This window comes from Vicia villosa, linkage group LG1, assembly GCF_029867415.1.
Source record: "Vicia villosa cultivar HV-30 ecotype Madison, WI linkage group LG1, Vvil1.0, whole genome shotgun sequence".
NCBI lineage: Eukaryota > Viridiplantae > Streptophyta > Magnoliopsida > Fabales > Fabaceae > Vicia > Vicia villosa.
The window spans coordinates 80,291,004-80,363,092 of NC_081180.1; the positions used below are offsets into that span (position 1 = coordinate 80,291,004).

General features: G+C 36.0%; 5 protein-coding genes across 5 annotated transcripts; 1 reads left to right on the forward strand and 4 right to left on the reverse strand.

The window, feature by feature from the left end:
- Positions 1-21,333: 21,333 nt before the first annotated feature.
- Positions 21,334-23,924, reverse strand: LOC131647147 (zinc transporter 1-like). Its single transcript, XM_058917062.1, has 8 exons — positions 23,793-23,924; positions 23,533-23,697; positions 23,273-23,436; positions 23,090-23,180; positions 22,943-22,996; positions 22,401-22,856; positions 22,148-22,300; positions 21,334-21,585 (listed from the first exon to the last, which is right to left on the reverse strand). Exons 1-8 carry the CDS (start codon positions 23,922-23,924, stop codon positions 21,334-21,336), a joined length of 1,467 nt encoding a protein of 488 aa, XP_058773045.1.
- A 7,132-nt stretch (positions 23,925-31,056) lies between these two features.
- On the reverse strand, positions 31,057-31,643 carry LOC131610551 (uncharacterized). The gene has a single exon (XM_058882524.1). The coding sequence runs from the start codon at positions 31,574-31,576 to the stop codon at positions 31,148-31,150; it is 429 nt and encodes a 142-aa protein (XP_058738507.1). The 5' UTR covers positions 31,577-31,643; the 3' UTR covers positions 31,057-31,147.
- Positions 31,644-42,140: 10,497 nt separating this feature from the next.
- Positions 42,141-43,525, reverse strand: LOC131643303 (uncharacterized). Its single transcript, XM_058913492.1, has one exon. The coding sequence runs from the start codon at positions 43,172-43,174 to the stop codon at positions 42,650-42,652; it is 525 nt and encodes a 174-aa protein (XP_058769475.1). The 5' UTR covers positions 43,175-43,525; the 3' UTR covers positions 42,141-42,649.
- Positions 43,526-43,772: 247 nt separating this feature from the next.
- LOC131643302 (ABC transporter G family member 7) lies at positions 43,773-56,214 on the reverse strand. Its single transcript, XM_058913491.1, has 12 exons — positions 55,741-56,214; positions 55,192-55,382; positions 54,940-55,090; positions 54,433-54,565; positions 53,287-53,488; positions 47,204-47,480; positions 46,679-46,810; positions 45,836-46,056; positions 45,119-45,331; positions 44,885-44,969; positions 44,115-44,409; positions 43,773-44,043 (listed from the first exon to the last, which is right to left on the reverse strand). Exons 1-12 carry the CDS (start codon positions 56,014-56,016, stop codon positions 44,033-44,035), a joined length of 2,187 nt encoding a protein of 728 aa, XP_058769474.1. The 5' UTR covers positions 56,017-56,214; the 3' UTR covers positions 43,773-44,032.
- A 10,473-nt stretch (positions 56,215-66,687) lies between these two features.
- Positions 66,688-70,990, forward strand: LOC131643304 (beta-glucuronosyltransferase GlcAT14A). The gene is made up of 4 exons (XM_058913493.1): positions 66,688-67,673; positions 69,613-69,688; positions 69,772-69,887; positions 70,038-70,990. The coding sequence occupies exons 1-4, from the start codon at positions 67,190-67,192 to the stop codon at positions 70,550-70,552; spliced, it is 1,191 nt and encodes a 396-aa protein (XP_058769476.1). The 5' UTR covers positions 66,688-67,189; the 3' UTR covers positions 70,553-70,990.
- Positions 70,991-72,089: the final 1,099 nt, after the last annotated feature.

Consider the following 72,089-nt stretch of genomic DNA (forward strand, 5'->3'; position numbering starts at 1 on the left):
CCAGAGCATGACACGGACCCAACTGACTCTAACGAACTACTTGACGAGCTAATCCTCACCAAGTACGAGAGCTACTCCTCAATCTGAAAAATAACAACAGTAAGGGTGAGTCTCATTCACATTTAACTAATGTTATAAGATATAGATAATAAAATATCATTTCACATGCCATTCACCCAATCACAGTTATGATCAGATTCAAACCATACAATCAGCAAGCAAACAACCAAATTAACACATATTATAACATTGGACAATCTTCCATTCATGTTATAATAGCAAAACAGCCTAATGCAATGCAACTACATGCATGTGGTACCAAAATCTGGGATAACCCAACTCACCGACCCACCATCGTCAAGGATACGGTAACACCCACTCACTAATTCCACACAATGGGAATTAGCTACCACTGATCCACCATCGTCAAGGACCAGCCACAAAATGATTATGAATGCATGCATCAACCATAACATGCTCATCACCCACATACATCGATCAATGTCATAATCATCAATAAAACACATATTTCATACCAACAATACATGTATAATAAACACCAGTTATAACCACCTCATCATACAGGTAAGACATTCATTAGTGTACCTATAAGCATATCCCACCACAACAAATAAGATCGAGTTTTTAAAATAATTCAAGCCACAACTCAAAACACCATTTGATTGTATAAATTATTTGATTAGCTTCACTGTACTCGAAACGGCACCAAAATCCGGTTTACGGTTTAAAAGTTACACATTTTTAAACTTTTCAAAATGGACAGTCGCAACAACTAACAGCACGCGGCGCCACACACATTCGCGGCGCGGAACGAATTGGAACAACGCCTTCACGGCGCAAACAAAGGTTCGCGGCGCGGAACGAATAAAAACTACGCCCTCGCGGCGCGGACATATGTTCGCGGCGCGTACTGAGCGCAACAAAGCTTCCTGGCCTTCTGTCAAGATGTTCGCGGCGCCAACTCCTGGACGCGGCGCGAACTGGCGATTTCCAGCGCTCCGAATAGCAGAAAACAGCCTGCGATTTCGTCCCTCTTTCACCGAATCACTACCAAACCAATCTCATTCCAACCAGATTTCGCATACAGTGAAATAACACATATTATAGCACATTTATAATACATTCAACCATCCAATTATCACCAATACGTGATCAACATAATCATTATGCATCAATCCTCCCAAAACCTAACATTTCTACAACCTAAGCACAACCCAATTGATACGAATAACACGATCAAATTCTATCATACTACCTATAATCCCATAATAGAAGATAAATGGAAGAGTCCCCCCTTACCTGAAGGTTGATTCTTCGCTCTTCCTCGGTCGCACTTCTCCGTTCCTCTTCTCTTTTCACGTTCAGACTTCCTTTCCCAATACTGTAACCTTCTCTATTCTACCACTCCTTCTATTTTATTAAGAATAAAATAAAATTATTTTAATTTAGTAATAGGGCCTACCAATGCACCCCCTCCCTTACTAACCACAACTCAAGCCCAATTGCTTAATTCCTCATAATTCAATTAATTAAATTAAATTAAATTATGAAAATAAATGGAGTGTTACAACTCTCCCCCACTAAATAGTTTTCGTCCTCGAAAACATACCTTAGGCAAATAACTCTGGATAGGAATCCTTCATCTGACTCTCCAATTCCCAAGTCACATTCCCACCTGCTGGTCCTCCCCAAGCTACTTTGACCAGTGCTATCTCCTTGCCACGCAATTGTTTCAGCCTTCGGTCTTCAATCCTCATAGGCAAAGTTTCAACTGTCAGATTGTCCTTTACCTATACATCATCGACTTGAATCACATGAGATGGATCAGCAATGTATTTCCTCAACTGTGATACGTGGAATACATCATGCAGATTTGCAAGCGTCGGTGGCAACGCAATACGATACGCCACTTCTCCCACTCTTTCTGAAATCTGAAACGGACCAATAAAACGCGGAGTCAACTTCCTTGACTTTAGAGCTCGTCCGATACCAGTCATAGGTGTAACCCTCATAAACACGTGATCTCCTTCTTGAAACTCAAGTGTTCTCCGTCTCTTGTCATGATAACTCTTCTGACGACTCTGAGAAGCCTTCATTTTCTCCTGAATCATCTTAATCTTTTCTGTCGTTTCTTGAACAATCTCTGGTCCAATCACCGCACTTTCGCCAGATTCATACCAACATAAGGGCGTCCTACATCTCCGACCATACAAAGCTTCAAACGGAGCCATACCAATACTCGAGTGAAAACTATTATTGTAAGTAAATTCGATCAAGGGTGGATAACTATCCCAAGCACCGCCTCTTTCCAACACACAAGCACGCAACAAATCTTCTAGTGATTGAATAGTTCTTTCCGTCTGTCCATCCGTCTGCGGATGATAAGCAGAACTCAATCTCAGCTTAGTACCCAAAGCCCTCTGCAAACCTTCCCAGAATCTGGATGTAAACCTTGGATCTCTATCCGACACGATACTCGAAGGAATACCATGTAAACTCACTATCCTGTCAATATACAATTGAGCCAGCTTCTCCATTGGGTAATCCATTCTCATTGGTATAAAGTGAGCAGACTTTGTCAACCTGTCTACAATAACCCAAATAGCTTCACAATTCTTCACCGTCCTTGGCAAACCTGAGACAAAATCCATAGATATACTATCCCACTTCCATTCTGGAATAAATAACGGTTGCATAGCTCCATACGGTTTCTGATGCTCAATCTTCGACTTCTGGCAAGTCAGACAAGCATAGACAAATTCAGCTATCTCCTTTTTCATTCCAGGCCACCAAAACAGCTTCTTTAAGTCATGATACATCTTGGTAGCACCAGGATGAATACTCAATCCGCTACGATGTCCTTCTTCAAGAATACTCTTCCTCAATTTGGCAACATCAGGAACACAAACACGATTACCAAACCTCATTATACCATTCTCGTCGATTCTGAATTCACCCCCTTTATCTTGATTAATCAGAGCCAACTTATCAACCAACTCTACATCAGTCTTCTGACCTTCTCGGATTTCCTCAAGAATACTACTAGTCAGCTTCAGCATACCCAATTTAACACTGGTAGGAGTGTCTTCACATACTAAACTCAAATCTCGGAATTGCTCAATTAAATCCAATTCTCTCACCATAAGCATAGACATATGCAAGGACTTCCTACTCAATGCATCGGCAACAACATTTGCTTTACCCGGATGATAATTCAGTTCAAAATCATAATCTTTGAGAAATTCTAACCATCTTCTTTGTCTCATATTCAACTCTTTTTGGTCAAAGAGGTACTTCAAACTCTTGTGATCACTAAATACTTCAAACCTTGAACCATATAGGTAATGCCTCCACAACTTCAACACAAATACCACTGCTGCCAACTCTAAGTCATGAGTCGGATAGTTTCTCTCATGCACCTTGAGTTGTCTCGACGCATAAGCGACTACCTGTTGATGCTGCATCAGTACACCTCCTAATCCTGACAACGAAGCATCACAATACACAACAAAAGATTCCGCCGGATTCGGCAAAATCAAGATCGGCGCACTAGTCAACCTCTTCTTCAACTCTTGGAATCCTTCTTCACATTTCGAATCCCAAACAAACGCTTGACCCTTCCTAGTCAACTTAGTTAACAGTAATGCTAACCTTGAAAAACCTTCAATGAACTTTCTATAGTAACCCGCCAGACCAAGGAAACTACGGATTTCGGAAACTGACCTCGGAGCTTCCCACTGAGACACTGCTTCTACTTTCGTTGGGTCAACGGCAATACCATCCTTAGAAATTACATGCCCAAGAAAGCTCACTTCGTTTAACCAGAACTCACACTTTGACAGTTTTGCATAAAGTTTCTTTTCCTTCAATAGTTCCAGTACCACTCTAAGATGATCCGCATGCTCTTTTTCATTCTTAGAATATATCAAAATATCATCAATAAATACTACTACGAACTGATCCAGAAAAGGATGGAAGATCCTATTCATATACTCCATGAAAACCCCCGGCGCATTGGTTACTCCAAATGGCATCACTGTATATTCGTAATGACCATACCTCGTTCTAAATGCTGTTTTCTGAATATCGTCCGTCTTCACCCGAATCTGATGATATCCCGACCTTAAGTCAATTTTGCTGAACACACATGCTCCAACTAGTTGATCCATCAGGTCATCAATCCTCGGCAAGGGATACCGATTCTTGATAGTAACCTTGTTGAGTTGTCTGTAATCCACACACAACCTCATTGAACCTTCTTTCTTCTTCACTAGTAACACCGGTGCACCCCACGGTGAGACACTAGGACGAATAAATTTCTTCTCAAGTAAATCTTCCAATTGATTCTTCAACTCATTCAATTCCGATGCCGACATACGATAAGGTGCCATCGACACATGATTAGTTCCAGGAATTAGTTCAATAGCAAATTCTACTTCCCTCTCTGGCGGCAATTCTCTTACATCTTCTGGAAAGACTTCTGGAAATTCACATACTACCGGTAAGTCACTACTCACCGCTTTCTTTTTCACTTCCATGGATGCAATCAACATGAACACGACAGCCCCGTCCTTCATTGCTTCATCCACTTGTCTAGCCGTCATCGCTAAATCCTCAACACGGACATCTTCAGGAAAAATAACCGTCTTCGTGAAACAATTGATATGAACCCGATTAAATTGCAACCAATTCATACCCAAGATAACATCAAGTTGTTCCAACGGAAGGCACACTAAGTCCATTCCGAATTCTCTACCAAAAATATCAATTGGACAGTTCAAACAAGCGAACGAAGTAGTCACTGAACCCGACGCAGGAGTGTCAATGACCATACTTCCATTAATCTCAGATATTTCCAAATTCAGTCGTTTAGCACAATCCAATGAAATAAACGAGTGAGTTGCCCCAGTATCTATTATTGCAATTAAAGGAGTGCCATGGATAAAACACGTACCTTTAATCAACCGATCATCTGGAGTAGTCTCTGAACCAGATAAGGCGAACACCTTACCACCAGCTTGATTCTTCCTCGGCTTAGGACACTTAGGACTGATATGACCTTCTTCCCCGCAGTTGAAACAAGTTACAGTATTCCCTTTGCACTCAAAAGCAATGTGACCTGCCTTTCCACATCTATAGCACTTCTTTTCCTCACTTTTGCATTCGTGAATGCGATGTCCAGGTTCTCCACACTTGAAGCACTTAATAGGGGCACTAGAGTCTCCCCCACTAGGCTTCTTCCAGCCTCCAGCTTTCTGGTTACCCTTACCATAAGGCTTACCACGATCCATATGCTTTTTCCCTTTCCTGTCGACTAACTCGCGAGAGTGCGACGACTTCAGTTTAATATTGTCCTCTTCAAAGATTCGGCTGCAGTCAACCAAATCGACAAACCTGCGAATCCTCTGGTATCTGATACCCTGTTTAATCTCATCGCGGAGACCATTCTCAAACTTAACACACTTCGAGAATTCACTAGCCTCATCATTATTGTAGTGGACATAATACTTTGCTAGCTCAACAAACTTGGACGCATACTCTGGCACAGTCATGTTACCTTGTGTCAGCTCCAAAAATTCAATCTCTTTCCTGCCTCTAACATCCTCAGGAAAGTACCTCCGCAAGAATTCTCACTTGAACACAGCCCAAGTGATTGCAACACCTGCAGCTTGCAGTTCGTCCCTACTAGCCATCCACCAATCATCAGCTTCTTCAGACAGCATGTGAGTCCCATACCTCACCTTCAGATTTTCGTCACAATCAATCACCCGGAAGATCCTTTCAATCTCTTTCAGCCACTTCTGAGCGCCTTCGGGATCGTGAGTGCCTTTGAACAACGGAGGGTTGTTCCTCTAAAAACTATTCAGCTGCCTGTCAGCACCAATTCCAGCTCCATTGGCATTCCCTCCCAGCACACCAGCAATCATGCCCAGAGCCTCAGCGATAGCATCATCATTTCTTCCTCCTCTTCCAGCCATTGTTCTGCTAAATATCAAACAATATCTATTAGAACAAGAAGTATCGACAGTGTCAACCTTACACTAATCGCATACGAGGGATTAACCGACACTAAGACTCTGACTCAAACGACCGACAATGCTCTGATACCACTATTGTAACACCCTTCTAATACCCCGCATAAATAATAATTAATAATCAGAGTAAACATGAAAAAGGGCATTACAACTTCCAATAAAATAAACAATAATACTCATGTCATGCCATAAAGGAGAACGTCAACCAAATTTATTCAGATTCATCATGTTAACACAGCGGAATTATCTATAACATCTGAATAACAAACAGCCAAGTCACAGACTTAGAACGTCAACATACAAATCCATCCAAAATAAAAAGCTTAACAAGTAACTCTAAACGACGCCCCCAGTGTTACACGACCAGAGCATGACACGGACCCAACTGACTCTAACGAACTACTTGACGAGCTAATCCTCACCAAGTACGAGAGCTACTCCTCAATCCGAAAAATAACAACAGTAAGGGTGAGTCTCATTCACATTTAACTAATGTTATAAGATATAGATAATAAAATATCATTTCACATGCCATTCACCCAATCACAGTTATGATCAGATTCAAACCATACAATCAGCAAGCAAACAACCAAATTAACACATATTATAACATTGGACAATCTTCCATTCATGTTATAATAGCAAAACAGCCTAATGCAATGCAACTACATGCATGTGGTACCAAAATCTGGGATAACCCAACTCACCGACCCACCATCGTCAAGGATACGGTAACACCCACTCACTAATTCCACACAATGGGAATTAGCTACCACTGATCCACCATCGTCAAGGACCAGCCACAAAATGATTATGAATGCATGCATCAACCATAACATGCTCATCACCCACATACATCGATCAATGTCATAATCATCAATAAAACACATATTTCATACCAACAATACATGTATAATAAACACCAGTTATAACCACCTCATCATACAGGTAAGACATTCATTAGTGTACCTATAAGCATATCCCACCACAACAAATAAGATCGAGTTTTTAAAATAATTCAAGCCACAACTCAAAACACCATTTGATTGTATAAATTATTTGATTAGCTTCACTGTACTCGAAACGGCACCAAAATCCGGTTTACGGTTTAAAAGTTACACATTTTTAAACTTTTCAAAATGGACAGTCGCAACAACTAACAGCACGCGGCGCCACACACATTCGCGGCGCGGAACGAATTGGAACAACGCCTTCGCGGCGCAAACAAAGGTTCGCGGCGCGGAACGAATAAAAACTACGCCCTCGCGGCGCGGTCATATGTTCGCGGCGCGTACTGAGCGCAACAAAGCTTCCTGGCCTTCTGTCAAGATGTTCGCGGCGCCAACTCCTGGACGCGGCGCGAACTGGCGATTTCCAGCGCTCCGAATAGCAGAAAACAGCCTGCGATTTCGTCCCTCTTTCACCGAATCACTACCAAACCAATCTCATTCCAACCAGATTTCGCATACAGTGAAATAACACATATTATAGCACATTTATAATACATTCAACCATCCAATTATCACCAATACGTGATCAACATAATCATTATGCATCAATCCTCCCAAAACCTAACATTTCTACAACCTAAGCACAACCCAATTGATACGAATAACACGATCAAATTCTATCATACTACCTATAATCCCATAATAGAAGATAAATGGAAGAGTCCCCCCTTACCTGAAGGTTGATTCTTCGCTCTTCCTCGGTCGCACTTCTCCGTTCCTCTTCTCTTTTCACGTTCAGACTTCCTTTCCCAATACTGTAACCTTCTCTATTCTACCACTCCTTCTATTTTATTAAGAATAAAATAAAATTATTTTAATTTAGTAATAGGGCCTACCAATGCACCCCCTCCCTTACTAACCACAACTCAAGCCCAATTGCTTAATTCCTCATAATTCAATTAATTTAATTAAATTAAATTATGAAAATAAATGGAGTGTTACAACCAGCATAACCAATAGTTTGTCTAGGTGTCGTCAAACCCTCTGAAGGTGGAATTGGTACATTCAACCATTATAGGTATGTTGTAGGATTATTCGTTACACATGGATAACTTTCTCATAGTTTGTGAAACAAATAGCCAAAACTGGTCTTTTTGGCCAAAAATATGTCTTTCAACAAAAGACATGTGTGTTTTCCTGGATGGTGTTTGCATAAGGCGATACTTGCGGCATATCAATCTTTATGATTGCTTAAATTAGCCTTTTTCCATATGCACGTGTCCAAATTAAAGATTAGTTTGTGTATATCATTCTCCACTAAGTTCCCCTCAGGGTTTGTGTCGCTACCGTGAAAATTAACAGAGTCGCCACTAACATATTTATCCTGAAAAGGAAGGGAATGCCAGCAAACCACAAAACAAAACAACGGTCTCACGACCAGAGAAAAAAGGGTAAGGGAGTCAGTTACGCGAGGGGAAGGTATTAGCACCCCTCGCGCCCATCGTACTCGATGGTATCCACGCCTGTGTCTAAACCTATGGGTGTGTAAGCAAAATGCGCTAAAATGAATGCAGAATGTAGGGAAAAGAAAGAGTTATGCTCGCACAGGCCCTACCCCGCTGCCTACGTATCTGTTTTGCAGAATCAGAGCTACCGTAGCTCGGCTAACTAGTTTCTGTTTGTTTTGTATTTTTTAGGTGAACGAGTTACATTCACACTCCGCTGCTCGACCTTTGGAGACTTATGCTGGGAATGGAGCAGAAATAACAAGCTCTTAAGAAAAGAAAATCAAAGAGTGTGGTTTGTGTTTTAAAGAATGCATGAGGAAAGCCTAAGCTAAGGGGAAAAGCTTGCTACCTAATGTTATCATACAAAGGGTACATGTCTAAGCTAAGCTATCAACCTACGAGAAAAGGGGAAGCATACAATAATATCACACAAACGAGCATCCGCTCGTAAAGCAAACAAAACCAACGGTACTGACCGAATGGTAGAAAAGCGGTCCTTCCATAGCCAAGGGGAGCAACTCAACCCAAGTCAACCAAGCATTAGACCTCGCGAAAATGATCGGGCCATAAACAAGAGGGCGTACCCCTCTCAGCAACCAAGACGTCACGGATCGTAAAGGAAAACGGTGCGTGCGTACACCGAGCATCAACGTCGAGCGACGCGAGCTATAGGAAAGGCGGGGGTCCGGCTGCATGAACCCTTTTCCTGACATACTCGATAACAAGATCTTGTACAGGTTTAGAAGCGAGCCACGCGTAGCGTGCGCATACTGAACAGACTCGATGAGACTAGGCGGGGGTTGATTGCTAACCCTTTCCGCGTGCCTTCCATGAGGACTTAACGGAGTTCCATATAGGACTTATTACACCGTGACTCCCTGCCGCAAAGCACAAATATAAACACACCAACAAAAACAGAGCCTCTTTCGAGGGCTTGGCCAGATGAATGTTTAGGTCCTGCTTCTCATGTTATTGGATGATGCGAGAAAGCGATAAAGTGCAATAGAAATAAAATGAAAAGGGATCAATACCAAACGGATGATGATCCGTAAACTAAAGTGAAGCAAAGCGAAGAAACTAGGATCCCGCGAGCGAGCTAGCAAAGCAAAAGCAAATAGTCAGCACACCGATTAGCCATGAAAGCAAACAAAGGTCGACATGTGCGTCGAGCATAATCACAATACACCTGCAAGAGGAACAAGCAAACCAAACAAGCAGATATAAAGTAATAGAGACGTGTTCTCCAAGATGAGAACACGATGTGAGTGAATGAGATCGTGTCCCGCGAATAGAGCGGAACACTCACGTAACAAGCGTCGACCGGTGACTATCCAAAAGCCTTGCACACTAGCACACAAGTTAGAGATAACAAAACATCGCAATCGGAATTGCGTTATTACATTCTAATCTAAGAGAAAATGAATAACTAATGCAAACATGAAATGAACAACAAAATGTCAAGGGGAAAACAAAGATGAATAAACCACAATCAATCAATGTCAATCATCTCACAAGATAGCACGTTTCACAAGCTTTCCAACGATATAAAGAACGCGCAAATCGGAGTTACGAGTAAAAAGATATGAAAGATTGAAGTTAGGAAGCAAAGGAAGCAAAAATAGGTCGACCTACCTTTGACCTAGGTCGACCTAACAGGTCCAGAAACGAAAGAAACAGCTCCAGGTCGACCTAAACTCACCCTGGGTCAATCTAACAGTGCCAGAATCAAAAATGAAGGTTTTAGGTCGACCTAAACTCATCCTGGGTCGACCTAACAGTGCCAGGATCAAAATTGAAGGTTTTAGGTCGACCTAAACTCATCCTGGGTCGACCTAACAGTGCCAGGATCAAAAATGAAGGTTTTAGGTCGACCTAAACTCATCCTGGGTCGACCTAACAGTGCCGAATGCCAACAATTGAATTTTCTCGCAAGGAAACATGATGCCATTCTTCATGAATGTTCAGCATACAAGCAAATATCAAACATGCAATGCTATGAGTCAAGAGCAAACACATTATTCAGCAAATTGATCGGTCTTTAAGAGCAAAATTAAATATTCCATCGATCAATTAGCATGCAAGCATTGGATCGTAAGCATTGTGATTATATCATCAAGAGCAATCATTATCAAACCTCAAATGGCATCAATTTAGCGTAGGCATCATGAATTATCGTTCCACAATCAATTATCACATGCTAGAACTCAACATTAAGCACAAATGCTTCACACATTCAAATCATCGAACACTTAGCATGCAATTTCTTGGATCATAAGCAACATGAATGTATCATCAAGGACAATTCACCGGTAAATCTCGAATTCAATCAAATAATCAAGATCAAACACGAATCATTCGATCAACAAGCAATTATCATCATCAACTATCATAGATCCATCATCCACAATCAAAAATCATCATGATCAATGTCGAATTAAGCAACAAAATCAATGATCTAGCAAGGTTTGTAGTGAATTTACCGGATCGAATGAAGAGAATGTGATCGGATGAACACGAAAGCGAACACGACGCGAACACGAACAAAATCCAAGAGATGTGAGGGAGAGAGTGGCGCGTGAGATCCTTTGATAGGGAGAGAGACGCGCGACACTTCAATCGGAGGAGAAAATCTTGATTTGTGCTTTGATCTTGATTTGTTCTTGATATTTGATCTTGAATTGATGAAGTTTTTGTGGTTTTGATCCAAGAAAATTGAGAGAGAATTGAGAGAAAGTGTTTTTGATCTTTTTGGTGAGATTGAAGTTATGAGAGTCCTCCTTTGATTTGTGAAGAGCAAAATGTTTATATAATGTCAACGCGAAATGTCCAAATTGCCCTCAGTGCGTCTTATTTTAGCTCGTTTTTAAGGAAACTCGGTTCGGCTCTGAATTTCGGAACGAAACCAATGCCACTGTGAAGATGACCAAATTCTTGACTCGTCGCCGCGAGAATCGTCTCAATCCGATATGCGATGAAGAAATTACACACATTTGAATGACGAGAAACGTCGATTCATTTGGTGCGACTGTGCAGAATTTTGAGAGTACCGCTCAAAGAACTCGATAAAACCCTATCTTCGGCGCAGAATATGAACAGACATGTGTGACGAAGAATCGAAGCTAACGAAATTTCCAAGAAAATACCGCCGGAATGGACTTCATACGATAAAAATCGAAGAAGTTATGAATTTTCGAACTCGGCGCGACATACTCGAAAACACACTTTTTACCGAAACAACGCGACGATCCTTAAAATTCTGGGAATTTTCCGTGCATAATTGGCCTTCGGTCCGAACATATGAAATCTTGGTAATGATGGTACGGAGCTCCATTTAAATTTTCAAGCAAATCCGACGAGCGGATTAGGAGATATGAATTTTCCGAGGTCCGAAACCCTACATTCAGCACTGTTTTTCACTACAAAACCTCAAGTAATTTGCAAATAAGGCGATCTTCCTCAAAGAATTGGCTTCCAAGCCGAACACGAAAGTTGTAGATATCGTCGAAACGTTTAAGACATCGCGGGAACTTAGCTCATATCACCTTCCAAATATGACTTGCGAATTTTCTCGTGCTTCCACTATTTAAACCATTTTTCACACCGTATCTTCTTAAACCCATGAAAACTCTTTATTATATTTCTTCAATTTTTGAATGACGAAATAAACGTCATTATTAACTTATAGCTCAAATTAAGAGGGCAAATTTTGGGGTGCAACAGTTTGACGTAAAAAAAACTAGGTTGAGAACTATAAAGAATAAAAGGTACATGTTGGATAGGAATATAATAGACATTGTTAGCTCCATAGTTTTAGGATTTGCAACAATTTTTCAGAAACATGGTTCTTGACAAATGCTGAACAAGATGCATAACATCTTAATCATACTAATACAACAGAGTTTGAGCTTACATTGAAGATATATATTCTGACAGATGTTGTAACATTTTGGACCAGAACATCAGTACAGACTGTTTTAAATCTTGACAGATTTGATTTGATTTTGTGATAATTCTTTCTGATATATCTCAATAATATTCGCAGGTCAAGAAGATTTAATGTGGAACTATAGAATCGAATCTCCAACAGAATTAAAGTTTCTAAAATTGGATGATTGTACAATTTAGGAAACTTAAAGATTTTTCCAAGATTCAAAGAGATTTCTCTGCAGATTTGTTGCAATCCTCAGCGTGTGGATTAAGTAATAAGTAGGCAAAGGTTTCAAAGCCCATGAACTGCTGAAGACTATTTAAAGAAAATCCTAACCTAATATATCCAGAACTTTAACAATTGAAAAATTAGGGAAAGTCTTGGGTCTGAAGTTTTGAAAGTCTCTCTAGTGTGTAAGTCACCCACGTATCTTTTGATACTGTGTGGTAGACTGATTGTTACTTGACTATTTGTCAAGTTATTTTTCTCACTCTTTAAGCTTTTAAGCATAGAGTTGAGTATTGTTCTTGATTAGATCTTTTAAGCAAGATCAAGTATTGTTCTTAGTTGAAGCTGTGAAGCAAGACTAAGTATATTTGACTGGAAGTGTAATCTTCTTTTATCACTAGTTTGTGATTAGTTTTGTCACTAGAATTGTGACTTGTTTTGAAACAGTAATTGGGATTGGGACTGTTTGTTTATCACTGCAGTGATTGGGAGAGAGATGTCAATTTCTCATATCTAGATGTTGATTTCTAGGTAGAAGTTACACTGGGTAGTGATTAGGAGAAAAATTGTAAACCGGGACTACTTAGGCTTTGAACTGATATTAATAATAGTGGATTTCCTTCCTGGCTTGATAGCCCTCAGAGTAGGTGATGTTGTACTGAACTGGGTTAACAATTCTCTATGGTATTTACCATTCTGCAATTGAATTTTGCATGCTTTTTTGTTTGGTAAATATGTGTTATGTCAGCAGATGATATCAAGACATCTGTCCTGACATTATTGTATGTGTTGAGACATTGGTATTAACTTGTGATTTGTGCTGGTTTTCATTCTCTAATTTATCTTTCGGCAAAAGTTACATGTTGATGTTATTATTCTGTATCAGGATCAGATGTCACAACTTTTGTCTTGATATTATGTACTGATGTTGGAACATCAGTATTAACATGTTGACCCTGTACCAGAATTTTTCAATTGGCATCAGAATAGGCACACTAGTCTGTTTATTGGGTGAGCTTTATGGAGATGATTTTCTGGTACTGTATGTCTCTAGAAAAGCTAGAATTATAGCATTCTAGAAATTATTGGACAACAAAATCTCGAAGGTTGTCAAGATTGTTTCACTAAATGTGTAATCAATGGATTTGATGAGCATTGCTTAGATTGATCATCACAAATGTTGTGACCAAAGATACTTGGGAGATTCTCAAGTCCACTCATAAAGGCACATCCAAGTGATTAGGGAGAAAACAACATGAATTTTTGTCTGCAACTCTGCAGGAGGTTGTTACCGAATCTCTGTTGAAGGGTTATTACTAATGCTATTATGCATTTTTATCAGGTTTTGGGTAAACAGAAGATCAAGGTTAGATGTCAAGAACATCTATTATAACATCAGTAAGATCCTTAATGATCAAGTAAAGCTGGATCTAAAATATGTGAAGGCTTTGTACTTGCTTTGGAAGAATGCCTCCTTCTTCAAAAGTCAACTGAACGGGCCTTCTATCTCCAGATCTATTCAGGATTATGATCCTGATTTTGTACCTGTCTAGACAAGAAAGTGAGGTTCTTTTGTAAACTCCTACAATGAAGAAATAACTTGTGATAAGCTAGCCGCTTCCTGCAAAGATTTGGGGATCAGGTGAAGAAGTATGCAAACTGGGAGAAAAACAAAAGGTAATTGTCTCTCAACTATGGGCTGTTAAGAAAGATTGTTTACTATCTTTAACCTACAGGATGAGGTAACCTCTTTGAACTCCAAACTTGAAATCATGATCAAGTTTGTGAGAATGGTGGACGATTGGTTCCAGTATATTGAGAGATTCTTCAAGACTAGAAGATAACTGGAAACCTAAAAGGGACAAGGTTTAATTTTCAAGGCATTAACAAGCAAAGAAAATCTTGAGCAACAAAGATTTGCTTTCATTCAAAGGAAGAGTTGAGTCAGTGATGTCAATTAACATGTTTCAGCATTATACCAGACATCAGAATCCTTAAGCTAATGACATGGGCTTGAATTGGAATTGTTACTTATGTGGAAAAAGATGAGCATGTCAGGCCACTTTATTCTACATACATATGTCTATCCCAAAGGTTCACCAAGCAAAGGATAAAACTCAAGGAAGGTATTTCCATTAAAGTTTATTTTATAAAAGAAGACTGGTATATCTTCTTTGACACTGGTTATTCCAGACACATGATTGGAGTAAAAGAGTTATGAACTATATGTATCACTCTATCTTTCATGTCTATGTGGCAATGATGCAAAAAATGGAGAAAATTGAGAAACTAGATGGGACAATATGTTCTAGTCTTGATAAGGTTCTTATTCTTGCTAAAGAACTAATGTGATATACATAATCTAGATGTGGGACCAAGGTACAAAGACAAGTTTCAATAAAGAGGACTGTCTGGTCACTAATAAGAAGAATGAAGACTGGTGAGGGAGCTAAGTCCAAAAACAATTATTATTTGTGAGGTTCCTCAAGAATCAACCTGCTCATCAACATGCTTAATGATCAAAAGCAAGATGAAGCCTAGATGTCATACCAAAAGTGGTAACATCAGACTGTTGACAAAGTTCTAGAACTTCCTATCATGTGACCAATATAGTCAATACAAGGTGGAAGACTTGCCAAAACAAAGGTTGTTGATGATTTTTCTAAGGATGACCTTATTGATCCATAACAAAGAAAAATCAAAGATCTTTATCATCTCCTTCAAAGATACCAAAAGGATGTACTGTTGATAGTAGAATTTTTGAATACTCCAGAACCCAAGTCAATGGTTCAATAATGAAGAAAGGGCCTGATGTACAAACAGGTGTTGGAACATCATCTAAATAGATTGGCACTCCAAAAGTGAGACTGGTTCTAAAGAGCTATAAGGCATTGAATCAGATAACTTTCAAGTCAACAATGTTTTCTCTAAAGCTCAGCTTATTTATGCAAAAGAATTCATTAATTGGAGTTTGTATCACTTATTATTTCAAAGATGAAATATTCAATTATGGTGATTTTAGGAGTAAAATTATTGGTCAAGTGTTTTAGATGCTAAGAGAGTATTACTCTCAAGTGTTTTAGATGCCAGAGGAATACAATATCCAACAGAGTGTCCTGAAATTTTACTGTGGAAAATGGTTTAAATCCAAATATTCAAGGATGTCAGTGTGCTTACCTGATCAAAGAGCATTTTATTGGTCATCTCCTACTCAAGGACCTTGCTGCAGGTTATAAGGGTAATCTGATAATTTTGTACTGTTGAAGAAACTTAGAAATAATTATCTAGAAGGCGTGTCAACAACATTTCTTCCTCCTACACCTAGTGATGCGTACAAATTCATAAAAACATGTTCCAATGACATAGAGAATGTCATTTCTAATGTTCGAACATTTGTTTTCAGCAGTCAATGCTTGGGAAGAGAAAAATGAGAACAAAAAGAGTATCTCTTTCTTATGATAAGTGGTGCACTGTTTCAAAGGATGATTTAATGTCTTTCAAGCACTCTCTCATTGACTGAGCTACGTTACAAGCAAGGAATCGTTACAATCAAGGTAACTCTCGTTACATTTAAAAATCTTATTGGTTATTCCTCCTCTCAAGTTGCGTTTCAACATGAGCAAATCAAACAAAAATGCCGAGGATAAAAAGGATATGCTGCTGAAAGCCAAGAAGGATAAGAATACTAATCCAAAGAAGATTGATTCTAATGTTGGAACATTTACTAGAGCATCAGTAATAGAGAAGAAAGATGTGTCAAAGATGAAGTCCTTCAAGAAAAATCATGTTTAAGACTCTGACTCAGATGCTAATGAAGATTGGATCAACTACAAGGACTCAAGTGGGAGAATTGGGTAGTTTCTTTTGTTGTTTTGTGTCTTTTATGTTAAAAAATACAAAAAAAAAATGTCGTTTTTTTTTCTAGTATGTGTTTTTGTACACTCGCTTTATTTTTGTCAACTTTTGGCTAAAAATGGGGAGTATAGTGTGTCAGTAATCGTCAATAGGATTAGTTTCCTATTTTGTTTTTTTAGGAGTAAAGAGTGTTGCATGTCACATGTCTTGATATGTTAATTAGAAGAATTTAGTTTAGTTGCTTGTTGTATGCAACTATTTAGGGGGAGTTACTGTTGATTGTTGTTGTTACTTCGCTTATGCTGCTGAGTGCAAGATGTTATACCAGATGTTCTAACATCCTGAATGTTGAGGTTTATGAAGAACCTTAGCTATTGTGCTCTTAGTTATGTTTGTTGCTTCTGTTGCACGAATACTACGAAGATATCTATGTAAAAGTATAAAGGAACTGAATATTATCTATAATACTTATCAAACTTTCTCTTCTTCTCACAACATTTTTTTAATCACATCATATTGAAAATATATTTTTATTCTCTTTTAACTTTTCTTTTTATTTAAAACACACTTATGCAATCATATCTTAACTAAATTTTTTCTCCAAAATTAATTAACATTATTTTATAAATATATTATTAATAGGTCAGTGCGAAGCCAACCCGATCCATGATTAACATAAACCCAATAGCTGAACCAAAAAGATAGAATTGCGTTTTTTTTAATAATTTTTATAACCCAACATACAATAAAATATAGGATTCATGTATCGGTCCATTTTAACAGATCTACTTATAATGTGTTTGGATATTTGTTGGAATTGTCAAAAGCACGGCGAACTTTCACGTTAATGCAAAAGCTTAGTTTCACAGTTTCTCAATTTTCACGGTAGCATAGCTTTAAAACGGTCCATTTTAACGGATCTAATTATGATGTGTTTGGATATTTGTTGGAATTGCCAAAAGCACGGCGAACTTTCACGTTAACGCAAAAGTTTAGTTTCGCAACTTCTCAATTTTCACGGTAACATAGCTTTGAAACGGTCCATTTTAACAGATCTACTTATAATGTGTTTGGATACTTGTTGAAATTACCAAAAGCACGGCAAACTTTCACATTAACGGAAAAGCTTAGTTTCGCAGCTTCTCAATTTTTACGGTAGCATAGCTTTGAAACATACCATTATATCTGCTTAATGATATTTAATAATACTCGTATATTCCCACTCTCATTTAACTAGTACTAGTAGTACTATGAGTGGCAGTGCTAGCTGTTTTAGTAAATACTACAAGTATTATTAAATAATGTAAAGGTAGAAAGGTATATAGTATAAATCTTGAACACATAGCTAGGTGTAGTTTGTGCAAATGCAATGCAAGTGACATAGCTTGGCTAGCTTGACCCTAGCTATATGCATCCAGCTGTTTGATTAGATTGCACTACCTAGCTACGTACTGCGCGCAATAAGACTTGTCTTCTGGAATTGAAATGAAATTGAAAAGGCCTCACTCAATTAATTTCAACACCATTATCATTTCATACCTGCTCCAAAATCTCTATATTACCCTGCCCTCTAGATTTCCCATCTTTACAAATTACACTTATATATTTTATATTAATATTATTACTATCACATCCCTATTATAGTAGTATTATTTAAACATCCCAGTCCTTCTATTTTCATCTCACAGAATACCTTGCCCTAGCCAAACAAGAGTAAACTCATGTTATCTTTATCCTAAAGTTTCATGCTGTGTACATTGTACAAGATGTTTTTGTGCTTCTGCATGGTTGAAATCTCATGCTTTATTGGCATGGTGGTGTAAGTATGTTTGAAGGGAGGATTGAAGGGGCTCACTTCAGTCCAGTCCGAGACGGTAGAAGATGGCTGAGATTCAGCTGCTGACTCGTTGGTTCAAGAGTTCACAACATGTTATATAGTGTTATTGTGTGTGTGCTTCTGATCCAACGAAGCGGGAGCTGCATTCAGTCGTCACTGTCATGTCTTGGACTGAAGGGGCCCCTTCATGCATTTCCACTATATTCTGATATATATTATTGTTACTCTCTAATTCTGTCTTCAAGCTTTCTTTTGTAGTATTAAGAAACACCTCTTCATTTTGCATGTAAATTACTATTTGCCTAAATTTGATCTAATTTTTTATTCTTGCTTTTATATTAATCATCTTTCTTGATTTTATTCTTGGTAGTGATTAGTGAACATATCTTCATTATGATAATCGGCTGTAGATTGGTTGAAACTTGGGAGGAAGCTTATTGCAGCAATATGTCGCAGTCAATCGGTGAAAACTTGCTTGGAAAATGTAAAGACACAGTTTTATCTAGTTTGGTCTAATTTTTAGTATTATGTAAAATAGTTGGGTCAAATTCAAAGATTTGGGATCCTTTATGAGTTAACTCTTGCTGTATATATAGCTGGGTGCCTGGGTCTGTCTAGTCACGGGATATTTTTGTTAAATAAAGATGTTTTGTTGGTCACTTCGTTGTTGAGTTCTGTTTTGTAAATCATGATGTTAAATTTGTATAACTTCTTATTTGTGATCAAATATTCGTATATATAATACATGAACTTTTCCAGTGTTTATTATAATCAAGTTTATATTTTTAATACCATTCACTAGTACAAAAATGTTAATTTACACCCGTTTTTTATTAAATTTACACCCATTATTTTTAATAAAAATCGGGTGTATATCCACAGGGTGAGAAATGTCTAACGAATTTACACCCGTTATTTTTAACAAAAATCGGGTGTAATTGAGCGTAATTACGTTTTTAATTACACCCTATTTTATAAAAAATCGGGTGTAATTGGGCGTAATTACGTTTTTAATTACACCCTGTTTTAATAAAAATCGGGTGTAATTGGGCGTAATTACGTTTTTAATTACACCCTGTTTTAATAAAAATCGGGTGTAATTGGGCGTAATTACGTTTTTAATTACACCCTGTTTTAATAAAAATCGGGTGTAATTGAGCGTAATTACGTTTTAATTACACCCTGTTTTAATAAAAATCGGGTGTAATTGGGCTTAATTACATTTTAATTACACCCTAATTACACCCTATTTTAATAAAAATCGGGTGTAATTGAGCTTAATTATATTTTAATTACACCCTATTTTAATAAAAATCGGGTGTAAATATGTTCTTAATTACCCCCTATTTTAGTAAAAATCGGGTGTAAATACGCCATTTATAAATGAACAATTATATTTATTTACACCCTATTTCATAAACACCATTTAGTTATATTTTATTTTCAGTCATAATATTGTAAATACTATAAAATCATACGCATAAAAATCATATTTTAACTAAGTCAAAATATTTTTAATATTAACCAAAAAGTATACAAAATCATGGACAAATATTTCAAGTATTATAAAATCATACACATAAAAATTATATTTTAACTAAGTCATAACACTTTCTTCATATATAATTTTACGCCATGCTTGACGGTTAGCTTCGGTGCTCTAGAATCTTTGTGTTTCATCTGAACCCAATGATTACCACTTTCCTTAAGCAATTTCCCAAGTTTACCGCATTTCTTAGAAGTAAACTCCTTCAATACATCTACAACCAACAACCAAAGTTAATGTACACCATCATTTTCAATTATTATAAAAATAAAAATAAAAATAAAATAAAAACATTATTAGCGTTATTGTACCTTCAAAGCTGATCATATGTTGTATGCACATTCCGCTATGAAACAGGGTAGTCCCCAAAGCAAGATGAGCTTCATTGTTCTCTGCATAATAGAAACAAATGTATTTTGTTATGTTTTTCTATTTCAGATAAAAATGTGTTAGCTTTTTCAATGATGTAACTTAAAACTATATTTGAATATTGACCATGTAATTACTCTTGCAATTCCTAACAATAAGAGAATGGAAAGAAAACACATCAGAACTATTATACAATTGCCAAAAATCAATATTGTGCTCTCTTTCTCAAGGCAGGTTTTGCAGCTCAATTCTTAGTTCCTGGCTCATAAATAAGAGTCATAACTCTTGAATTTGGATGGTCTTTAGTCGGAAGTCTCACTCATTCGTTGCATTAGTGACTATTGTATCAAGATTGGATTGTCAATCATTATTGCTATTCACCACAATAAAAAAGTGAGTGTGGGAAAACTTAGGCAGTGCCAATCATTATTGCTAGCAATGCATTGTATCAAATTGCCCCAACACAAAACAAAATAAATAGGACACCTTTATTCAAAGCAGTCAAGGGAGACATGAGGTAATTAATCAAATAAAGATGAACAACCAGTATTACTTGCATATATTACCAAGACTACTAATAGGAATACCATGACATGACATAATTTATATTAAGTAATTCACAATACACAAACATACATGATCAAGGAGAGGCGACATTGCAACTGCATTGACAGGGCGTTCTGTCACATATGTCTTGATTAGAGACAATGTTCTGCTATCCCAAATCTAATTAATAGCCAGAAGATATCCATAAATATTGCAAAAAAGAAAGGAAACTGGTTAGGTGTATTGCAATAATATCATGATAAAAAATTAATTGAAATGATGATGATGATGGTGATGATACCTTAGCAGACTTATCAAGGGAGCCCGTCAAGAAATGTGAGCCATCAGCAGATTTGGCCAGTGATGTTACTGTCTTTTTGTGGCTGGATTCCTTGTCCGACTCCCTAAGTAGATTTCCTGTCTGCATATAAGCAAGTGAAACAGAATGAAGCAATTGTAGTCGATGGTGATAGTATTACTATTAGCGACTGCTGAGTGTTTGCAAAATAATTATAGGAAATCAGGGCCGACCTCAGAATCCCAAATACGAATAATGAAAAAATCAGCAGCAAGAAGATCTACAAGTGCCATATAGATTAAGATCCCAGCTGAAGCTGCATTGAAGATTCCTTCAACAATGAGGGCTGTTGGACTGTTCTCATCGTAAACACTACTAATCCCTAAGCCAATTCCAATCCCTACCGGAGTTGTCAAAGCAAAGAACAATCCCATGATCGTAATAGATAGACTCTTGAAATTTGCCTGCAATAATTGAACATCCAATCAGTCAGCAAACAATAATAAGACAGTTTTTAAAATGTAATTAACACATAATTTGTAAGAATTAATAATAAGATAATTCCAATCCAAATCATGATTTATCTATGATTATAAAATAATGTTGTTTGGAATCTTTTGAAAGCATGTTATAGAAAGAAACAAGGAAACCCCAACAAATGCATAAAATACTTGGGTGCAAGGAATACGCGAAAAATTAATAAGTCAAATAAGTAGTATCTGACAGTGTCTTATCCTTATCATTTTGATGAAAAGTTAACTGTACTTATATTTTCAAACTTCATAAATAAATCAATGTTTGAAAAAGTCATATCATATCTTAAAGTGTCATCCTTATCACTTTGACGAAAAGTCATTAAATTTACTATAGTTTTATGTTTCACACCAGACTCAAACCAAGCAAATGGTCTCTTTGTACGGCCTCAACTAACTTTTTTAGAACTAAATCATTTTCTATAGCTGAAGGATAAATATATTTATACAATTAACTTAGGATTAATATATTACTCCATAATATATACGTTACCTGAGTTATACAGCTTCCAAGTCCCATGCCTTCAAAGAATTGATGAAAAGTCAACGCAGCTACTAATGGCTTTATGGTTTTAGAACTCTCATCAGAAGCACCAAGAGAAATTCCTATTATAACCGAGTGAACAATAATCCCCAACTCCAATACCTATAACAAAATCAAAGCAAATCATTACAATATATTCAAATTAGAATTAATTAAACATATATCAGTCAATAAATAAATTTATACTATTGTAAATTATTACCTGTGATACAACCCTATGACGAAGAAGTTCTGATGATGTCTCCGAAGAAGCATGGCCATGTGCATGACCATGTGAAGCATGAGTATGAACATGCACATGTCCTTCATGCTCTACATCTGGGGTTGACTCATGATTCTCGACTTGTGTCGGTGTTTTTTTAGAATTCTGATTTTGAAAATAAGCAGTGGCATATGTATCAATCATAAGAGTCCCCATAGCAGTACACATAGCGACAAAACCGGTAAAAGGAAAATCACCCCATGGATGTTCCTTCAAACAAGGTGAAGTAAGATTTTCAAAAGCATCAGGAAGCACATGAATGAAACCGGTTGATAATATCACACCAGCAGCAAAAGCTTTGATGACAAAAAATATATCTTTCTCAGGACTTAAAGCAGGTATCACTTTACCAAGTAGTGGTATACAAACACCGATTGCACTTGCAACCATTAGCGACTGCTGAGTGTTTGCAAAATAATTATAGGAAATCAGGGCCGACCTCAGAAACGAAAACAGTAATGTGTAGGAGGCAGTTGAGTTACCGAAAGAAGATCAAGACCAGTAGGTCCGAGGCTTGGGAACTCTTTAGCCAGGTCCTACAAAATCAATTAGTTTCCATACATTGCTTATTGGATGGCCTGAATTTATGAAATGAAAAAATTGATAAAAATCAGAACATTAATGAATACCTTTGGCTGTATTGGAGGGTTAAATTCTTGAAGAAAATTGCATATAGAAGACACTCTAGGCCAAGTTTCTTCTGTTGGCGTGCCAAACAAACTTTACATAGAAAATATCCGATTAATTAGTTTTGTTTGGTTATTACATGCAGAGATATCATAGAAATAGTTAATGTGTTTTGCTGAAATTACCAGAATATCTCAGCCAATACCCCATGCTCGTCTAAATTATTGAACAGAGGTCGGCGCTTAATGATGTGAGCAAATATGTAGCCCAAAGACCAGACATCAGCTGCAGCCGAGTAATTGGTTGAGCCCATCAAAAGTTCAGGTGCTGTATAGTTAGGACGAGCCTTCTGCAAATTGAAAACAAAATTACAAAAGCATTATTTTGCATGGTTTGTACTGTCCTGGATTGTTTTAAACAATGTAAAAAAGAGAAAGTATCATACATGAATAGAAGTTTTGGGTGCAGGAATACCACATAGCTTGACTGTAGGAAATGATTCATCATCTAGGTGGCATTCAACGAGAATATTAAAAGGATTGATATCGGTGTGTACAATGTGGTGAGAATGGAGGTATGTGAGTCCCGAAAGAGCTTGATATAGAACACACTGCAATCACAAAATGTAGAAGAAATCTGAGGTATAAAACAAAGCACCATTACACTATAGAGACAATAGTTTAGTTTAGTATAAAGATGAGTTACTCTTTCGAAAGTGGCAATGCTAGGCAAGTGATTGGTGATGTATCTTTCAAGATTTAGGTCAACATGATCATAAACAAGATACACATCTTCCTCAGTAGACAGAATTTGCAACAACCTGTAGATATCACACATTCACACACACCAAACATATATATCAAAGTGCGAAGTCGTTCCCTGCACATTTCCTCTCTAGCCTGCAAATCAAACAACACATTTCAGTACCGACCAAACTTTTATTCAATTTATTGGACATTTAACAAAATGGGTCGAGTTTTTAATGATAAAATGAAGCACTCATTTTCCAATTATGTGAGGAAATTCAACAAACACATAGAGAGCATTGAGAGAGTATTACGAGTTGTAGATCGTTGTAGAGAGGCTTGGAGATGAGAGATCCATCGGGAGCCAAGCAGTGGCGCTCTAGCTGATCGACGACATGTGCTACATCGGCGGGGAGGTCTTGGCTGTGCAAACCCTTAACCATTGATCGAAACGGTGTCGTTTTTTGTTACACGATGGTGGTTGGTGGCTCCGAGTCGAAGATGAAGAGAATCAGACGGTGGTGGCGGTTCGGGTTGTGACGAGGTGATGGAATCAGAGGGTGGTGGTGTTTCGGGTTGGGAAGAATGATTCATGGTGGATGTGGAATTGAGGTTTGAAACATTTGGAGTTGACACGGTGAAAATTAAGAGCATAAAAATGGTGATTAGGGTTCAATGAAAGGAGGAAGAGAAATATAAATATTAACTTTTACTATTTTACAGAAATTAAATTTATTTTACTTTTCCTATTTACGCCCGTTATTAAAAAAAAAGGAGTAATAAACACTTGATTATAATATTTTTTTTAATTTACACCCATTTTTTAAAAATAGGGTGTCCATGATTACTTGTTAATACTAAAAATGAGACTGTATTTACAAATTTGCCATCTTATGTCTTATTTACACCCGTTTTTAGTATAATGGGTGTAAATTTATAAATTGTATTGTCATTTTTGCACTAGTGATTGAGTATACTTGCGATGGTAAAAGGTCTAGGGTTTCTACTTAGTAAATCTATTAAGTTTTCTCATTATATATATATATATATATATATATATATATATATATATATATATATATATATATATATATATATATATATATATATATATATATATATATATATATATATATATATATATATATATATATATATATATACTCAATTGAGAACACTTGGTTATTATGAGAATAATGAATCACGACTATTAAATTTTAATTTGTTGATTTTAATAAACTTGATTGGTTTCTCTTTCTATGTTGATTTAAAATAAGGTGAATTCTTATTTACTCAACTCAAAAAATTGTTTAACGTTGCCTTTAGTGTAAAAAACAATGAAAATAATAAACAATTGTACTATTTAATAAATGATTAAATATATACAAATTAAATGGTGTCATTTGATTGGTTGAATGTACACTATTCATCTTTATATGATAGGTAGAGAAGTTGTTCCCTTAAAATAAATATTAAGGATCATGGAAAGAGAAACCAATCCAATTTATTAAAACCAACAAATTAAAATTTATAAATTTTGAGTGGAAGAAGACCCTTTTCATAATGGTTTATTGAAAAGGTTCAGGATAAAATCCAGGCAAGTGAGGACGTGTGCGTGGCTTAGTGGTGAAAGTTTGGGTCTTGAGGATGTGTTCTCTTCAAAATCTCAAATTCAAATCTTGCTTGGTCCAAATTTCCTATCAAACTTGTAATGAGGACAAGTAGTTTTTTCCTGTAAAATTCCAAACATTTCCATAAATAATTCCAAACATTTGCGTTTCAAAAGAGATTTTTGCGTCTAACATGTTTGACTTAGGAACTTTGCAAGAGTTCACTAAAATTTTATAGACAGGCAAAACTCTGGAAGAAAATCAGAAGACTAATCAAAGATCTGAGAAGCCAGAAAGTTCAGAACATGGTAAAGATTCTAGATGAACCTCGCTATGAAGCTTAGCATAAATTCACAAACAAGTTATGTCAACAAGGTACAACCAATATCTGTCAAGAAAACGCATTTTGATAGCAAGCTAGGATCCAAGGTGAAGAATCAAACATTTCTAGCCAGACTCTGATGAAATTGTATCTAGGGAAATATTCCTTTCCTACTACCTTCTTATACTTCAAAATCATTTTGTAAGTCTTGAGTTCAGGGGGGAGCCTCTGTACTAACTCTGAATATGCTTTTATGTGATTTAAACCTAATATAAATTATTCATCGAAATACATGGTTTTGTCATCATAAAAAATGGGGAGAGTGTAAGAACAAGATTTGGTTCTGCATATGGCCTTATGTTTTGATGATAACGTTATATGATATCTTAGAGAATAATTCAGTACTCTAACGGTTTCTATCTAGTGTGTAGCTTTTCCCAACAGGTTCTGACTTTGAAGAAAAGATGTGTGACGTCATCAGGTTATGAATTCAACACACTTCGACTCTGGAAGAAACCAACGAGTTTATATATTTAGTCAAGTTCTAGAATGCTTCTATAACTACGGTTTTGATGAACATTAGTGATAAACCTTATGATTGAAACTCTCATGAAGGAGGTTTTGGGGCCTCGTCTAGCTCTGACATTTTGTTGTCCAAGTTCTGAAGATTTTGAAGACAAGGTTTTGTAAGAACAAGTTTTGAAGATTCTAAAGACAAAGCTTCTAAAGACCAAGTGTTGAAGTTCTAAAGAAAAGGTTCAGGATGAACAAGTTCTGAAGACTATGAAGATTTGAAACCAAGTGCTGAAGTTCTAAAGACAAGGTTCTGAATGAACAAGTTTTGAAGACTTGGGTTCTAAAGCTTCTAAAGACCAAGTGTTGAAGATTTTGAAGACAAGGTTCTGTTTGAACAAGTTGCGACGACTCTTAAGACTTAGGTTCTGGTGACTCAATGTTTTGGTCCGTCTAAACATGCTTCAACATCTACTATCTGAAACTTCTGAAGATTGGAAGATAAAGATCAAATTTGGATTCACGTGAGGAAACAGTAAGTAGTATATACTCTTCCACTACGCGGATATGGTGGCGCTAGGTCAGTACTACTGTACCGTACTGTCTACCAATCCCTCCTGACTGTTGGAACAATGCAATTGGAATTAAGTATTCTAATTCTAGCCTTCAATGAACTTCTTTTCTTGAGCTATAAAAGAAGACTTGGAAGTTGAAGAGGCTGACGAAGTACATCATAAATCAACTCTACAAAACTTATGCTAAAACGCTTCACAAATCACTCTGATTATTTCTCTGTATAGTTTTGCAAGAAAGTGAACTTTTCTTTGTTAACTTGCAGCAAGTGAGATTTTGTTCGATACTTGCTTAACACTTCTGTGTTATTTGATTGTGTTTCAAACTTTTGTAATATGCTTTTAAGAAGCAACTCTGTAAACACAAAAACTTTGTATTCACGAGTGAAGTTGATAGTTCCTTGAGAGACTGGGGCTTTAGTCAGAATTCTTAAGAAGACATTGACAATTAGTCTTTGTGGTTTGCGACAAGTGACAGTTAGTCTTGTTGTGGTTTACAATATTGATAGATAGTCTTTATTGTGGTTCTGTAATCAGTTTGGTTATAGTGGATTAAGTCCTTATTGATAAGGCAATATCACCTTAGCGGGTGGACTGGAGTAACTTCGTTAACATTGAACTAGGATAAAAATTGTTAAAATAATTATGTTATTTATTTTTGTTTTTGTGTTCTTGCGTTTTGATTTGGGAAGAAATTGATTTTAAACCTTGAAACCCAATTCAAACTCCACTTTCGTGTGTTTCACGCACCTTCAATGTGGATATATCAAACGTGACGCATAAGCCAACCATCTAAAGTAGAAGGATATGTCATCCAAGGGACGCGTTTGACAATGATCTTTGTACGTCTAGAAGTGTATATCATCTGCTATAGTGCGATCAAGATACACTTTGAAGGGCTCAATCGCCCGATTCCCTCTGAGCGAAAATAATGCACAAGCACGTGGCATATCCTCAGTGAAGATATCAACATATGACCAACCAAATATGTGTGGAAAATGTTGGAGGATCCTTTTGAAAATGGTACAGGTAAATTATTAGTAATGGCGTAGGACAAGTGTTATGAAAATGGTATAGAAACAATAAATGATGCAAATATATTATTGTTAACAACGTGGAGCTAGGTATCATTTGTTTGGTCTTCCACATACAACCTTCCACTAATTTGGAGTACAAGTAGACCAAACAAGCGGCTCCCGGTTATACCCATGAATCCGCCACAAATCAGCGAAATATATGCGATAAACCACCTTCATTGTTATGAAAAAATGCCTGATCTAGTTGGATGCAAAGATTGTGAGATCGACCGAAGATATTTTAAAGATGTTGAAACGTCTTACTTGCTGATGAAATGTATTATTCGATTTACGTTAACGATTATCTATATAATGTTTCATTTTCTATGTATGTCATAATAATTATTGGTGTTAATTTATCCATATTTTTGCTTCTGTTTCATTTTTGCATTCTGGTACAGTAGTAGTTTACAGAAATACACTTCCAAAAGTCATGTGAAATTGCATTTCCGTATCAGCTTTTGACATAATATTTTAGTCTAACTCAAAGACGAATGAAATGTGTGTGAATGCGGTCGAAATACGTTTTTTAATTCTACTGACAATTTTGATTTTTCTCGAGTGTGAGAGTAATCCTTAAAATGGAGCAATTCTCAAAGATTATAATTACTTTGGAGTATTTATTCTTTTCCTATTTCTTTTACTAAGTAGTTATTCTTTTATTGATAATAAATGATAAATTAAATTACAATGTCTTGTGAAAATAATGCTTTTTTTTTTGCATTTATTTGGTGATTAGAATAATAGTTTTGTAGGGCAAAACACCAATATTTTCTTGTACTTATTAGTGATTAGGCAAAAGGTTTTGTGGACAACGTTCATAAAGATTAGTTTCTTACTTTTTGCTTTATATTAGTTGAAATGTATTTCTAATGTAGTTGTTAATTTCTTAGCGTGAGATTCACGTTGAACAAAATTTATTTTTAAAATAATTAAGTTTTGTAAAATTTATTTTAATAAAATTGAGTTAATGTAATTAATTTATGATTAGATACATTATTTAAATAAAAGTGTTGAATAATCGATTTTAATGTATTCAAATGAAATAATTCAACATAATCAATTATTCTCTCCGTTTTTTATTATAAGTCGTTTTAAAAAAAATTATATTTAAATATAAGTCGCTTCATAATTCCAATAAATAATTAATGCTATTTTTTCTATTATATCTTTAAATATTTATTATTCTCTCTCCTTTCAATTAAAAGAACCAAACACATCAAAATTATTGAAAATCAATTCTACACCGCTAAAATTACTTTTAGTGTAATGCTAACTTGTGCCTTGGAGCACAAGTTAAGAAACGTACTTGTAGACATTTTGTCTCGAAAAAAACAATAAAAAAAGTAATTTTATACTTTCATTAAAATTAATGCACAGTTTCCAATATATTCTTTCTTCAATTAGTTCTTAACTTGTGTTCCAAAGAAACAAATTAACATTACCCTTACTTTTGTCACTTCGAAAATCAAATCAAACATGTTATTAATTATAATTAAATTTATTGTTAATGTGTCGATGGGTGGTGAAACCACTTGTCGGCTAGAAATTTTCATTTGTGCTACCTTCAATTTTAAATTATTAAGATTAAGGTTGTTGTACTTCTTGAATATCTCTAATATTTATACGAGAAATGCTAACCAGTAGCCTTAAGGCAATGGTTAAGACTTTAAAAATAGTAAATTTATCTTTGTAATCTGCGTATTTAATGTTTCAAAAATTGAAATATTAAATTCTTTATAAATTTTATTTTTAAATGCTTAACCATTATCCTGAGGACACTGTTTAACAAAATCTTATTTATAAATAACAATTATACTTTAAAATTATAAAAGAAACCGTTTAAAATTATAAAAGAAACCGTCGCAACAGTTTCTACATAAGAGTATCTGTACGAGTCTCGAGGATGCAAGTTGGAGGTGTCAAAAGTAGTTGAAAAATGTGATCTAGTTATATACTATAACACATTCGGCCCAATAACTATTCGGGTTGAGCAATCAAGCAGGCCAGCCCGGTTCATTATGAAAAATCATAAAAACAAAAAACAAAAAATAAACACCACCGCTATCGCCACCGTCAGAATGTTCAGCCACCGTCTCCCATCTCCCGTCTCAGGTACTTCACCTATTCTACCTGGTTTTTGCATTTGTCTTTAGCAGCTTCTTTTTCACAATTTGGAAAGATTGTTTTTCTTGTATTTGTTTTTCATCTCGCTTGTGTTTGCTTATATTTGTATCTATCAACTATCAATATGACGATGATTTGTGGTTTGCTATGTTTATTGTATCTAATCTAATCACTCTGGTCAATGAACTCTATAATTTATATGATTATTTTGTTGTGGTTTTGATTTTTTATTATAATATTTGTAAACTCTTGTTTGTGCTGATATTATGATATATCTATTTCTATGTTCTACTAGATTTAATCACATTTGAATCTGTTTAATTCTTTCAATAAATGAAATCTCAACACTTCAAGCTACTAACTCCCTAAAGCAATCAGCCGCAGTCAGTTTTGTTATGCAAAGAAAACCCAAGAGCTTTGAATTATATACGGTAACAGAAATTGTTAAACAATAGAAACGAGATTATATATTACATGTCATGCCTGATTGTTATTAATCTGTCTCTTCAATATCATCAAGAAGGTTAATTGAAAAGATGATGTTTTTCTTTGTAGATGGAAATGATTCAATTACCGTTACAAGCCCTTGGACTCTCTCCAAATTGAACGAGAGAGACATGACAAGGTACCAATTTTGACAAGGAAGTATATCTTTTTGTTTTATTATTAGTCCAGTGCTCTATATAAAAAGGAAATGTATTCATAGTTTGGATATTTTTGGTGCTAAACCTTCAATGAATCATATGATTTTGCATTTTACTAATAATCCTGGATCTATTGTGTACGCTATTAATTGGTCAACTTGTTGGAGCAGAGAATTTAACTTCTACTCCCTTAGAAAAATGGCTCCACTAAATTTTGAATGTGTTCTCCACGTTATGGGGATGAAGATGCTTAACGCATACTATATATACAAACTTTGGGGTTAAGATAACTTCTATGAAAGAAGATCAAAGAACTAATTAAACTTTATGAAAGAAATAGAACCCAATGAGATTGCCTATATTTCAATGAGATTGCATATATATATATATTTAAAATGAATTAGTTGGCTTTTCCAAATAACAAACCACTAACTCAAAACATTACAATAATCACAAAACAGATTTAGCAAATTCCAGAAGATGAACAAAAACAAGAAAAGAAGAAAATGGAACACTAACAGCAACAAAAGCCATAGCCCCAAAAGCAACACTTGGCCTAGTATTCATCAACTTGGTCTGTAAAATACTCATTGCTTCACATATGATTGAATCATAATTTGTATAATAGCAACTTTTCTCCCATTCCATCCAATTAGAAGGTGCTTCATAGTTCTTCTCAATCATGTTCATCTCATGGATCCTTTTCCGTAGGATTATCATACTTTCATCCACTAACTTGCCACCACCGAAATTATTCTCTCTTTTGGAAGCCATAATTGGAACAAATGAAATGGATTTCTTGCAATTAGAATCCTTTGATTTGGTTGATGAAAATTGGTGGAATAATGGGGTGGAATTTATCAAAGAAATGGATTGCATATTGATTTATTTTTTTTTTGGTCTTGTTTAGAAAATGTTGATTGATTTGGTAGGTATTTGAAGGGAAGAACAATGACATATCATATTTATAGGCATTTATGGGAAGGTTCCATTTGCTGTGAATAATTAATTAATAAAAAAGTGAGCCTAGATAAGAATGAATATTTTTTTAAAAAAATAATATAAAAAAAAGTGCGGCAGAACCGTGTTTTTTATTCTTTTGCAATAATCTTTATCAAAACGTGTTTATAATACCCACTTGTCAAATTGTGAAAGTGGCTCGTGTAATGGCGGTTAATTGTTACTCCATCAGTTTTATAAAAAGAATAAAAAAATAATATTCAGTTGAAAAATTGTATATACACACTTAAAATAGGTAGGCGTTTTTATTTTATTAATTTCCACTTTCAGCTTCAAGTTCTCTGTATATTGTCTGTATGCATTAGTATATTACTATTGAAGCAATGATTGAAGATAATTTGATTAGTGTGATCGAGTTTTCAATTTCCAGCAGGGCAATAATTAATGGCATTTGGCAAAAATACAATCTATAAGTGTTGGTTCAAGGAACTTTCGGTTGCGTCTTGCTTCTCAAATAAAAAGACGGCTATGTTTGGTTCAATGTTTGAAGTATCAATAAATGATTTTAGAAGTTTAAAATCAATTTTATTATATATTTAATTAGTTTTTTTTGGTCGAACTAGTAATTAGAAATCATCTAATTAATAGTAGGAGTGTTCGTGGTTCGATTTGGATCGGTTTTAAAGTAAAAACTCATTCAATCAATAGATAATTTTATTTGCGATTCAGTTTTTTCTTTGATACAAAGGAGGGCCAAATCCCAAAGGAAAAAAGACTACACTGTAATAATCCTAGAGGAAGACACTCCTCTAAAATCATTCTCAAAGTTTTTCATCAAAAAGCGGGGAATAGAAGAAAAAACTTTAAACCCTCCTTGAACACCAATACCAACTTTAGCAAGATCGTTAGCACAAACATTAGCTTCTTGGAACGAATGCACCAATTCACAACTAGTAAATTTAGTAATCAAATCACGAGTATGATGAACCAAATTTGAACTTCCATAGCGCTGCTCCCAACTACGACAAAGGATATCCACCGCTTTCTTTGAGTCAGATTCAACTTCCACGTGCGTAAAGCCTTGTTGCATGGCCAGATTAATACCCTCATAAATCCCCCACAGCTCCACATTCAAAACACTACCGCACCCAACAAACTTTATAAAGCCAATAATCCAACTCCCCGACGCATTCCTAATGATCCCACCACAACCGGAAAGCCCCTGGTTATTTCTTGCACCATCTACATGCACCTTGACATAGCCACACCACGGCCTGCACCAATGAATCCTCTCAGTTTCCTTCTCTCTGTCAAAAACTTTATGTCTCACCTGCAAAGCTTCCTTATAGGCCCTAACCTTTTCCATTGTAACATTCTCCATCTGCAAGGGCCTCACAAAATTTTGCACATGTTTCTCCTTATTTCTCCAAGACCACAAGGTATGACATCCTTATGAACATCACCACACACATTAAGAAGAAACCAATCCTGCAGATTCGTATTATCAAACGCATGAGTTGTGCCTGCTGGAAGTTTTGTGTCCCAAACTGATCTCGCATATTTGCAATCACGCATGACATGCAGAGTAGTTTCGTTAGCATTGCCACACAAGTCACACCCTGCACTGCTTAAACCATAGCCATTCTTCCTGTTGTTTGTTAAAATCTTGTCATGCTTTAGCAGCCAAATGAAAACCGTGACTCTTTCAGGCACCCTCAAATCCCACACCTTCTGCCAAGCCGCTCTATCATTTGAGCCTTCTTCTTTAGATAAGAATCCGTACATAGGGCTGATTGTATAAGATCCATCTTCTTCAGTTGCTACAAGAAATTTATCTTCCTCTTGATTTATACCAGGCGGAGCGAAAGTCTGAATGCGTAACCGAATATCCAAAGGGAGCCACTCCAAAGCCTTCCAATTCCAATCTCCTTCCTCACTCACCAAATCACACACTAAGGCATGCTTCCAAACTTCCGGTATATGCACATTCAGCTCTTATATGCACTTTCCTTGCTGCACCCAAGGATCACTCCAGGCCTTAATACTCTTCCCATCCCCAATCCTCCACTGCCCATGCTCCAACAATTTCTCATTGGATTTAGTAATTGCTTTCCAAAGGTTGGAGTCAGTAATCTTAAAAGTTAGCTTTCCATTAAGTCCATCACCTTTATACTTCCCTCTAAGAATGTTGCACGAAAGGTCATTATCACCATTAATCATTTTACAGCCCAACTTCATAATACATGCATCATTCATCACATGCAATTTACGAAGCCCGAGACCCCCAAACTTTTTAGCTCTCGTATCTCAGCTAACTGCATGATATCTCTTCTTTATCTCAGTGTCACCCCATATAAAATTCCTTTGGATCTTATGAATTTCATCTATACACGCCTTGGAAATACGGTTCGTCATCATCAGATAAATGGGAATTGCTTCCATTACTCGCGATTTAGTTTGATTTTGGATGATATGTTAAAAAAAATCCAATTTGATCCGATCCAATTTAATGCAGTTTAATTTGGATCGATTTTTGAATATCCAAATTATAAATTATATTTTTATTAATATTATAAAAATATTAATAAATTATAGATTTTATATTTGGATCGATTTTTAGATATTCAAATTATAAATTATACTTTTATTAATATTATAAAAATACTTTTTTTTTTTTGATAAGCAATATTAGATTTAATATATAGAGAGTACAAGGGGTACTCTAACCCGAAAAACAACTAACAATTACAAATTAATGAAGTCCAGAGGTGCGTGCACCCAATTATAAAAAGAAGAACATCTTCTATTTCGCGAACCTATCGCTTGCCAAATCCACGACACCACTTTTATATTCGCGACCAAGTCCTCTAATACACAAGGTTCATTCTCAAAACAAAGCTTGTTCCTTGCATTCCAGATTATCCATATAGTTGCCAGCCAGAGTAAACATATTTTCTTCTTCTTTACTTTCCCCTTGAGAGCTATAATACACTGTTCTAAGTGATAAATGCCAGCCCCCCCCCCCCCCCCCTCCACCATCTGAATTTGTAACCAACTTCCTGTGTTATTCCACACATTTTTGGAAAATGAGCAAGAGAACAACACGTGATCTAAGTCTTCCAACTCAGTCCCGCAGAAAACGCACATTTTATCTTGTTCATTCAGAATTATGCCTCTCCTTGCCAATTGAATTTTCGACGGCAATCTATCAAGAAGCACTCTCCACCCGAATACCTTTAGTTTTGACGGAATTTGAGATTTCCAAATCAAGTTCAATGCTGTTGTTTTATTCGCTTCTACCGTGTCTTCCTCGAGTCTGTCCCGCAATGATAGATAGCAGCTTTTCACGGTGAATGCTCCTTCCTCTGCCGGCCACCATATAAAACTATCATTCTTCCTTTCCACAGGTTTTGCTGAAGCTAAAATTTCCAAAAGTTCCATAACTTCCATCAAAGCTGTTGGATCTTCCAGCAGCATGTCTCCTGAAATGTCCAAATCCCAGCGCCAAGAATCCTCCTGCCAGCCTCCCATCTCATATACCGTAGCATTCGGTCGACGCGACAAATTGAATGCAGACGGGAATGTGGCCTTTAGAGGTGATCTCCCAATCCACTTACCATGCCAAAAAGGAATTGTATTGCCTTTTCCTAAAGTAAAATTAATGTTACCAATTATGGTTGAAATAAATGAAATAATAAAAATAAATAAATTAAACTAAGTTTATATATATATATATATATATATATATATATATATATATATATATATATATATATATATAAATAAATAAAAATATATATATATATACATGCGGTTCGGTTTGTATTGGTTTTGAAAAATCAATCCGAAATCTAACCCGAACCGTGTGGTTCTCACAAAATGAAATCCAAATACATTCAATAAAATTTAATTTCTTTGCGGTTTTTAAATTTTTTTTAGATCGCAATTTTTATTTAAATTGATTTGAATTTGAACATCTCTAATTATTAATAGTGGCTGAAGTTCATCTAATTAAAGATGATTCTGTCTTTTAAAATAAAGATTTGCTATTTTAACTGTCAAATTGTCACAAATTTTTAATAGTCAAAATGTTCATACATTTTTTTCATTATCAATATCCAATTCACTAGACCGTAAAATCTTATTCCGAGTCAATTTTAACATCAATAAATTTCAAACTCCCGTCAAAAAATGTTCACACATTTGTTCCGGTCTAAACTCTCATAAATTATTTTTCAGTTTCCCAATAAAAACATTTATGAGAGTTAAAACTTCAATAAATACTTGTGACTTGGTAATGTTTGAAGGTTTTCATAGTAAAAAATTAGTCACAATTGTAGAATTTTGTGGTGTTTAGTTATCTTAATTTTTAGAGTCATTTTCTAAAAGACACTCTATCACGTCCCTCATGATCCATGAGAAAGGAGAATTTAGAAATTATTCTTAGTGGCATTTAATCTAGACCACCGTTCTATTTTTCTTATTATAGAAAAGTTGTTTTTTTCATCATAGATGTATTTGTTTCTTGGATTAAAATTATAATTTTGGAAATAGGAATATTTTTGTCAGAAACTTTATTTTTATTAATGTGTTTGGCAAATAAACAAAGTTCCCAAATTTTTTTTTAGATTTTATTTTAATTAAATTTTAAATATTAAAAATTAAAAAGCTAAATGTGTTAAAGTAATATGAGAGTGGGAAATTATGGTTGTTTATTTTATATTTTTATGAGAATGTAAGATTCTCATCTTTTGACATGAGAATAAAAGTGAAAAAATTCATGAACAAAACTTATTCCTGGAAATATAAAGAGTCCGGGTATAATTTATCAAAATTGAAACAAACAAAGAATATGCGAATTGCAATGTCATACTCCGAAGAATAACATTTGTATCCATGAAACAACCACCCCCTATATATTTAATAGCATTTATATAGTGGAAGCCATGGATGCTGCAGTATTGGAAAACGAAGAAATCTGATTTATTGATAGCAGGGTCATTAATAGTAGAAGATGTAAAGTCTCTTTTGATAAGTTTAATAGAAACGTGAAAATATTAAAATATAAATGAAAAAGTAATTAGTTAAAGAGGTAAATTTACAAAAGAGGAAAGGATATTAATAGTATTCTTGCTGTGAGATTGACACGTGTCCTGACTTGCCAAAAAACTCTTCTGAAATTATATATTAGATAGATTATATTGATATTCTAAATTGATAAATAATTTGAGACAAATAAAAATTGGAAAGAGAACACTTATTGTGAGATAGAGGGAGTACCAATAACTACTACTAATAACTTTCTACATTTGTCTAGTTGATAGAAACCATAATTAAGTACTTTTTTTAACAAACTTTCTTTTCTCTTCAAAAGTTAGTTACAAAAGCAAGCCTAGCTGTTTTTATACTAACAATTAGATAATTTGCTATAGCAGGTCAGGTTATGCCAAGTTGATATCTATCTGTCTTGGAAGTTACAAGCATAGCCTAGTTATGTATGAACTTTTTTAGTGTTACTCTAATATCCCCCTCCTCACACACACACATAAACTCATGGGGATTGAACAACCTGAGTATGTTCCTAAACTCAAGAAACTTAGAAGAAGCCAAGGGCTTTGTGAGGACATCTGCAAGCTGGTAAGAACCAAGGATATGCACAACTTAAAGCATCTTGGCCAACATTTTTTTTTTACAAAAAAGAAGTCAATCTCCATGTGTTTGACTCTAGAGTACATGATAGGGTTGTGAGCAAGCATGAGAGCTAAGAGATTATCACATAGGATGATGGGAGACTTATTAAGAATGTGTACTTTGTGAAGTAGAGACTGAACCCACAATAGATTAGTACTAGCTTGGGCTAGGCTTCGATACTCAGCCTCAGTGTTGGATTTGGCCACAATATGTAGCTTTTTGGATCACCAAGAGACAAGGTTGGAGCTAAAAAGAACATTTCTTTTATCCCTCCTGGTGGCATAAATAATATCCAACAAATTCTGCATCAATTCTGGACGAAATCAAATCAAATATCCATGAGGAAAAGCCTAGAAGAATTATGCTATATACGAAGCTCTATCCTAGCTTTGAAGACACAAATCGTACATTGAAGATCAATAGAGTTTAGGGTTCAAAAGAGTCCTTATTTTATGTACACCCATATGTTTCAGTAACTTGGCATAGTAGATTTGTCTAGTTGAGTTGTAAGATTAAACATCACTCCTAGTTGTGATTGAGGTTGATCACTAAGGTTTAGTGATTAAAAAGTGTAAACATTTGGGTTAGTGTTTGAGAGAAAGTGAGAAGGGTTCTCATATTTAGGGGGATACCTGAATAGAAAGTCATTGGATAGTATTAGGAAGAGTCGTATGAAATTATAGGGTTTGTTGTTGCTTGTAATACTAGTGTACTAGCTAATAATAGTGAATTTTCTTTCTTGGCTTGGAAGCCAACCCTCCAAACAAAGGTGCAGGTTGCTTCAAACTGAGTTACCAATTGATTATATTATTTCTTGTTTTTCTGCTCTATCATCTTGTACAAGTTAAGTATGGTGGTTCTGGTTTAACTTGTCGAACATGTTGCTAGGACATCGCGTGCAACATTTATCTCTTGAGGGACATGAATTCAAAATAGATGAAGACAAGGTAAAAAAGAGCTCAGAAAAGGGAAATCTACCCTCATTGAAGAGAACATCCTTGGAGTTGTACAATCTGCCACCAGGGGAAAATACCTATGACCTTTGTGGAGTAGTAGAATAACCTAGGAAGACACATTCTTGAGACCTAAAATTGAGCATGTTTTTGTGATAAGGCCTAAGCAAAGGAAAACAGGCACATCCAAAGGTCTTGAGAAAACGATAGTTATGAGAAATATGAAATAATAAGGTGTAAGGGACCTTAAAATTAATGGAGGAGGAGGGAAGCCTATTAATGAGATAGACTGTAGTAGAGAAAGCATGGTCCTAGTAGGTCTGTGGAAAGGAAGCTTGAGTGAGAAATGTAAGGCCAAGGTCTACAATGTGCCTATGCTTTCTCCTAACCTCACTATTATGATGGTGGGTATGAAGACAAGTCACTCTGTAAACTATACCTAGATCAACCATACATTTTGTAAATGGCCTGAACTCCCCCACCCCAATTAGATTAAATAGCCTTGAGAGGAAATCCAAGTTGTATTTCAAACAAAGCCTTGAATTGATGGAAAATAGAAAGAGCCTCAAATTTAGTTTTAAGCAAATAAATCAAGGTAAACTTAAAAAAGGCATCAACAAAAGACATGTAATATGAATAATCGAGAGTAGAGGGGCTAGGATATGACCCCACAAATCACAATAAACAAGTTCAAAAGGGATTTAGTATGTGGTGTGTGAAGAGTGTGAGGGAAGTCTATGGGCCTTACACTCAACAAGCAGAACAAAAAAGAATATGATCTTTATTATGAAAAGGAAAATTACAATGTTGTCATACAAGCTTTAAAACATGAACATTTGGGTTCCCTAGTGTAAGATGCCACATATTAGGGAAATTAGAATCAACCCTAGTTGGATAAAATCTAGGGGAATTTTTATTAACAGAAATAGAAGCAGGTAAAGTAGAGGACTTAGTAGTAGAAGATATAGAGATATGAGGAAACTCATATAATCCATCACTCCTAACATGATACTTAAGAAGCTTAGCATTAATGACTTGTGATTTGACAAGGCACTTATCAACAGTGAAAATAAAATAAACATTTTTGTCTTTTGAAAATTTACTAACACTCATAATATTTTTAGTGATTAAGGGAACTAGGAGCAGATGACTAAGAGTGAGTTGTGTGTGAGGTTAGAAATGAGACAAAATGAACTAGAACCAAAGGAGATAATGTGTAAACCTTGATCATTGCATATGCAGATTTGGTCAAGGCTTTCAAAAGGAGTAAATTGTTAAAGGTTGCTAGCTTCACTGGTGGCATGATAGGAAGCACTTGAGTCAGGGAACCATGAGGTAGATGAGGAAGGGGGAGTGTTAGCCACAAAGGTTCTAGGAGAAGGAAGGAGAAGAGGAGCATGTATAGGAGGCTTAGGTTCCACATGAGGTATGTGCCAAAAATTGTTTCCATAGGGAGTCATGTGACTCTTCTAGGGGGATGAAAAGTAAGAGTTACCATTGAAAGAAGATCCCTAAAATTGTTGATTAAACTTGTGCCATCAATTGAGAGAAGCGTGGAAAAATTTAGAGAAAGCCTGACACTGGGTACTGGAAACCTCCCCCATCATCCCCTACCATTTTTTGCAACCATATTGAAAGTACAATCACGGTAATGTATGATATCGTTTATTTATTTTGATGTTTTTGCCAATTTGAATGCAGTTTTTTTAGTACTTATGTATTTACAATTTGTTATTCATTTGATATTCCGGTGCATGTACTATATTCGTATCTCATTTTGTAATGTAATTTATTCAGCTATTATGTTGTTGTATCACTAAGAACTCTTCTTGCTCAATTAAATAAGAGTCTTTGATCCATGATATTATTTCTTTTTTAGCCTAGCAAGTTGCTACTTTGTCGTTTCATCAGGCGTAGCTTGAATCAAAAGTTAGAACTCTTATATATGGATATTGAGTTATTTGATTCGAATCAAGTGTAAAACATTAAACATGATTCGAATCAGTAGCTTTGTGAAAATTGGAAATTGCCTCTATACCATTTGATTTGAATCATAAAATGAACATGATTCGAATCATAACCTCGTGTGATCCAAATCAAGTGTAAAAATTGATTTGAATAAATTGTTTCCATGAAGCTATATTTGGGCTCTGCTTAAATTGATTTGGATAAAAGTTTCTACTTGATTTGAATTAAGGCTTCACAAGACCCATTGTTTATCCTTGATTTAAATAGTTGTTTCTTTAATGAAAGCAACAAGAGAATTAAACGTATGGGTAAAACCCATAGAGACAAAAGTGATTTTGCCTTATCTTCTTAGTGTGTTTATACCCATCACTGTGAGTATTTCTCTTCTTCTCTAGAACAACTTCTTGATTATGAATTTATATCATATTCATTCTACTATTTTTGTTGCATCTTGTTCTTGTGTAATTTGTTGTTATTTTAAGTGAATTAGAGATAGTGAGTTGATTAATCTTTTTGTGTTGTTCATGATTATTCAAGCTCTTGATAACAACCAAGTACCAAGACCTATTTGCCTAGAAATTTACGAGAACCATGTATGTGTGTGTTCTTCATTCACATTCATCTAAACCCTTGACTAACACCTTATGCTTTTAGAGTATTTGTGAGATATTCTTACATTTTTCATCATCTTCATCCTTAGTCTTTTCCGATTGTTAAGGACATTCATATCTAAAGATTGAGTGTTGGTGGGGGGGCTAGGGGTGCATTAAGGTATCGAATGTTTTTGTGTGAAGTTGGTTGTTTCTTACAGGTGCAGAAATAATTTCTTGAATGCAATTTGGTATTTGTTGTTATCTATCAAGAGAGAGTTTCAATATACTCCAAGGAAGACTTTGGTGAGATCAAGTATTAATTGTCTGTAAGGATGAGGTGGAAATTTTCCATATTTAGTAGAGTTGGAAAAATATTGCTCGCTGACAAAGTTGGGAGTTTTCCAATCAATGCTTAGATAATGGAAATCGCTCAGACAAGAAATCGATTGGATCAAGTGAATTGCCACATACGAATACTTGGAGCAGGTTATTAGATCAAGATCTTTTAGAGATCTTATTTTTGTTAGTTGTTGAGTATTTGTATCAACAAAAGGAATTATTGTTTGATAGTTTGGTGTAACCAAAATGCTTATAATCAAACTTATCAAAATAGTGGAAGACCGTGATTATTTTCCAACGGTTTTCAACATCATTGAAGAGTGGAGTAGGCAAAGCGATGATGAACATCGAACCACTATATATCTCTATATATCGTTTTTGTTTCCCTTATCTCCTTTTTATTTTCTAGTATTCATTAATTGTGGTGCATTATTACATTAGTTGTATGCTATATAGGTTAGATCGTTGTTATAGAGATTTAATTTATAAGCTTAGGTCCGTGGTGTATCAATCTTATTCATCTGCGACTATGCCACCCCAAAATTAGACCTGTCACCCCCTACATTTTTTTATTTTAAAATTACCCTTGAACAAGTTAGTGGGGTGAAGAATAAAATTTACGATAGAATTTTCAAAAAAAATTATATATTTTTTTGAAAAATATTATATATATATATATATATATATATATATATATATATATATATATATATATATATATATATATATATATATATATATATATATATATATTTTGTACTATCAAAAATTTCAAATTTATGGTAGTACAAATTTATTTTTTTTGCAAAAAACCCGGTAATTTTTTCAAAATGTCCGATAAAAACTCATGGAAATTTCTAAAAATCCGATATTTTTTCAAAATTTTCGGTGAAAACGCATATGTTTTAAAAATTAATAACTTTAGGCAAGGGTATAATGGTAAAAGGATACCCTTGAAATGGTGTCATGTATAATTTGAATGGTGACATGTATAATTCTGCACGACCTAACACTAAAAGTGTTTGTATGAGATTGTTGGGGCCTCCTTTGATTATCTTAAGGTTCTATATTTAAATTTGACTCTAAATTACAATGTTAAAAAAAATAGATTTTATAATTACATTTATAATTTATAAAAAATATATATATTTACTTGCAAATAATTTTGAGAAAATTACATTACTTACAAATATTTTTAAGAAAAATGTTATTGGAGTTTTTCAATATACAAAATGTTAATGAAAACTTAAGTAAAAAAAGTATGCTAAGAAAATTATGATTTTTTTTTACCGTAATTCATACATGAAATTGGTGAAATAAAAATATGAACAAGTAACAATTGTAACATACTAGCAGCTCTCTAATCCATAGCACCTTTGACGAAATACTTAATACTATATTCTGATTTTATCTTTGTTCTCGTTTGTTATGTTTGGCCGTTCCCAAATTTAGATAGATGAAAAAGCTAGCATTGAGGCATTGGCCAACTCCATCATTTGAGACACAAGTAGTGACATGGACATTGACATGCTTAGCATAATCATAGCTAAAATGCCCACAACTAAGCCAGGTCTAGTGTTCATCAACATCGTTTGCAACAATCCAACTCCATCACATACATCCGAACCATAATTCTCAAAATACTTCTTCTCCCATTCTGTCCAATGAGAAGGAGGTTTAGACTTGTTTTCCAGCATCTCAATCTCACGGATTCGCATTCTTAGAATGATCATGTTTTCATCCACCATCTTGCCATCATAATGTTGCCCAAATGACTCTCTTTTTGAAGCAGAGATAAAACTCTTGTTTTTCTGTGAAATGAATGGTGCACTGCGACGTATTATACTGCATGATGAAGGAGGGATTGGTAATAGTGCAAGAGATGTTGTTTGCATTTTGTTGGAATTGAAAAAGCTTAAGAGTTGCAATTTGTGTTTGGAAGGAATATACAAGACTCCACCTAAATAAGACATGATTGTGCGTGTATTCTGTTGTTAGGGGTTCAATTATTGAAACTTTTTCAAGACGGTGGAGTGGAAGTTTGGGCGTAAAATAAAAATAACCTTAATTCCAAGAAAGAGATATTGGGGACCATATATTTGGAAAATGGAGGTGGCGTGTTGATTTATTTGAATAGTCCTTACGCTAAGCAAGAACCTTCTTATCTTTCTGTTTGCATCACGTTGGATTTGTTTCCTATCTAATCACTTATATCATCATTCAATACCAATTCACCATAGTAGTATAATAATGGAACACACATTAATTTTTAAATCAACAAGTATCATGAAGCAAAGCCGCAAACGCTACGATGCATTTTAAAAACAATGTTAATACGTCAAATAATGACTAGTAGCCTTGCTTAATTTATTTAACATGTCACTTTTTATTAACAAAAGTATTTTAACAATTACTAAAAGAACATATCGTAACGAATGACTTAAAAGGCTCCAATATTGGGCAGGAAATATCAAAGTCTAGAACATTAGTATCCACTAGGTCAATATTAAACCAGGGTAAAAAAAAACTTCTGGTAGCATCAATTTTCATACATCATAGGTCATAGCACTATTCACAATCAAGAAAAATTCATTGCATAGACAATTTCCACATGCTCTAGTCACTTAATGAAAAATAGTCGGCGTTAATTAAATGAACCAAACATGAAACTGCTAAAAATTAACCATTATCACTGTTTATTATTACAGCTGGTTAGTAGTAAGAAACTGTGAACATAAGCTGGTGTTTTGGATATCAGTGATTGTGGTCTTGTTCTATAGAAAACGGCACCCGGTAATTGAAGGTCATCCATCCATTGCAAAGATATCACTCTACTGAGCACCTGTATTAGATAAATTAATAAATAGATGAATGTCTGATAAGAACAGCAGTAGTGCCCAGCTGATTACAAACCTTCTAGGATAAAAGAGCCAACAGGGTCTATTTCAGGTGACTCAAGGGGCTCCTCGGAACCATCTTGGTTAACCTCGGGTGCTTCATATGTCTGATCAGCTTGTTCAGAATTGAGCTCCTCGAGTTTTAAATGCGGCTTGTCATGGTCGGGAGGGGTTGTTTCTAGTTGCTGGTATTTGGGTTTGTTTTTCTCAAGGAGAAGGTAGGTGGTACAATACCAAAATAACAATATTCTATTTTGCACTAGCAGCGTATCTCTAATCGTACTTCTTCCAAAGGAAAGACGCTCTAGTGCCTGTGAAAGAGAGAAAGAGATACGAAAGTGGAACAGATCAGCATTCAAGAAAGCACACCCTATTACACAGCTAATCTTTCCACATAATGGAAAACCAGAAATGTATCTTATATGATTATGTATCTTCAACAAAAAATAGTAATCCAATAGACATTGAGGAAATATGATAGTGTAATCTTAATTAAAGTGAAACAGAAATGGTTGAATGATGATATATTATAGTAAGTCCAGGCTAATTTCTAAATTTATCGCTTATTTGATGGAGTAAGTGCAGAAGCACTGCTAATTTACTACTCCGGTAACAACTATATTTCAGCATTATTAAAACATAAAAACTTGAGTAAAAACTGATGGTCATAGAGTTTCCATTGTTTCACCTTACTCATACATCGTGATCAAAATTATCAGTATTTTATAGTTTTATCAAACATAATTTTAGTTCCAGTCAAAATTAAAAGACCGTGGCTCTACTCACCTGTTCTCCAGTTTGAATATCAAATGAATGCTGGTGATCAAATTGAAGATCACGAAATTCATTGATGCAAAGTCCTTGAAAGGCCCTGAATGAATGCATAAATTAATTTGGTGTTCATTAGTACGAGTCTAAGAAACATAAATTAAACTTTGCAATGATGCATGGCACTTCGATTCAATAATGTTATGTTAAGTTAACTCCCATTCATTGCTAATAAATCAGAATTGTGCTTACCATCTTATCAGAGAAGCACTAGGAATCCAGCGGAAGATAATCGGTGTATTCTCAGGGTTAACATAGTAGCCACCAAATACTATAAAAACTGTCATAAGAGAGGGGCCTACCGCCATTGCTGCTTCAGTAGTTGGAACCATAGCACCAACAGTAAGACCCATCGCAGATGCAGCAAAAGACTCCGCAGTTACGATTCCACAGAATTTCCCAAATCTAAAATGTCAAAATTAGTAGTTATAATGAGATGGAAATAATCAACTAGAATAAAGACCTAATGCCAACAAAGACACAGCAGATGTGAGTGAAGGGAGAGCGTAAAAGAGGATGAACTTCTTTTCCCTTGCATTTTTCTTTTTTGGTTCTTTTTATACTGAAGACAACTAAGATCAAGAGAAAGATGAAAAATCTTTAATTTGTTATTTTTGCTTATACGGAACGCTTATTCATCACCTAAGTAGATGTATACCCCTTTGCCCTTGGGATTTTGAATAATATATATAATCTTTGGAAATGAAACAATGACATTAATCTACCCAAGAAAAAAACAAAATGGCATTTATGGAATATGCAGACAAGAAAAAATGGTGCACCTTTCTTGCACCTCATTGTTCAAAGCAATACTGAAAAATTCAATCTACTACCCAAAAAATAAAATGAAAAGAAATTGAGAATTGACTCAAACTATATAGCTGACAGAGACCAACAAAGGAAACTAACCTCATCAAAGTAGGATGGAGACGTGCCATTGGGTACAAAACAGCACCGAACATTAATGGAAATGCTGCTCCAATTGGAATCTCAGCCAACAGTTTCGAAAACAGATAGGGGCCCAAGGAATAGGAACCTTTAGCACGTTCTCTATCAACAATTGCCCGTTCCTTTGGAAACACACCTCCAGTCTTTGTGAGAGCAGCCATAGCTGTGTTTATTGCAGCAACCTGTGAATGCCATTCTTGTAATTCAGGAAGGCAAACTTAGCCAGTATAAACTGTCATTTCAATAACATAATAACAAGACTCTTTAGAATTTTGAGTTTAAATCGTTTCAAAAAAGTTGTTGAGATAATTACAAAAACAAGATGGAACTCAAGTAGTCAAGTCTACTAGATTAGGACAACACTATCCCAGCACAGTTAATTGGTGGCCCTCGTAACATTTTATTATTTTCTGTTTTACTTTAGGTTAATAAGCGAAATTTCCTAATACTTTAAGAACGTCAGCCTTATAAAGTCATGTATAAGGTACATACAACACAAATACATACTTGCAGAAAGTGTCTATACCAAAAAATCAAATGATTAATAGTCAAAAGCCACAATGCATGGTATCTGAAGATGACTTCTAGAATGGTATCTCGTAGAAGAACAATTTAATGAGCATGATAAATTCCACTATTCCAAAACAGCCATGATATATGAGTTTGCATAGACATTATTTTCTATAATCGTAGTAGATTGAATGTATAGTATATAGCATACAAACAGCTTAAAGTTGTTCTGCTGTGCTTATTAGCAGCAGGCCTGTGAGAAATATGCTTGCAGGAATCAAGAAAATCACAAACCTGAAGCAATCCCATTCTGTCTTGAATTGAAGTCTGAGATTTTCCCATTCTCCAGAAAACTGACCCAAAGATAACTGCTGATGCAATTGACATCCTCGCCCGAACTTTGTTGGTAGGTGCATCGCGGGAAGCCTACTAAGCCAGAGAATCGGGAATCAAATAAATCAGAAATAAGTTTCATTCTCCTAACACTAAGTGCAAGATAAAAATCTTCATTTTTAACATTCCAAAATTATAAGGCTATCTAATATCTAGTGACCAGGGAAAAATAATATAAAGAAAATAGGAGATATGGTTGAAGCTGTTCCACAGAAAATAAACTTTACTTCACAAAATACAAGATATGAAAACAATAAACAATAATATCACTTTTGTGAATTTGTCTTGTCATATAACTCAATCAAGCCTTTAAGACACATCAAATTGGTTCATGGGAAAGAATGAAAACCTTTGCAAGTCCTATCATGCAATATAGCCAGGTTCAGCCATTTGATAAGTATAAAGACAATAAAGAAAAAACCAGACCTGCATCCATGCCCGTCTAAGAAGCAACCAGAATTGTTTCCACCATCCCCCTTTCCTTTTTGCTATAGTCCTCTTGCTGATTCTCTTTCTACTTTTTGAGAGGTCGTCTATAGTAATTGGAGTTGCATATATTACTGTGGATAGTTTTTGGGAGAGGGACTCAACAAGCCCGTCGATCCTTTTTTTAGAAGAATGGACACTGTCAGAAGAACTGTAGTCTATGGATATAAGATCGGCCAAAAATTCTGCAGGATTTACATGATCTGGGCAGTGGTACCTGTTTCATCAACAATTATCGACCAGCTGTTCAGAATTAACAGTCAAGAAGTCAAATACAAATTGTATGTTAAACAAAATTACCATTAGAATCTAATATTCCTTACTTCTTTAACTTCTATTAAGATATTAGTAACAATAAATTAACAGCATGGAGAAAGATATGATGTGGTTGGGTGGAATGAACAAATAAATCCAGTTATGCTCTTTTTAGGCTCATACAATACATAGCTTCATTGTGGCTTGACTACACACAAAAAAAAAAAAAAAAACTAGATATAATATTGACAAGAAGACTCTAAATAAGTAGCATAAGAGATGCGTCATGTTACACCAAGTATATCGCTTACCACAAATTTGAATATGAATCTTAGAATATGGATTGGGCCTAACTCAACATTACAAAATTAGCTTGTAAGGTGAAAGTGCGTAAATTTTACTAACACTACATATGCCATAGCTCTAGGCAATGTGGGACGAAATTCATCCCTTCACACCCAACACAATGAAAGTGTTTGATATTGCAATGAAGGCAACCCAAATGCCGCAATTATGAGCCTAAAGTATTAGAGTAATAGAGATACTTGTAGAGATTACTCTTGTAAAACTGACAGCTGTACTATTGTTCAGTATCTGACCTGCTATAGCAGGTCACACAAGTTGCTACTATAAATGCAACTTGTGATCTTGCTTGTAACTAACTTTTCACAAAATCTAAAATCAGTTACACAAAGATGAAGAGTTCTGTTAGAGATTCTAATATGGTATCAGATTAGTGCTGTTCGATCCATGGCGTCGTCATCACCGAAGTCGCCTCCCTCTTCCGCTCACGTTCTCACACCGCCAGGTTCGCCGGCGGTCATGGTCGCACCGGACGATTTGCGTCGTTTTCAGTTCTCGCTCAAGATCGCACATAAGCTGGATGAGAAGAACTTCCATCTATGGCGACAGCAAGTAGAACCGTATATCAACGCGCATAATCTCACCGATCTAGTTGTGTGCACTCGTATTCCTCTTCAATTTCTCACCAATGAAGATCGTCGCACCGGTAAGATCAATCCTGCGTACTCCTTTTGGCTTCAGAAAGATCAGCTTCTGTTGTCTTGGCTTCAATCGACTCTCTCAAGCGAAATCCTTTCTCGCGTTCTTGGATGTACACACATCAGCTTTGGGATCGTCTATTCAACTATTTCCAAAGGCAAACGCGTGCTAGAGCCAGACAGCTTCGCGTTGAGTTGCGTGCCCTAACGCTTGATGATTCGTCTGTTTCTGACTATCTTCTTCGAATCCGTACGATTGATGATGCTTTGGCCTCCATTGGAGATCCTGTGTCAAGCACGCATCACATTGATGTGATTCTTGAAGGTCTTCCTAGTGACTATGCTTCTGTTGCCTCGGTTGTTGAAAGCAAGTTTGGGGAAATGGATCTAGACGAAGTTGAGATTCTCTTACTTGCACATGAGCTTCGCTTGAACAAATTCTAGAAGCAACCAGCTCCTGATCTGGCTTCTCTTAATCTCACACATGCTCCTCAACAAGCACCTGCTGCTGAAGTTACTTCTGGTGACACCACTGAATCCTCTCCTTCAAATCCTGCACCTCATCATTCTGAGCCTGATTACTCTAGTTTCAGAGGTGGTAGGTCAAACAGAGGTCGTGGTGGTAGAGGCAGAGGTGGCAGGAACTCTAATGTGCAGTGCCAAGTGTGTTCCAAACCTGGTCATACAACTCTCAGTTGCTGGCATAGGTATAATCAACAGTTTCAACCTTCCACTTACAGTGGAACTCCTTACACTGCTACTCCTTGGCATCCTCCTCAGGTTGCTTTTGCTCAATTTCCTACTCATGTGTGGACTAGACCTACAGCACCTCAACAAAGACCAGTTGTGGCCTATGCTCCTCCCAGTACCTATGTGATTGCTGCTTCTTCATCAGCTGCTCCCTCAAATGCTTCTGGATCATGGTACCCTGATTCTGTCACAAAAGCACACACCTCTTGTTCTCAAAAACCTTTTACATGTGCCATCTATTACTAAAAATCTCATCAGTGTCAGTATATTTTGTAGTGATAATAATGTTTACTTCCTTTTCACAACTGATACTTGTTATGTTAAATGTCAGGTGTCTAATGCAGTACTTCTGGTTGGCAAAGTTGGGTCAGATGGTCTTTATGAGTTCCCTCTGCTTGGTGTCTCCAAACCTGCTCAGTCTTCATTTGCTTTAAATAATTTTGTACCTACTGTTAACAGTGTCAATACTTTTCCTGCTTTTTCTAATGTTTGGCATTTAAGACTAGGTCATCCTAATGTCAACACCTTGAAATTGGTGCTTCAAAGTTGTAACATTCCTTTTAGCAATAAAGTTCATAATTTCTTTTGTACTGCATGTTGTATTGGCAAGGCGCATAGGTTACACTCTCCCACTTCACACACCACTTACAATACACCTTTAGAACTTATTTTCTGTGATTTGTGGGGACCCTCTCCTCAACCCTCTACTCAGGGGTTCTCTTATTACATTTCTTTTGTTGATGCCTTCTCTAGATTTACTTGGCTGTATTTGTTGAAGTCTAAATCTGAGGCTCTTAATGTTTTCAAGCAATTCAAGGCCTTAGTTGAATTGCAGCTTGGGCACTCTATCAAGGCTGTGCAATCAGATTGGGGAGGTGAGTTCAGGCAAGTATTTAACTGAGCTAGGGATTGTTCATAGAGTTATTTGTCCACACACACACCACCAAAATGGTGTTGTGGAAAGGAAGCACAGGCACATTGTAGACCTTGGTCTCACTCTCCTAAGTCAAGCCTCTCTTCCTATTACCTATTGGGACTCTGCATTTTCTACTGCAGTGTACCTAATCAGCAGACGTCCTTCCTCTTCCATCAAGTTTCAAGTGCCCTACTATCTTCTTTTTCACACCATGCCTGACTATAAGTTTCTGAAAGTGTTTGGATGTGCTTGCTTCCCTCTTTTGAGGCCTTACAATGCACACAAGTTGGAATTCAGATCTCAGGAATGTCTCTTTTTGGGGTACAGCACCTCTCACAAAGGCTATAGGTGTCTCTCTCCTTGTGGGAGACTCTATATATCAAAGGATGTCCTGTTCCATGAGGCCAGGTTCCCTTATATGGAGCTTTTCTCTTCTAAATCTCCCAGTACTTCTGTTTCTCCTAAGCCCTCTTCTACTTCTTCTCTGTCCTCTCTTTTTTCCTCTGTTCCTTTACCTACCCCTATTCCTCTTGCAGTTGTTCCCTTCACACCCTCTGCAGTACCACACAGTGAGTCTGCCTTTCCTTCTACATCTATACCTTCTGCTCCTAATCCAGCTGAAAATTCACCTTCTTCAGTGGCAGCCTCTTCTACTTCTCAATCTGCTTCCACTTCATCTCCTTTACCTCAGAATGTTGCACCTGTTTTGTCTAAGCCAGTTAATGATCATCCTATGAGAACAAGAACCAAAGCTGGTTTTGTGCAGCCTCGTATTTAACCTACTCTGCTCCTCACTCACTCTGAACCCAAATCTGTCAAGCAGGCTCTGGCAGATTCCCAGTGGAAATAGGCTATGCAGTCAGAGTTTGATGCTCTGTGCAATAACAATACCTGGTCCTTGGTTCCTTTACCACCAAACAGGCAGTCTATAGGGTGCAAGTGGGTGTTTCGTGTCAAGGAAAATCCTGATGGTTCTGTCAACAAGTACAAGGCACGCCTTGTAGCAAAAGGTTTTCATCAAAAACAGGGCTTTGACTTCAATGAAACCTTTTCTCCTGTTGTAAAACCAATCACCATCAGACTTATTCTGACTGTTGCTCTCACCCATAAATGGTCTATTCAGCAGCTTGATGTAAATAATGCCTTTCTCAATGGCATTTTACATGAGGAGGTGTACATGGATCAAACTCAAGGGTTCACTGGTTTTGATCCTTCCCTAGTTGGCAAGCTAAACAAGGCTTTGTATGGCCTCAAACAGGCCCCTCGGCAGTGGTTTGAGAAGTTGCAGGCAGCTCTTCTCAAGCTTCAATTCCAGCCTAGTAAATGTGATCCCTCACTGTTCATTTTCTCCTCTAAAGGGCACACTGTTTATCTTCTTGTTTATGTTGATGACATTATCATCACTAGTAATGATCCTATTCTTCTCAAGTCCCTTATTGCTAAATTGAATTCTGCCTTTTCCCTAAAACATCTAGGTGATCTGGACTATTTCCTTGGCATTGAGGTTAAGAAAACCTCTCAGGGTTCTGTGCTTCTTACCCAAACCAAATACATCAGGGACTTACTGCATAGAACTCACATGGCTGATCCAGTCCTGTTACTACTCCTATGCAGTCATCCTGCAAGCTCACCAAGCTAGGCTCACCTGCTCTGCCTGACCCCTTTTTGTACAGGTCTGTGGTGGGAGCTCTACAATATGTTACTATCACTAGGCCTGAAATTGCCTATGCTGTGAACAAAGTTTGTCAGTTTATGTCCCATCCCCTGGATCCTCATTGGACTGCAGTTAAAAGGATCCTCAGATATCTTAAAGGCACTCTTCATTTTGGCCTTCATTTATCTCCCTGTTCTTCTCTTAAACCTCCAGCTCTCCAAGTCTATTGTGATGTTGACTGGGCCTCTGACCCTGATGACAGAAGGAGTACTTCAGGGGCTGCAGTCTATTTTGGTGGCAATTTGGTTTCCTGGTGGTCTAAGAAACAGCCTGTGGTTGCTAGATCCAGCACTGAGGCTGAATACAGGAGTTTAGCTCAGGCTACTGCTGATCTTCTATGGCTTCAAACTCTGCTTCAAGAACTTTGCATTCCAACACAGCAGCCAGTGGTACTTTGTGACAATCAATCTGCTGTCCTGCTGGCTCACAACCCTATCATGCACTCTAGGAAAAAACACATGGAGATTGGTCTGTTTTTTATCAGGGAGAAAGTCCTTGCTAAACAGATAATTGTTGCTCACATTCCTGGAGTTGATCAAATTGCTGATGCCCTTACAAAACCTCTGTCCTCTTCTAACTTTCTAGAACTCAGGCACAAACTCAGGGTTGTTACCTCCCCGTGAGTTTGTGGGGAGGTATTAGAGTAATAGAGATACTTGTAGAGATTACTCTTGTAAAACTGACAGTTGTACTATTGTTCAGTATCTGACCTGCTATAGCAGGTCACACAAGTTGCTACTATAAATGAATTTGTGATCTTGCTTGTAACTAACTTTTCACAAAATCTAAAATCAGTTACACAAAGATGAAGATGTCTGTAAGAGATTCTAATAGTGTGGACGATACGTGAAGCCCGGCAACAGATCTAGGATAGGCTCTAATGATATCTTAGGTTTTTATATTGGACTTAACTCATTCTTACAAAACCGGATTGTAAGGTGAGGGTTGCCCAAGTTTTATGAACGCTTACACAAGCCATATCTCTAGGTAATGTGGGTCTAAATTCACCCATTCATGCCAAACACAATTAAGGTGTTGGAGGCTGCAAGGAAAGCAACACAAATGCTGCAATTAAGCGGCTATGGATGGACCGCAATGAAGGACGAATTTCCAACTTTTAACATTATATTTGAAGTTCTAACAAGCTTCTATAATCTAGATTTCTTGGCTTTTATAGGAGTTTACTGTTTCAAAGAAATTTTCTCAAATAATAGACAGAAAAATCAGTGCTATGTTATCAACTAGTAAAAAAGAAACCAGTGAAATAGGTTATTTAATAGTATATGAAGTTAATAGGGCCCCGATATCTTAAGCACTACAATAATTGAGATGATTTCTGGTGTAAGAATGTATGACGGCTAAATATAAATAAGGTCAAGACAATTACCCGAATTTGGAGAAGTACTCCAACGGTTCATTGCCGGCAGGACCAGCATAAACAAGTGAACCCTCAGTTAGCAAGACAATGTCATCAAATTTGCTATACACTGAACCTCTTGGCTGATGTATTGAGCAAATTACTGTATGACCATCGAGTGCAAGTTGTCGGAGAGTTTCCATAACTTTCTCAGCCTGGAAGGCATCAAGTCCTGAAAGTAACTTTAAAACAAAATAAGCAGAGAGAAAGGATATAGTTCTCTGAAAACTGAGCACACATGAAAGCAGCTATTGGCAAGGAGAAGCCATTAATGCATTATTAATTAATAAAAGAAAACACAATTTTTACAAGAAAAAATCATCATAGGAAGAAACAAAGTTCTACTTGTGCATATATTATTGCATAAGATAGGCTAACACACAAGGAGCCTTCTCCGAGTATAGGTCAGTATTAGAATGATCCATTGTGATTCAACCCCAAAAATTGACTTCCTAAACAAATCAAATGGTCGCAAGGCCGGATACCAAGATTTCAGAAGGAAAAAAAATGGTGCAATCTTAAGAGTAAAATCAACCTCTTGGGTATGCAGGAAAAACCCATTTGTAAGGAGTCAATATGTAGAGTCGTAAGTTTGAGGAGATGAGCTATTGAGTTTGGAACCACAGAGGAGTTTTCTAACATTCTGATCATAGATAAATAAATATGAAGAGGCAAGAGTTCGACCACTCAAAGGACTATGCAAGGACTCAATTGTGAAAGAGAAAACCATTGCATATATCTTTCCCATTATTCTGTTCATTTTTCATTAAGAGATAAAATCATTATTTTCTTTTATTTTCTATATTACCATTGGGGGTTCCAGACAGGTACAAACAATGTAGTATACTCAAATCGAAATTCTTGCACCACAAGTATCAGAGTAATAAATAGTCAAAATGTATCTGAAACTAAACATGCAGCATATTAAATTTTTTAGTAGTATTATCAAAAAAATAAAATTTAACTAATTACATCTTTGTTTATATATTAAGAGTGTGCAAGAGGAATTTGCTTTGTGTGCAAAGTTGTAATGCTATTATACCAGCCATGTGCATCCAATATATTGCAAGTAAAGTTCAAATCCACCGCAAAGCAATTCTTCAAATTCACGCTTACCTGTTGTGGGTTCATCAGCAAAAATAACAGATGGGCTTGCAAGCAGTTCACATGCCAAGGATAAACGCTTCTTTTCACCACCACTTATTCCACGAACTTTGGCATCACCAACATTAGTATCGGCACAACTGACCTTTTGAAGAAAAAGAACACAGATGTCAAAGGGAAGTAAAATCATTAACATATGACTATCCAATGCAACTAACATATTGCCAATCATGAATCTAAATTAGGAAAGCTAAAAATAATTACACAAGATGCACAAGTAATTTTGATAGTAATTTTCATTTTTGGAACTTGTAAGAATGGTGGGCAAGCTCCAAATATAGAAGGCGCAAGCAAATATAATATTAGTACTAGTAGTCAATAAGAATTGATGGACCGAAATTTAATCTTCACAAGGTAATAATTGATGAAAAAATCTACTTAATAACTGTTCCTGCATTCCAATATATAACAGCAACTATTTTGCCACTGAAACAAATTACACTATCTAAAAAAACTCACCAAGCCAAGCTTGAATAGGAGATTGTTGACATGTTCATCCCTCTCTTCAACAGAAGATATATTGGGAAGCTGTAGCTCTATAGCAAGAGACAATGTTTCCCTCACAGTAAGCTGTGAGAAGAAGAGATCCTCCTGTCTCACATAAGCAAACCTACAGCAAACCAGCATTTCAATATATCTTCAAACAAAATTTAAAAGAACTATATCAGGAAAATCACTACAAATTCCTATAAAACAACAACACAAACATACTTGTAACTATTCCTAGAACTAGGTTTTCCATTAAACTCCAAAAGGCCACTCAAATGAAGCCGAGGCGAAGCTGCGAGCTGACCAGCAAGAACATTGAGCAATGTTGTCTTCCCAGAACCTGAAGGCCCCATTATGGCTAATAACTTTCCTGGTTTTGCTTCTCCGCTCACATTTTTAAGCAGAAACCTCACCTATTCATTTCACAATTCACATCAAATCTCTATCATTACCAAATTCAAACTTGAAAAAAAATATTTAACTCTCCATCTAAGTAGCACTGACACTGATACTTGTGATAACCTATAATTTATTCTTTTTCAAATTATTAACCAACGTGTCAGTGTCGTGTCAGTGTCGTGTCAAGTGTTCATGCTTTGAGCTTAATAGCTCTCCATAAGTTGCAAGATAGCATCATGTGCATGTAACGATAAAGCTATTACAATGATTTCCTCACACTACTAGATTCTGATTTTTCTCAGCAATTAAACAGTATTTCATTCTTCACTTCGTGAAGGAGTAAAAAGAGAAAGTGAATGAATAGAAACTCACAGACTTGGAGGATTTATCAGATAGCGAACAATTAATACTATTCCAGCGAATTGTAACCGGCGTGACCTTTCCTGAGGGAGTAGGAGTTTCACCGTCGGGGGAATCGCTACTCGGAACACAGTCGTCATCGTCGTTCTCCGGCAATAGAGCGGGACCGGGAGCGGAGAAGATTCGAACAAGGAAGGATACAGCGACGGCGGCGACTATCTGGCCAAGGCCGCTGCCGCCGAAGCCGGTGACAAATTGGTTCAGCTTTTTCCCGCCAAAAACCACCATTATCGTTTCCGTCTGAACTATGAGCTGTGGAGTGAAGTTTGAGGTTTGAATAGAGAAATGGAGAAAAACGAAAATCAGTGGAAAACGACGGCGTTTTCTGAGTGAAGAGCATGGTGACGCGTGTCGGTTTTTTTTAGATAAGACGAGTAGGAAAAGGGGACGAAATTCCACTGTTTGGAGTTTTGTTTGAACCAGTGAGAAAAGAAAATGGTTCCTTTTTTGTTTTATATCGCTTCGTTAAAGCAATAGAATCCAAAAATATCCTAAACAAGGGGACTTATCTTGTTGGATGAACTCTAGGACTAAATTTAATTTTAGGGTTAATAGTAATTTATTCATCTGTAATGTTATCGAATTTTGCTTTTCTCCTCCTTCCTACTTTTTGGCAACGGTTTTTCAAAAAAAATGTTGGCAAAACCTGTATTTGGCAACGGCAGGGATAAACCAAAACACGCTCATATTACAGGGGATAAACTACTATTAACCCTTAATTCTTTTATGTTTTAAGAGCATTGCTATTCATTTTTGGAGTTTTTAATATACTCATTAATAGTACTCATTAAGCCATGTCATTTTGAGTTAAAATCCAATTTTCATTTTGCAAGATTTTTATTAATATTTTATTTATTATTAAATTTTATATTAATTTAAATTATTTATATTAATAATTGTTGGTGATTTTAGTATCATAAATGTATTTTGGTAGTAATGTGATTTACTATAGGCCAATGCAATTATGCGTTAAGTTTGAAACGAGTTAGGATAGTGCGGAGTGCACGCTCATCGAGGCAAACGTGTAACTGAATACGAATAATAGAAACGGGGTTCTAAGGGGCGTAGCCCCTGGCGGGGTGCGGGGCAGCGCCCTGCCGGGGTCCAAAGGGTAGCGCCCCTGGTTCGAAAAATTCGTTTGAATAGTTGTACGCTTTCCCAACAGACATGACCATTTTTTTCCGAAAAGGTGTGTCTGTTCGTTTTCTGTTATTATTCTCCACATCATCTTCTCCTTCTTCCACATAATAATTCAACACTCATTTAATTTTTACTCACTACAATGGTTTGTTTAATAAAATTCAACACTCAATCCCACCATTTTAAACAATCACAACAACCAATAAAATTTTGCAAAGTAATATATTTGGGCCCACACTTTCTCATTCAACATGTTAAATGTTTTCAACACATATTAATTCACATCACTTTCAACTCTATTCAACACTTCATTGCACCTATTCAACTATTGAATAATTTTTTCAACACTCCCTTCGTGAATGGTCTTAAACAAAGTCTTATGATCTATTTGATTTGGGGTAAATGGATGGGAGAGGCCGAGAGGGGAGGGAATATTTATAATTAAATGTGTTTAGTTCAAATATTATAAAGGGAGATGATGAGAACAAAGTCTCTCTAAAATACAATTTTTGCTTCCCCGCAAATTAGAAGGATTTGAAGAGAGAGAAGTGAATATAAATTTTGATATTTACAAAATTATTATATTTACTAAAACATCTTAAATGTTATAAAACTAACTAAAATAATAGAGATCAAAGAGAGGTAGAGAAGAGAACAACAATATTGTATTATCATCTTCTTTCAAGTAAATGTCTTTACATTGCAAAGTGGTCTCTATTTATAGGATATTAGGAAGGTGAAAAATCATAACTTTACTATACCACTTAATAGGGAATATGAATATGAAAATGAAATTCATATATATATATATATATATATATATATATATATATATATATATATATATATATATATATATATATATATATATGGACATCCACAATAATATTTATTCATAACACTCCCCCTTGGATGTCCATTGAGGATATGCCTCCTTAAAACCTTACCATGAAAACCCAATGAGACAAAACCACGGTGAAGGAAAAAAAGTGCAAAACATATGTATTTCTCCCCCTCGTGCCTACATTTATACGTGAGACGATATTCTTTGTAGTTGTTGCTTAAAATATCTTCTTTGAAGTGACTTCATGTAGTGGTAATAGTTATGCAGAATATTATGAAGTTGTTGAAATGATTTGTTTCATAGATCTCCATGAAATGGTAGTACCATCACACGTAAACAAATAACCTCTTTCTGATCTACCATTATGAGGATTTGACAAGTAACCTGCATCTCTAAGATAACAAAGTATATGTTTGACTTCTTTCCAATGTCTTTGTGTAGGTGAATAATTCTATCTTACTTATATATTGACCGCAAATGATATATCAAGATGTGTATAATTAGCAAGGTACATTAGTGCTCCATTTGTACTGAGATATGGTACTTCAGCACCAACCAATTTTCCATCCCTTTCTCAAGGCCTGAAAGGATCTTTCTCTATATCTAATGATCTAACAACCATTAGAGTAGACAACATGTGACATTTGTCCATAGAGAAGCATTTCAACAATTTTCTATATAGCCTTCTTGATGTACAAATATTCCTTTGTCCAGATGCTCAATTTGTAAACCTAGACATATTTTGTCTTTTCTAGGTCCTTCATTTTAAACTCTTTATTTAAGCAATTTATAGCTTTTGGAAGCTCTTCAGAAGTTCAAATAATATTTATGTCATCCACATACACAACTATTATTGCAAATACTTTTCCACATCATTTTATGAAAACACAAGGACAAATTGAGTTATTTGTATATCCATCCTTTAGTAAATATTCACTGTGGTGATTATACCACATGCGTCCAGATTGTTTCAACCCATAGAGAAACTTGTTCAATTTGATGGAGTAGTTTTCTCGAGATCCAAAATTGTGTGCCTTTAGTATATTGAACCTTTCAAGAAGTTTCATGTAAATGTCACTATTAAGTGAACCATATAAATAATATGTTATAACATCCATCATGTTCGAATTAAGTCTTTCATGTGTTACAAGGCTAATTAATTATCAAAAATTGATTGAATCCACTACAGATGAATATGTTTTATCAAAATTAATCTTGGGTCTGTGTGAAAACTATTGAGCAATAAATCAAATTTTATATCATTCTTATTTTTCTTTTTCACAAAAGCTCATTTATATCCAATTAGTTTCACACCTTGAGGTGTTCGGACTACAGATCCAAAAGTGAGTCACTTGTAAAGTGACTTTAATTCTTCTTCAATTGAATATATTTATTTTGTCCAATTCTCACTTATTCTACAATCTTTAATAGACTTTGACTCATGATCCTCGTTATCATTGATCACTTTTAGCGCTATTGTTGTGAAATTAATTCCAAGAACAAAGTATAATACAAGGGAATAATAAAGAACAAGGAAGAAGAAGAACACGAGAATTGGTTATAACTGCTATTCTTTTACTTTCTTTTAGAAAACAAGATTACAAGTTTACAAGAATAACAAATAACCTCTCTCACCCTAAATTTAATTCCAATTCTCACTTTTAGCGTTCCTTGAATCTAGGAAGCACCATTTCTTTCGTGTGAGACTTGGTCCTGATCGTGTGAAGATTTGGGCTTTCTTTCAGTGTGTGGGCTGCTTCTATTATTAACTACATTTAACTGTGTGTCGTTCGCAATCATGGTGTGCCGAGGGGCACACCTTTTTCTTCCATTTCGAACGCAACGGGATCTGTTACAGTCTTCTGTCATGGTTTCTTTAGCAGACATTTCTGCTTCATAGCAGAATTGTATTGTTTTGGTTGTTTTTCACTTTATTTCATCATGTAGCTTCATTTTGGCTTGAAAAATCATAAATACCTGAAAACAAAATAAAATACCAACGTGAAGCAATATATTCGATAAAAACGGAGAAATAATTCATGTAAATTAAACCTAAAATGCGATACGATTTTGTGTTATCACCAAGTTATTGAAACGAAGTGGTGTACATACAACAAAAACAAGGAATCCATATAGGCTTTAACACTCTAAAATCTTCAATGTATTTCTCGAATTCCAATGTAATTTTGTTCTCCTTAAATTGCATAATTATCCAGAAATAATGCATATTCTATTGGATATGATTTGGCACGTAAATATCCCCAACAAAAAGGTATGATTTGGTTTGTTTTAAATTCAAATTCAAATCCCCATTTAAATTTGATTTGATTATTATAGTTATCCAACAAATCATATAGTGATATTGTTAAATAAAAGCAATAAAATCTTTAGCAAATCTTCTCCAAAATATAGCAGTCTAGCTTGTTGAGCAAACAGAAGCATCAGTCACAAGGTATTGGAGTTTGTAAGTTCCGTGGTTTTATGATTGGGAGTAATTTTGCTAAAACATGTTGCATTTGATAAAACATGTATCACTGCCAGATGTTGGACAATATGTTATGATATCCAGAACAAGTGATATAGCAGGAGTTACTGTTATTTTCTTTAAAGATTTGATTTGTTTGTGTGAGATTCTCTCTGGATATATCTCACTTATTTTATGCAGGTCAAGAAGATTATATCTGGAACAATTGATTTAATCTCCAACTGTGCATAAGTTTCTAAAATTGGTTATTGAGACAATTTAGGAAACTTGTGATGTTTTGTTCCAAGATTCAATGAGATTTTATGCATAATTGATGCAACCATCAGCTTGTGGATCAAGAAATATTTGGGTGAAAAATATGAAGCCCATAAACAGCTGAGGAGTATATAAAGAGAAACCTAATCCTAATGCGACTTGGCTTTCACAACTTTGTAGAAAGAGGAATTTATAGTCTTAGGTTTTGAGAGTCGTTTTAGTGTGTTGTGTTTTGTGTATGTCACTCGTGTATCTTTTGAAGTGTAAAATTTATTTTGGTGGAATGAATACGAGCACTAGGCAGGATATTATGAATCTTACTACCTATTGTTGAGGCGGTAGAGCGGCAAGCAACAAAAGATTTGGATGTATTCATCCGGGAATTATCGTGTCCACAGAGATCGGTGAGAAGAACTGCCGTTCGACTATCTCGTGTTCTAAGTTTCATGAATTGGGTGCGGAAAGGTAAATGCGGGAAAAGTAAATAAAAGCAGATAAACAATCTCAATAGTCTAAGAGAAAGAGTTATGGAATTGCATTTCGTTCTACCCGTCGAATACTTAAATATGAAGATCTATCGCTCGACACTCACAATACGCATCAACATCACCGGGCATCACTCGAGATGCCACATCGGTGTCCATGTCTGCAACACCGACGAAAGCTCAACCGTACTATTCACATCAGCGATTTCTCCACCGACACAAACAACACGGAGGCATTAGACTCGATACCCACTACGATTGTTAGTCCTGAATCCATGTTTGCAACCCAGAACCTAACAGTTATCATTCCTAATCAAGATCTATGGTGTCCATGTCTGCAACAACACAAATCCAAAGCATTTAAGCAAAAAGATCAAGAACAACAACAATGATGATTTGTAAAGCGAATATATAAACGATCCCAAGATCCACAAATATACATACAATAAGAGTAGAAACATACATACAACACCCACCATTGGAATGAAACAAAGGGAAGAGAGAAGATGAACCGGAAAGATCTCACCGGTACAATGAAATCGAGTCAGATCCATGATCAATCCACATGACGTCGCACCCAATGGTGTTTCCTAAGCCTCTAAACTACCAAAAAAGGATCAGAGCTCAACTTGTCAAGAAGAGGTGATAAAAAACCTAAAAAATCTGTTATTAACTATTTATACAAAACTGAGTTTCGCAGTGGGCGCGACGCGCCCTATTTCAGTGCGACGCGCCCTATATAAATTTACCAAACCGCCCTAGAGCGCGAAGCGCCCTAATCCGGCGCGACGCGCCCTAACTTCTGCCAGACTATGTTCTTCAAACTCAAAGAGGGCGCGACGCGCCCTACAGCGCGCGAAGCGCCCTGCACCAGAACAGCAGAATTATTTTCTCTTTGCTCTCGCAGCCGTGTCTTCGACACTTTATTCCTCAAGGCTCCGAAAACGCAAGAATACCTACAAAAATACAACAAAACTATCAAACGGTATAAAAGTATATGAAAATACAAGTATTCGTAAAGTAAACGTAATTACACAAAAACGGGGGATTATTCAAACGGTATTAACAAAAAGCATTGATAAGTGCCACTATTTACATACACAAAATAACTACAATTTGACACTTAACAACTCTCCCCAACTAGAATCTGTTTGTCCTCAAACAAGGCCAAACATTCAAAGAATCAAAAGTAAAAATCCAAAGAATCAAGAATCAACAAGATTTGGAAAAACGAAACAATTGTACGGTTCAAACAAAAACGCACAAACAAAGTAAACACTTACCACAATCCTACAACGAACATGAAAATGAAACGAATCCTAAGTACAAAAATCATATAAAACATTCTAAAACAAAACAAGCTCAATCACGAATCACGCCTAGCAAAAACTCATCGGTAGATGAAAAACACCGAAAGGTGAGGACTTTGAACACTCATCCAACAATCTTGCAAACAATAGACAAAATTATGCGTTCATCTAAAATATAGTATTGAAAATGCAACGACACGAATCACAAGGGCTTTTAAGGTTGTAATGTGGCTCGGTTAACAAACAAGTGATAAGTCCTAAAGCTAATCGAAACAAAAACTTGCCTAAACCTAAGGGAGTAATTACTTCCACAAAGTTTCAAACAATACAATTTCAATCCAACTTTTCTCTTCATCACAAATTTCACACCAAACACAAAACTTATTAGCACACTCTTATTCTAAACTCTTTTTGTTCTTTTCTTTTTCTAGCTTTTCTCTTTTTTTCTTTCTTTTTCTTTTCTTTCTTTCTCACTTTTTTTTTCTTTTTCTTTTTCTTTTCTTAACCTCACATCAATCACAACATAAAGAGGCAAACACCTTCTCCCCAACTTGAATTCAACCATAACATAAAGCGAATACTCCCTACTTTCTAAGGCAAGGTAAAAATTCAAACCAAAAATCATAGGTGAAGGTCAAGAAAACAAAGAATCAAACATCCATACACAAATGAAAACCAAACGCTCATAGACAAGCATTAAGCAAAAACAATATGGATATTGACAAAAAGGCTCAAAAGGGGGTTACTAATGGTCACACACTCACAAGGTGAAATGACATTTGGATTAAGGTAGTTGTGCTCAAAATCAAACAAGTGCCTTGATCACTTTCGTGCATTCACAAAAACAATACAAACAAAAGATTAAACATAATAATATCCAGTTAAAACAAGAAATGTCGGTCTCTCGCATATATACAATGGAAAGCCACCTCACATTTATGGTAAAAAGGGAAAAACTAATTGTGATTCAAGTCATGAGCAAGTTATGCAAAAAGAATGAGTAATATGAAATTTGTACAAATGAAAAGTCTCAAAAACATGCTATGCTATAGAAAGCGATAAACGAGTACCTTGCAACGTACAAATTTGAACACTCATTACCGCACAACCGGCTTGTTGAATCAATCAAAATCGGAGAATTACTGAATGCGACTCCAAGTAATCGGACCAAAATTTGAGTCTAAACACAAACAAAAGAATTAAAAATAAATCAATAGAATACTATACTATAAATCCTTGGTGTAAGTGGGAAAAAGGCGAGCCGAGTGACCCGTTAAAAAGAGGTCACTGGCCAAAAGCAACCCAGCGCGCGACGCACCCAAGAGCGCGCGACGCGCGCTACACCAGAAAAACCAGACCAGTCTAAAAAGACAGATTTTTCAGTGAGCCACCACTTAACACCTACACAACTCAATTACAGAAAAACAGAAAAATAAAACCGTTGGGGTGCCTCCCAACAAGCGCTCGTTTAACGTCGTTAGCTCGACGCCTTTATTGTTTCGCGAATGGTAAGAAACTTCCTCGCGGTACGCCAATGCTTTCGCCTCAAACGCAACCTAAAGAAAACGTCCTGCCCAAACACTTAACAAACGAAACTTAAAACATAAAACCATCGCAATGCGATTAATCTCAACCAATCCCCGGCAACGGCGCCATTTTGTTGAGGCGGTAGAGCGGCAAGCAACAAAAGATTTGGATGTATTCATCCGGGAATTATCGTGTCCACAGAGATCGGTGAGAAGAACTGCCGTTCGACTATCTCGTGTTCTAAGTTTCATGAATTGGGTGCGGAAAGGTAAATGCGGGAAAAGTAAATAAAAGCAGATAAACAATCTCAATAGTCTAAGAGAAAGAGTTATGGAATTGCATTTCGTTCTACCCGTCGAATACTTAAATATGAAGATCTATCGCTCGACACTCACAATACGCATCAACATCACCGGGCATCACTCGAGATGCCACATCGGTGTCCATGTCTGCAACACCGACGAAAGCTCAACCGTACTATTCACATCAGCGATTTCTCCACCGACACAAACAACACGGAGGCATTAGACTCGATACCCACTACGATTGTTAGTCCTGAATCCATGTCTGCAACCCAGAAGCTAACAGTTATCATTCCTAATCAAGATCTATGGTGTCCATGTCTGCAACAACACAAATCCAAAGCATTTAAGCAAAAAGATCAAGAACAACAACAATGATGATTTGTAAAGCGAATATATAAACGATCCCAAGATCCACAAATATACATACAATAAGAGTAGAAACATACATACAACACCCACCATTGGAATGAAACAAAGGGAAGAGAGAAGATGAACCGGAAAGATCTCACCGGTACAATGAAATCGAGTCAGATCCATGATCAATCCACATGACGTCGCACCCAATGGTGTTTCCTAAGCCTCTAAACTACCAAAAAAGGATCAGAGCTCAACTTGTCAAGAAGAGGTGATAAAAAACCTAAAAAATCTGTTATTAACTATTTATACAAAACTGAGTTTCGCAGTGGGCGCGACGCGCCCTATTTCAGTGCGACGCGCCCTATATAAATTTACCAAACCGCCCTAGAGCGCGAAGCGCCCTAATCCGGCGCGACGCGCCCTAACTTCTGCCAGACTATGTTCTTCAAACTCAAAGAGGGCGCGACGCGCCCTACAGCGCGCGAAGCGCCCTGCACCAGAACAGCAGAATTATTTTCTCTTTGCTCTCGCAGCCGTGTCTTCGATACTTTATTCCTCAAGACTCCGAAAACGCAAGAATACCTACAAAAATACAACAAAACTATCAAACGGTATAAAAGTATATGAAAATACAAGTATTCGTAAAGTAAACGTAATTACACAAAAACGGGGGATTATTCAAACGGTATTAACAAAAAGCATTGATAAGTGCCACTATTTACATACACAAAATAACTACAATTTGGCACTTAACACCTATGAAGTCGAACATCTCCCCTTCAAGTATCTGGGGGTGCCTTTGACCTATATGAAATTGTCCATCCACCATTACATGCATTTGATTGATAAGATTGTAAGCATAATTAAGTACTGGAGTACTAAACTTCTTAGTTATGCAGGGCGAGTGCAACTTATTAAAAGTGTTACTTTTGCGGTTGCAAACTATTGGATGCAATATTTTCCTATTCCAAAATTTGTTATTCATAAAATTGAAGCTATCTGTAGACCATTCACGTGGACAGGTGGTTGTGATATCAGTACCAAAAATCATGTTGCTTGGGATAGTGTGTGTAGACCTCGGGACTGTGGAGGGTTAGATATCATTGATCTTAAAATTTGGAAAAAAATTACTATATTGAAATTACTGTGGAATCTTAGTGGTAAGTATGACAGCTTGTGGGTCAAATGGGTCCATACATATCATCTGAGACATATGGATCTGATGAATGTGGGTATTAAAAGTCATAACTCCTGGATTATGAAATACTCAAGCAAATGGCCATTTTGGATGATATCTGACAAGTTTAGGAACAAATGCTGAATAGTGAAAAGTTCAAGATGAAGGATGTATACAAAATGATGTGTAAAGACACCCCATTAGTAATATGAAAAAAGTTATTCCGTTTTAATGATGTTAAACCGAGGGCGTTGATTACTATGTGACTTGCTTGCCATGGTAGACTGGCTACGAGACAATTTTTTACCGTCTAAGTATAAGATCTGATATCAAATGTTGTATTAAGGCATAAGATGATGAATGTATTAATCACTTGATATTTGTTTGTCATGATACAAGTTGTATATGAGTAAAATGTCTAGAGTGGATACATGTTAATCATATTCCAAAACCTTGGGATGAGGAACTAATATGGTTGAGTAATAGTACCAAAGGTAAAGGGTGGAAAACCTTTATCTTGAAGCTAGCTACTACGAAGAAGAGAGTATATAACGTTTGGAGATACCGCAATGATGTTTGTTATGGTAATATTGTAGATAAGAATAAAATTGTGGACAACATAATAAATATGATTGTTTATAGGGATGGTATAATAGGAAACTTATGACACATACAACTAACTAAATTGATGGTTTTTTAATTTTATATTTTTCTTCTTTTTGTCTCATATGAGAGCTGGATCCGTGCGATTATCTTATTCTTTTATGCTTTTTGAATTAATACAAATCTTGCTTTAATTAAAATAATTAAATTATGCATAATAATCATCTCTCAAACATAAAGTAATACACTCTTAAACTAATGCACTCTTAATAGAAAAATATTTAAAATATAAATATTAAATCATTTAAGAATTTGTATAGTTATTAGTATTAATTGCTAAAGGATGTTTATATTTCTGCAGTTTTTTTTCTTCATTTAGCCACATTTCATTACTTCTAGACTATGTCCGAATCTTTCATTTTGTTTAGTTTAATTTAATATGTTTTGTAGGTTTTCTAAAAAAAAAATAAACCTGAAAAAATTGACTTCATTCAATGATGTGAGAACACAACATAAGAAAGAAAATCAAAATACAAATCCGTGATCTCCATCTTCTTCTGTAACTCCCAACAACCAATCTCTGTTCAAAAAACCCTAATCCTCTTTTCATTGCTCACACTTCTCTATCACCCCTTTTCACACAAATTCAACATTCAATTAGTTAGAATCTACAATTCTTGAACAAAATTTATGAAATTCTGATCTTGGTTTTCAACTTTTTTCCTTTTTTTTTTTATATTTTTATTTCAATTTTTTGTGTTTTTATCTATTACTCCGATCTTCAACGACCCATTCACGCAAAGAGTTTCAAAATCCAAACTTTAACCATACCCAGTTCTCAAAATCCAAACTTTAACCATACCCAGTTCTCAAAATCCTTGCTTTTGATATTTCATATGCTCCAAAAGCAGTTATGGGAGCTGAGAAAAAATGGCTTTTCACGCTATTCACTGCAGCGGTTTTATCTCTGATGTTACTGTTAATGTCTTCTTTTTCAACCTTCAGTTCTCAAAAGCCTTTTCCTTCTATTGTTCAACATGGTTCTCATTACCCTCCCGCTTTTGCTTACTTTATCTCCGGTGGACATGGTGATAAGGACCGGATCTTTCGTTTGTTGTTGGCAGTTTATCATCCGAGGAACCGTTACTTGCTGCATCTTGGAATGGATGCTAGGCAAGAAGAGAGACAGGGTTTGGCTGATGATGTTAGTTCTGTTCCCGCGATTCGGGCTTTCGGGAATGTTGATGTTGTTGGGAAGGCTGATTGGATTACTTACTTGGGATCTTCTAATGTTGCTATCACTCTAAGGGCTGCTGCCATTATGCTTAAGTTGGATAGTGGATGGAGTTGGTTTATCACTTTGAGTGCTCGTGATTATCCTCTTATTACACAGGATGGTATGCGTGTTTTGGTTTTGTTTGTGCGTTTTATTTGATTGATGATGTTTGAGTGTGGTGTGAATTGGAAATTTGAACATGTTATGTTATAAACTGATGAGCTTTACAATTCAATGTTAAGTATTGTTCTTTGTGGTGTGTGGTGGCTTTGTGTTCATTGGAAAGTTTTTGCCACTGTTTAGGCGCTTTGTTTTTATTTCAGTTTTTGTTCGACTGTTTTAGGAATTTTGATATTCATTATTACTTGGAACCATGATATCTTAGAATAAGAATTAATGTTGAAACCTTAGAATTAAGCTTGCTCCAAAACTCCAAAGCCACGAGGCGAAGCTAAGACAGTAGTCAAGAGGAGGGCATGAAAATGGTTAAAAGGCGGGCGCCGGTTGAAATAGGGGTCACATATGGGGAGAGGAGTAAGGAGGTAGAAGTGGGGGAAGTAGGGTTTCAGATAGGGTGTTTGTAGAAGGGTGCTTATAGGGGATGGGCAGGGCTCAATTGCCTCCCCTGTACCCCTTGCTCGTACCGCTGTGCCTCTATGCTGGCTGCAGCCAAAGAAAGAATGCATTGTTTTTTTTTTGGAGATTAAGAGATGGGCAGTATCAGTGTAAAATTATTTTACACTGACATCCAATTACGACCTTTCAATTTACCACATCGTAATTTACAATTCTTTAAATAAAAGAAGTTATGTAATTGCTTGTTGTCTTGGCAAATTGTGATTTGTCAGGGTCAAACAATTTTACTATGACAAAGCATATATTTTTACCTTTAAAAAAACATATTCTGAGGTATAGATTCCTCAAACCAGTCATCTATGTTGAAAGAACTGAACTAAATTTTCCATTATATTTTCTTATTGAATATTTTAGAGCACGTTATGCATGTTAAAAACACTTGTCTACCCTTATTAAGATTGTAAATGCACTTCATGCAACATCAAAAGTGATTTTTTCCTTGCATGTTTAACAAATTTCTCTGTAATTGCATACTAATTTCCAACCAGAAGAGATTGGTTCTGAATTAGGGATGTTACTCATGCCTTGAATGGTTGAGTATCTCAAGTGGTTATGATTGCTAGCATCTAATAAGATTCGGACAGTTTCTTCTGTTTACATATGGTTTCTTGCATTTGTTCTTAATTGCTAATGAACTGAAAAATTGAAATACTAGTCTAATTATACTAGTCTAATAAGAGGCATGTGCTTCTAGTTGTGGGCATTTTTTTAAGCGTTCTTACAAAGTGGAATAAGTATTTAAGCTGTAAATTAGTAGGTAGTCTGACTGATATTGTGACTAGAGGATACAACTTAGCATGCTCAAGTGCCACAAATAGTGTATATAAGCGGAAAAATGATCATGAATGGCAAAAATAATATTGGCAGTACAGAAACATTTACACACTTTGTTTTGTAATTTATGGGTGAGGAAATGTTTAGTGCTTGTTAAGAGTTTCACGTTGGTAATATATGGCCTGAACATGTCTTTATAAGTGGGGGCGATTCTCACCCTACAAGCCGATTTTGTAGGGATGATTAGACCTAACCACATTTCTTAACATGGTATCAGAGTCTCGTTTAAGATCCGGTGAGCCATCTGCTATCAGGTTTTCGCTATCAAGCCACCCGTCATTTATTTCCACGCTTTAGTTGTCTAGTCCTGAGCGCGAGGGTGTGTGTTAAGAGTCTCACATTGGACAATATATGGTCTGAATATGTCTTTATAAGTGGGGGCAATCCTCACCCTACAAGCCGGTTTTGTAGGGATAAGTTAGGCCCAACCACATTTTTTAACCATGTTCATATTGTTCTGAAATTTATCCATTGAGTTGTGCTTGTTGTAAGATCCTTATATATCATGCCTAATTCATAAATCTCAGTTGGATGCCTGTCTTCTTTCCTAAGATGTTTCTAATGTTTGTTGTGCTTGTCTTCTTTATCAGATCTATCCCACGTTTTCTCCTCCGTAAATAGAAACCTCAATTTCATTGATCACACCAGTGACCTTGGATGGAAAGAGTATGAAAACCATTACTAAATCTAACTTCTACTTGCGCACTTATTCCTTGGTTCCTAGATTATTTATCTATTCAATTGTGCAGGAGTGACAGATTCCAACCTATTGTAGTTGACCCGGGAACATATTTAGCAAGGAGAAGTCAAATTTTTCAAGCTACAGAGAAGAGGACAACACCCGATGCATTCAAACTCTTCACTGGTAAATCCCCTTTCCTAGTGCAACACATCTAAGCATCATACTGTCACCTTTTTATTGAAAATTACAACTACATAAGAATGAATATTGAATTTAACTTTGAAAATTACAACTACATAAGAATGAATATTGAACGTTTTTCACGCAATGCAGGTTCACCGTGGGTCACCTTGAGCCGACCCTTTCTAGAGTTCTGCATTTTTGGTTGGGATAATTTACCACGGACGCTATTGATGTATTTTACAAATGTCAAATTATCTCAAGAAGGATACTTTCACTCGGTCGTCTGCAACGCACCAGAATTTAAGAATACGACAGTAAACGGTGACTTACGATACATGATATGGGACAATCCTCCGAAAATGGAACCTCTCTTCCTTAATACATCGGTTTATGATATGATGGCAGAAAGCGGAGCAGCTTTTGCTAGACAGTTTGAGGCCAATAACCCTGTTCTGGATATGATAGACCAAAAAATTCTCCGACGCGGTCGGAATCGAGCTGCCCCAGGGGCATGGTGCTCAGGACGGAGAAGCTGGTGGGTGGATCCATGCTCCCAGTGGGGCGACGTCGATATTCTGAAGCCAGGTCCTCAGGCTAAGAAGCTCGAGGCGTCTGTTTCTAGTCTTCTGGATGACTGGACAGCGCAGACGAATCAGTGCCAGTGATTATATAATAGACAGTAAGAATAGAAACCTTTGTAGGAAGCTGTGCAAGTCTATCTTATTGCACTGACCGGTGACCAGTAGAAGTTGGCATTTTATTTTGAAAGAAGAGGAAGTAGACACATTCTTTGGTCAACAAAGTGTAATATCAATCTTGAAATAGGATGGACTCTGTGCATAAGAAATCAAGAGTTGAGAGATGGAAAAGGGAAATGCATTTTGGCTGGGATTGTTTTGGAGGCTTTGATATTTACAGTGGATCCTCCGATGATGCCGTGAATCAGTGGGAGGATATTCTTCTTGCTTTCTATTGATAATGTTGTATGTTCTATAATGTCTGATCTCGACGATTCGTGCACGATAGCTAGCTTATTCTTTTTGGATTATGAATATGATTGTCATTTTCCACTCTACAATCCTTATTTTTCTTTCCTTTTGACATCTTCTATATATAGACTGGATACTAGATGTTTGCTGCATCTGCATGCACACACATGCATGTGTTACTAACTTGCTGATTTTTGATAGTGATAGATATTGGCAAGTGTAAGTATGGAGTAGTCCATTGTCACGGTCATCTGTTGTATTGTCAAATAACTAACGGGAAACGTCACAAACTTTTATCTTTCTTTAGTTAAACATAACAAACTTAAACAAGTATGTGTTTGGATTCGATAGAAAATCAAATACTCCCTCTGTCTCAAAATAAATGTCGTTTAAGTTTGTTACACACAGATTAAGAAAAGTAATGATTGAGTCAATAAAGATAATATTTTTACAAAGTTATCCTTAATTACTATTGGTTGTTATATATTGACATGTTTTGAAAAGAGTGAAGATAAGGGGTGTAACATCTCTATTTTTCAAAACAAGAATAAATGGTGAGACCTTATGACAACTAAGTGTCAATATAACACTAAGCATTATTGAGAAATTTCTAAGAAAAGATTTTATTTAGAATGGTTAGAATCAAGAGTTTGGTTAGAAATGAACTAGATGGCAAAGTGGTAAATACCACTTAGTTGGAGGATAAAAGAGACCATAAACATCACTTGCATGTGAACATAAGGTTATGTTTGGTGGAAGACTTACAAAAATCAGAATTTATGAGAAAAGAGCTTAAGAGCATGGAGGAGAAAGAAGAGCTTATGTTCATCAAAGTCATTTTCGCAACTCTTGATACATCTCCAGTAAATCAGGTATAACTCTCTGCTCGTAACTCCGATCGTAGCGATTCTGGTCTCGTTGGAAAGCTAACGAAATTCTCTTCGATTTGCACATATGGTTCGCGTTCATAGCTTATGTTTTGAAGGAGAAAAGCGAACTTGAATTTGTGTCAGTTATGCTGAATGTGTGAATGGAGGGATACGGGTTTGATGAGTTTGGAGTTGGAGTTTTGGTCAAGTTAGGAGCTCAATTGCAGCATGTTCATCATCCAAAGCTCCATTGATGCAAGGTGAGTCCTTAGTTAGAGACTTGGGGAATTTGCATGCAAGGGTTAGAATTGGGGTTTGAGTGATAATCTATAATTGCATATGAT

Bases quoted from the DNA above. Each gene is read 5' to 3' on its own strand.
- LOC131647147 (XM_058917062.1), bottom strand. From the start codon at position 23,924: ATGTGTGATATCTACAGGTTGTTGCAAATTCTGTCTACTGAGGAAGAT. The intron at 22,857-22,942 runs GTAACTCAACTG...AACACTCAGCAG, and splicing joins CTGGTCTTGATCTTCTTTCG to TCGCTAATGGTTGCAAGTGC. The intron at 22,301-22,400 runs GTAATAATTTAC...ATTTTGTTATAG, and splicing joins GTCATAGGGTTGTATCACAG to GTATTGGAGTTGGGGATTAT.
- LOC131610551 (XM_058882524.1), bottom strand. From the start codon at position 31,576: ATGCAATCCATTTCTTTGATAAATTCCACCCCATTATTCCACCAATTT.
- LOC131643303 (XM_058913492.1), bottom strand. From the start codon at position 43,174: ATGTCTTATTTAGGTGGAGTCTTGTATATTCCTTCCAAACACAAATTG.
- LOC131643302 (XM_058913491.1), bottom strand. From the start codon at position 56,016: ATGGTGGTTTTTGGCGGGAAAAAGCTGAACCAATTTGTCACCGGCTTC. The intron at 55,383-55,740 runs GTGAGTTTCTAT...TGAAATGAATAG, and splicing joins CTGATAAATCCTCCAAGTCT to GTGAGGTTTCTGCTTAAAAA. The intron at 47,481-53,286 runs GTAATTGTCTTG...TTGATGAAACAG, and splicing joins GAGTACTTCTCCAAATTCGG to GTACCACTGCCCAGATCATG.
- LOC131643304 (XM_058913493.1), top strand. From the start codon at position 67,190: ATGGGAGCTGAGAAAAAATGGCTTTTCACGCTATTCACTGCAGCGGTT. The intron at 67,674-69,612 runs GTATGCGTGTTT...CTTCTTTATCAG, and splicing joins TCCTCTTATTACACAGGATG to ATCTATCCCACGTTTTCTCC. The intron at 69,888-70,037 runs GTAAATCCCCTT...CACGCAATGCAG, and splicing joins TGCATTCAAACTCTTCACTG to GTTCACCGTGGGTCACCTTG.